Source organism: Aegilops tauschii, chromosome 1 (assembly GCF_002575655.3).
Source record: "Aegilops tauschii subsp. strangulata cultivar AL8/78 chromosome 1, Aet v6.0, whole genome shotgun sequence".
Lineage (NCBI taxonomy): Eukaryota > Viridiplantae > Streptophyta > Magnoliopsida > Poales > Poaceae > Aegilops > Aegilops tauschii.
In genome coordinates, this window is record NC_053035.3 from 497,364,140 (window position 1) to 497,425,087 (window position 60,948).

Genomic DNA, 60,948 nt, shown 5'->3' on the forward strand with positions numbered 1-60,948 from the left:
AATTGTTGTGTCTCTGGGGTGCCCCCCTGCCCCCGTATATAAATGAGCAAGGGGGAGGCAGCCGGCCAAGGGGAGAGGCGCGCCATTGGGGGGAGTCCTACTCCCACCGGGAGTAGGACTCCTCCTTTCCTTGTGGGAGTAGGAGAAGGGAAGGGGGAAGGAGAAAGAAGGAAGGGTGCGCCCCCCTTCCCTAGTCCAATTCGGACCAGACAATGGGGAGTGGTGCGGCCACCTTTTGAGGCCTTTCTCTCCTTTCCCGTATGGCCCATTAAGGCCCAATACGAATTCCCGTAACTCTCCGGTACTCCGAAAAATACCCGAATCACTCGGAACCTTTCCGAAGTCCGAATATAGTCGTCCAATATATCGATCTTTACGTCTCGACCATTTCGAGACTCCTCGTCATATCCCCGATATCATCCGGGACTCCGAACTCCTTCGGTACATCAAAACTCAATAAAACTATCATCGTAACGTTAAGCGTGCGGACCCTACGGGTTCGAGAACTATGTAGACATGACCAAGACACGTCTCCGGTCAATAACCAATAGCGGGACCTGGATGCCCATATTGGCTCCCACATATTCTACGAAGATCTTTATTGGTCAGACCGCATAACAACATACGTTGTTCCCTTTGTCGCCGGTATGTTACTTGCCCGAGATTTGATCGTCGGTATCTCGATACCTAGTTCAATCTCGTTACTGGCAAGTCTCTTTACTCGTTCCGTAACACATCATCCCGCAACTAACTCATTAGTCACAATGCTTGCAAGGCTTATAGTGATGTGCATTACCGAGTGGGCCCAGAGATACCTCTCCGACAATTGGAGTGACAAATCCTAATCTCGAAATACGCCAACCCAACAAGTACCTTTGGAGACACCTGTAGAGCACCTTTATAATCACCCATTTACGTTGTGACGTTTGGTAGCACACAAAGTGTTCCTCCGGTAAACGGGAGTTGCATAATCTCATAGTCATAGGAACATGTATAAGTCATGAAGAAAGCAATAGCAACATACTAAACGATCGAGTGCTAAGCTAACGGAATGGGTCAAGTCAATCACGTCATTCTCCTAATGAGGTGATCCCGTTAATCAAATGACAACTCATGTCTATGGCTAGGAAACATAACCATCTTTGATTAACGAGCTAGTCAAATAGAGGCATACTAGTGACACTCTGTTTGTCTATGTATTCACACATGTATTATGTTTCCGGTTAATACAATTCTAGCATGAATAATAAACATTTATCATGATATAAGGAAATATATAATACTTTATTATTGCTTCTAGGGCATATTTCCTTCAGTCTCCCACTTGCACTAGAGTCAATAATATAGTTCACATCGCCATGTGATTTAACATCAATAATTCACATCACCATGTGATTAACACCCATAGTTCACATCTCTATGTGACCAACACTCAAAGGGTTTACTAGAGTCAATAATCTAGTTCACATCGCTATGTGATTAACACCCAAAGAGTACTAAGGTGTGGTCATGTTTTGATTGTGAGATAATTTTAGTCAACGGGTATGTCACATTCAGATCCGTAAGTATTTTGCAAATTTCTATGTTTATAATGCTCTGCACGGAGCTACTCTTAGCTAATTGCTCCCACTTTCAATATGTATCTAGACCGAGACTTAGAGTCATCTAGATTAGTGTCAAAACTTGCATCGACGTAACCCTTTACGACGAACCTTTTGTCACTTCCATAATCGAGAAACATATCCTTATTCCACTAAGGATAATTTTGACCGCTGTCCAGTGATCTACTCCTAGATCACTATTGTACTCCTTTGCAAAAATCAGTGTAGGGTATACAATAGATCTGGTATACAGCATGGCATACTTTATAGAACCTATGGCCAAGGCATAGGGAATGACTTTCATTCTCTTTCTATCTTCTGCCGTGGTCGGGCTTTGAGTCTTACTCAATTTCACACCTTGTAACACAAGCAAGAACTCTTTCTTTGACTGTTCTATTTTGAACTACTTCAAAATCTTGTTAAGGTATGTACTCATTGAAAAACTTATCAAGCGTCTTCATCTATCTCTATAGATCTTGATGCTCAATATGTAAGCAGCTTCACCGAGGTCTTTCTTTGAAAAACTCCTTTCAAACACTCCTTTATGCTTTGTAGAATAATTCTACATTATTTCCAATCAACAATATGTCATTCACATATACTTATCAGAAATGTTGTAGTGCTCCCACTCACTTTCTTGTAAATACAGGCTTCACCGCAAGTCTGTATAAAACTATATCCTTTGATCAACTTATCAAAGTGTATATTCCAACTCCGAGATACTTGCACCAGTCCATAGATGGATTGCTGGAGCTTGCATATTTTGTTAGCACCTTTAGGATTGACAAAACCTCCTGGTTGCATCATATACAACTCTTCTTTAATAAATCCATTAAGGAATGCAGTTTTGTTTATCCATTTGCCATATTTCATAAAATGCGGCAATTGCTAACATGATTCAGACAGCCTTAAGCATAGATACGAGTGAGAAACTCTCATCGTAGTCAACATCTTGAACTTGTCGAAAACCTTTTTGCGACAATTCTAGCTTTGTAGATAGTGATACTACTATCAGCGTCCGTCTTCCTCTTGACGATCCATTTATTCTCAATTGCTTGCCGATCATCGGGCAAGTCAACCAAAGTCCACACTTTGTTCTCATACATGGATCTCATCTCAGATTTCATGGCCTCAAGCCATTTTGCGGAATCTGGGCTCACCATCGCTTCTACATAGTTCGTAGGTTTGTCATGGTCTAGTAACATAACCTCCAGAACAGGATTACCGTACCACTCTGGTGCGGATCTTACTCTGGTTGACCTACAAGGTTTAGTAACAACTTGATCTGAAGTTTCATGATCATCATCATTAACTTCCTCACTCATTGGTATAGACGTCACAGGAACCGTTTCTTGTGATGAACTACTTTCCAATAAGGGAGCAGGTACAGTTACTTCATCAAGTTCTACTTTCCTCCCACTCAGATCTTTTGAGAGAAACTCCTTCTCTAGAAAGGATCCATTCTTAGCAACGAATATCTTGCCTTCGGATCTGTGATAGAAGGTGTACCCAACAGTCTCCTTTGGGTATCCTATGAAGACACATTTCTCCGATTTAGGTTCGAGCTTATCAGGTTGAAGTTTCTTCACATAAGCATCGCAACCCCAAACTTTAAGAAACGACAACTTTGGTTTCTTGCCAAACCACAGTTCATAAGGCGTCGTCTCAACGGATTTTGATGGTGCCCTATTTAACGTGAATGTAGCTGTCTCTAATGCATAACCCCAAAACGATAGTGGTAGATCGGTAAGAGACATCATATATTGCACCATATCTAATAAAGTACGGTTACGATGTTCGGACACACCATTACACTATGGTGTTCCGGGTGGCGTGAGTTGCGAAACTATTCCGCATTATTTCAAATGTAGACCAAACTCGTAACTCAAATATTCTCCTCCACGATCAGATCGTAGGAATTTAATTTTCTTGTTACGATGATTTTCAACTTCACTCTGAAATTCTTTGAACTTTTCAAATGTTTCAGACTTATGTTTCATTAAGTAGATATACCCATATCTTCTCAAATCATCTGTGAAGGTCAGAAAATAATGATACCTGCTACGAGCCTCAATATTCATCGGACCACATACATCTGTATGTATGATTTCCAACAAATCTGTTGCTCTCTCCATAGTTCCGGAGAACGGCGTTTTTAGTCATCTTGCCCATGAGGCACGGTTCGCAAGCATCAAGTGATTCATAATCAAGTGATTGCAAAATCCCATCAGTATGGAGTTTCTTCATGCGCTTTACACCAATATGACCTAAACGGCAGTGCCACAAATAAGTTGCACTATCATTATTAACTTTGCATCTTTTGGCTTCATTATTATGAATATGTGTATCACTACGATCGAGATCCAACAAACCATTTTCGTTGGTGTGTATGACCATAGAAGGTTTTTATTCATGTAAAACAGAACAACAATTGTTCTCTAACTTAAATGAATAACCGTATTGCAATAAACATGATCAAATCATATTCATGCTCAACGCAAACACCAAATAACACTTATTTAGTTTCAACACTAATCCCGAAAGTATAGGGAGTGTGCGATGATGATCATATCAATCTTGGAACTACTTCCAACACACATCGTCACCTCGCCTTTTACTAGTCTCTGTTTATTCTGCAACTCCCGTTTTCAAGTTACTACTCTTTAGCAACTGAACCAGTATCAAATACTGTGGGGTTGCTATAAACACTAGTAAGTACACATCAATAACATGTATATCCAATATACCTTTGTTCACTTTGCCATCCTTCTTATCCACCAAATACTTGGGGTAGTTCCGCTTCCAGTGACCAGTCCCTTTGCAGTAGAAGCACTTAGTCTCAGGCTTAGGTACAGACTTGGGCTTCTTCACTTGAGTAGCAACTTGCTTGCCGTTCTTTTTGAAGTTCCCCTTCTTCCCTTTGCCCTTTTCTTGAAACTAGTGGTCTCGTCAACCATCAACACTTGATGTTTTTCTTGATTTCTACCTTCGTCGATTTCAGCATCACGAAGAGCTCGGGAATTACTTTCGTCATCCCTTGCATATTATAGTTCATCATGAAGTTCTACTAACTTGGTGATGGTGACTAGAGAATTCTGTCAATCACTATTTTATCTAGAAGATAAACTCCCACTTGATTCAAGCGATTGTAGTACCCAGACAATCTGAGCACATGCTCACTGGTTGAGCGATTCTCCTCCATCTTTTAGCTATAGAACTTGTTGGAGACTTCATATCTCTCAACTCGGGTATTTGCTTGAAATATTAACTTCAACTCCTGGAACATCTCATATGGTCCATGACGTTCAAAACGTCTTTGAAGTCCCGATTCTAAGCCATTAAGCATGGTGCACTAAACTATCAAGTAGTCATCATACTGAGCTAGCCAAACGTTCATAACGTCTGCATCTGCTCCTGCAATAGGTCTGTCACCTAGCGGTGCATCAAGGACATAATTCTTCTGTGCAGCAATGAGGATAATCCTCATATCACGGATCCAATCCGCATCTTTGCTACTAACATCTTTCAACATAATTTTTCTCTAGGAACATATCAAAATTAAACACAGGGAAGCAACAACGCGAGCTATTGATCTACAACATAATTTGCAAAAATACTATCAGGACTAAGTTCATAATAAATTTAAGTTCAATTAATCATATTACTTAAGAACTCCCACTTAGATAGACATCCCTCTAATCCTCTAAGTGATCAGGTGATCCATATCAACTAAACCATGTCCGATCATCACGTGAGATGGAGTAGTTTCAATGGTGAACATCACTATGTTGATCATATCTACTATATGATTCACGCTCGACCTTTCGGTCTCCGTGTTCCGAGGCCATATCTGTTATATGCTAGGCTCGTCAAGTTTAACCTGAGTATTCCGCGTGTGCAACTGTTTTGCACCCGTTGTATTTGAACGTAGAGCCTATCACACCCGATCATCACATGGTGTCTCAGCACGAAGAACTTTCGCAACGGTGCATACTCAGGGAGAACACTTATACTTTGATAATTTAGTGAAGGATCATCTTATAATGCTACCGTCAAACAAAGCAAGATAAGATGCATAAAGGATTAACATCACATGCAATCAATATAAGTGATATGACATGGCCATCATCATCTTGTGCTTGTGATCTCCATCTCCGAAGCACCGTGCTTGTGATCTCCATCTCCGAAGCACCGTCATGATCACCATCGTCACCGGCGCGACACCTTGATCTCCATCGTAGCATCGTTGTCGTCTCGCCAACTTATTGCTTTTACGACTATCGCTACCGCTTAGTGATAAAGTAAAACTATTACATGGCGATTGCATCTCATACAATAAAGCGACAACCATATGGCTCCTGCCAGTTGCCGATAACTCGGTTACAAAACATGATCATCTCATACAACAAATTGTATCACATCATGTCTTGACCATATCACATCACAACATGCCCTGCAAAAACAAGTTAGACGTCCTCTACTTTGTTGTTGCATATTTTACGTGGCTGCTACGGGCTTAGCAAGAACCGTTCTTACCTACGCATCAAAACCACAACGATAGTTTGTCAAGTTGGTGCTGTTTTAACCTTCGCAAGGACCGGGCGTAGCCACACTCGGCTCAACTAAAGTGAGAGAGACAGACACCCGCCGGTCACCTTTAAGCAACGAGTGCTCGCAACGGTGAAACCAGTCTCGCGTAAGCGTACGCGTAATGTCGGTCCGGGCCCCTTCATCTCACAATACCGCTGAACCAAAGTATGACATGCTGGTAAGCAGTATGACTTATATCGCCCACAACTCACTTGTGTTCTACTCGTGCATAGCATCAACGCATAAAACCAGGCTCGGATGCCACTGTTGGGGAACGTAGAAATTTCAAAAAAATTCCTACGCACACGCAAGATCATGGTGATGCATAGCAACGAGAGGGGAGAGTGTTGTCCACGTACCCTCGTAGACCGAAAGCTGAAGCGTTAACACAACGCGGTTGATGTAGTCCTACGTCTTCACGATCCGACCGATCAAGTACCGAACGCACGGCACCTCCGAGTTCAGCACACGTTCAGCTCGATGACGTCCCTCGAACTCCGATCCAGCTGAGTGTTGAGGGAGAGTTTCGTCAGCACGACGGCGTGGTGACGATGATGATGTTCCACCGACGCAGGGCTTCGCCTAAGCTCCGCAACGGTATTATCGAGGTGTAATATGGTGGAGGGGGGCACCGCACACGGCTAAGAGATCTCAAGGATCAATTGTTGTGTCTCTGGGGTGCCCCCCTGCCCCCGTATATAAATGAGCAAGGGGGAGGCAGCCGGCCAAGGGGAGAGGCGCGCCATTGGGGGAGTAGGACTCCTCCTTTCCTTGTGGGAGTAGGAGAAGGGAAGGGGGAAGGAGAAAGAAGGAAGGGTGCGCCCCCCTTCCCTAGTCCAATTCGGACCAGACCATGGGGAGGGGTGCGGCCACCTTTTGAGGTCTTTCTCTCCTTTCCCGTATGGCCCATTAAGGCCCAATACGAATTCCCGTAACTCTCCGGTACTCCGAAAAATACCCGAATCACTCGGAACCTTTTCGAAGTCCGAATATAGTCGTCCAATATATCGATCTTTACGTCTCAACCATTTCGAGACTCCTCGTCATATCCCCGATCTCATCCGGGACTCCAAACTCCTTCGGTACATCAAAACTCAATAAAACTGTCATCGTAACGTTAAGCGTGCGGACCCTACGGGTTCGAGAACTATGTAGACATGACCGAGACACGTCTCCGGTCAATAACCAATAGCGGGACCTGGATGCCCATATTGGCTCCCACATATTCTACGAAGATCTTTATCGGTCAGACTGCATAACAACATACGTTGTTCCCTTTGTCACCGGTATGTTACTTGCCCGAGATTTGATCGTCGGTATCTCGATACCTAGTTCAATCTCATTACCGGCAAGTCTCTTTACTCGTTCCGTAACACATCATCCTGCAACTAACTCATTAGTCACAATGCTTGCAAGGCTTATAGTGATGTGCATTACCGAGTGGGCCCAGAGATACCTCTCCGACAATTGGAGTGACAAATCCTAATCTCGAAATACGCCAACCCAACAAGTACCTTTGGAGACACCTGTAGAGCACCTTTATAATCACCCATTTACGTTGTGACGTTTGGTAGCACACAAAGTGTTCCTCCGGTAAACGGGAGTTGCATAATCTCATAGTCATAGGAACATGTATAGTCATGAAGAAAGCAATAGCAACATACTAAACGATCGAGTGCTAAGCTAACGGAATGGGTCAAGTCAATCACGTCATTCTCCTAATGAGGTGATCCCGTTAATCAAATGACAACTCATGTCTATGTCTAGGAAACATAACCATCTTTGATTAACGAGCTAGTCAAATAGAGGCATACTAGTGACACTCTGTTTGTCTATGTATTCACACATGTATTATGTTTCCGGTTAATACAATTCTAGCATGAATAATAAACATTATCATGATATAAGGAAATATATAATACTTTATTATTGCCTCTAGGGCATATTTCCTTCATGGTACATGTACTCGACGCATGACTTGCCGGCGTATGCGCTATTCGTTGGCTGGTGTGTGCATGGAAGGTTCCCGTGCCCCACATGCAAGGGAGCTCTTGAGTTTCGTTGGCTTCTGGCCGGTCGCAAGTTTTCTTGCTTCGACATGCATAGACAGTTCCTGTATCCTCGCCATAAGTTCAGGAAAGACAAGAAGAACTTCACCAGAGGTAGAGTTGTCAAAAACTCTGCACCACCTACGTAGACAGGCCAAGAGACCCTAGATCAGTTGAACGCCCTCGAGCCAGATCCAGAGCGTCCAGGGTATTTCAAGGGGTATATTAAGGCTAGAGTCGATCTGGAGGCGCTATGTGATAGGCTGTTAGAAAACATGAAAGAGCCAAAAGGAAAGCAGAACTGGACGAAGCCAAAGGCATGGTTCAATCTTGGAAGGCCGGCTATGAGGGAAATTATCTTATGGGTGCAATAGCAGTTGATGTTCCCTGGTGGGTATGCAACGAATCTAAAGTGGGGAGCGATTCTTGATAAATTGAAGATATTTAGTCTCAAGATTCATTATTGGCACATATGGATTGAGCGGGTAATGCCGGTGATGTTGCGTGGATTCATCCCTGAGGATGAATGGCTAGTAGGCAGAGCTGTGCTATTTCTTCTGTGTTGTTTGTGCGAAAGAACTATCGCCTGACCTGGTAGAAGAAATGGAAGAGTTGGCACCGGAGTTGATCTGCAAGTTAGAGAAGATCTTTCCGTCGGGCTTCTTTAATCCAATGGAGCACTTGATTTTGCATCTCCCAACCGAGGCAAGATTGGGGGGCCTGTGCAGAATCGTTGGTGCTATGCAACTGAGAGGATGCAGAAGACGCTTCGAGCAAAATGTAAAAATAAACATAGAATTGAAGCATCGATGGCCGAGGCATTCATTACTCAGGAGGCGGCAAACTTCGTGACAGCATACTACGAAGCCAAAAATCGTCATTTGCATAATCCGAAGCCTCGGTAGAATGTCGGTGACCCTAAAAAGGGTCAACCCAACCTCACCCTATTCAAAGGGGATCTCGCACCAGCCGGTGCTTCTAATTCCTTAACTTTGGATTTCGAAGAATGGCTGACCATTTCGTTGTATACCTTCAACAACCTAACAGAAGTGTGGCCGTACATCGAGTAAGTTTTGGGTACATTGTTTCGCAACTTCTAATTCCTTTGAACTGCTCTTATTCTCAGATAAATTTGACACAGTCGATACGTCGCCAAATTCTCGTATGGAGCGGTGATCCAAAAGGATTCCATCGAAGAGTATGAGCTTCTGGCAAAGCATGGAGGTGGCTATCCCGGTTTCACCTCTTGGTTCAAACAAACAGTAATTTCCATTACACCATTTCATTTCTTCGTCTAATTTGTGGCTAATGCACCAATCCCTTTCGTATTAAACTTGTAGGCTAATTCCGAGCTTATGGACGCCGAATTGAGACAAGTCGCTAATGGTTTTGACTATAAGGTCCGTTCATTTGACAAATACGACATCAACGGGTATCGCTTTCGTACCTATGGCAAAGAGCTATCTATGGCCGACCGAAAGTCTAAAAATTGTTGTGTCTCTGCTATCGGCGAAGGAGATACCGAGTATTATGGAAGAGTTGAAGCAATTTATGAACTTCAATTCTATGGTGCAAACCCACCAAACGGCGTAGTCTTCAAATGTTATTGGTTCCGGCCAAAGGAGACTAGAAGGACTCATGAACATATAGGGCTAGTGGAAATCAATCAAAGCACTCATTTGGATGTTCCCGATGTCTGTATTATGGCTCAACAGGCAACCCAAGTTTTCTATCTATCGTGGGCCTGTCAAAGTGATCCTAATCTCAAAGGTTGGGATGTCGTTTATGAAGTGCCGCCACGTGTTAGACCACCACCCCCAATGAAGATGATTATGAACCTCACATTAACCCAGACACATATGAAGGAGAATTCTTCCAAGAAACACATCCTTCCAAAGAAAGCTTCAAGAACCGCTCTACTTCACCCCAGAACATTGAAGTAGACAACGACAGTGAACCCGACTTCACCCCTGAGCCAGAACTAGAAGAGGTTACTGCTGCGGATGACCTGTCAATGCTTGACCGATTACGTAAAGGTGGCCTTCCGCATGATGATGCATTTATTAATGATGATGATGAGCGCGTCATTACCGATAGTGATGATGATGATGATGCATTTATTGATCTCGGAGCATTTATTGAACCAGGCAATCCAGATTATTATTAGGTACTAAATTTTTTATGTTGTACTTGATTTATATAGTTACATGTATGATTGTATGATTTATATAGTTACTTGTATAATTTTCTTACTTTGTATGATTGTTTCTTATACATAGTGTCATGGTCTTGATATCTGTCCCCGTCGGTCCTCACCCGCTTTATGATTCAGATGTGGTAAATCCTCTTTTATAACTATTTGTTGCATTTCGCATTTATGACAATTATGGCCATCAAGTTGACACAGAGATATTTTAATCTAGGAGGTATGTGAACTGGAATTTGCAACCGACCCTCTTGTCGAGCAGTTAAATTTAGTTGAAAAAGGAAATGAGTATTTGAAAGAAAAATTAAAAGAATTGAAGAAGATAAGATGAAATTGGAGTTATATGTTGCCGATGTGGTCGATGATCACAAGATGAAGATGAATGCAATGCGCTTGAAGATGGATGCAATGCGCTTGAAGATTAAGAATATTAGAAAATATGCCATTGATAATGAGGCTTGGTATCATTATACCGTTGGATCAATTGTTACCTTAGTTGCGATCTTCATCGCATTTGTTGTGATGAGGGTAAGTTTTCTCTAGTGTACTTAGCTTACTTTCCTCCTAAATGGCATAACTACCTAAGTTAGACAAAAAAATGAGCTATACTTAGCTTTCTTTCCTCTAAAATGTCATGATAATCTTTGTTACCTCCAAAATGATATAGACTTACCTTGCTTTCCTAAAAAATGACATAATAACCTTAGTAAGCTCCAAATGACCTATTTACCTAGCTTACCTCTAAAATGACCTACACTTAGCATTTTTACCTAGTTAGCAATAAAATGACATTTTTACCTACCTTAGTTAGAAGAAGAAGAAGAAGAAGAAGATAAAAAAGAGGAGAGGAGAAAAAGAAAGAGAAGAAAAAATATTCTTCTTCTTCATTTTCTTCCTTTTCTTCTTCTTCTTCTTCTTCTTCTTCTTCTTTCTCTAGCTAGTCTTCTTCTTCTTCTTCTAACTTGCTTCTTTAGATGAGGAAGATTGCATTGATGGAGTCTACTCTTCTCTTTATGCTTCCTTCTTGTTTTGATTTTGTGAAATTCTTTCAAATTGAATGAATTCAAGAAAAAACAAAAAATAGGGGCTATATAGACTCTTTGCCGTCTGCTGGCGGACGGCAAAGAGCTTTGCCATCAGCTAGCGGACGGCAAACATGCCAGGTGTCAGCTACCTATGCAACCCGGGGCAGTGGGCTAGCTATTTGGATGCTTTGCTATCAGCCAGCGGACGGCAAAGAACGTTGAATATTTGCCGTCAGCCAGCTAACGGCAAAGCTGCCGAATAGGCCAGCCCCCAAAGGTCTTTTCCGTCCACTGGCGGACATCAAAGCACGCCGTTAACCCTTTAACGGACCTAAGCTCACACGTGTGCCGTCCAGACTCTTTGTGTAGGCTAGCGGACAGCAAAGACCTTTGCATCTTTGCCATCTGCCAGCAGACGACATAGAAGCCTTTGCCTTAGCCTGTTCAACCGGACGTGTTGCCGTCCACTGGCTGACAACAAAGGTCTTTGCCGTCCGCCATGCGTGCCTTTGCCGTCAGCCATGGTTGACGGCAAAGTTCTTGATTCCTATAGTGCTTGCGGGCCCCCCTCATGTCGAAGTTATCGTGCATATGTTGAATTCCCGAGAGAGTTAGGGGTGTTCTAACGCGGCACCACGCGATATAGGTGAAGGGGGATAACATCCGGGAATGTTTTCCCGAAGTCTACATTTTCGGACAAATGAAACGGAGGGGGGCGGCTCCAGGTTCGCTATGCTAGCTTTAACAGAGAACATTCATCGAACAAATTTAATATGAGTTTTAGCAAGATCATCATGAACAAAATATATTTTAACCAAGTCTATAGAAAAACAATAATATCATCTCCATATATGATTTTTAGCAAGATCATCATGAACATTTATCGAACAAACTTAATATGAGTTTTAACATAGAACACTCATCGGACAAACTTAATATGAGTTTGAACAGAGGACATTCATCGAACAAACTTAATATGAGTTTTAGCAAGATCATCATGAACAAAAAATTCACACTAATTTTTATGAACAAAAAAAATTCCACACAACATCTCATACATCTCATCTCCTTTCATCTCATCCGAAAAAATAGAGAACATCTAAACAAACAAAGCACATTTCATACACATCTCATCTCATCTCCACATGAACATCTATCTATCTATTCGTCTAAAAACACATTTAGCAACGCCGGCGGCGACCATGGAGCAGTGGCATCAAGGGGCTCGGGGGCACGCGGTAACGGGGAGCATGGGACCATGGAAAAGGGGGAGCTCATCAGGGGGAGTAGAGATGGAGCTGTAGAGCTGGCGACGAGGACCGGTGGGCTCGGGGGCACGCGGCGACGGGGAGTAGGGCTCGCAAGGAGGGACGGCGCGTCAGCGAGGGCATCGGGCAGGGGTCGGCGAGGGTGTCGGAGTAGGGCTCGGGAAGGCGTCGGTGCGGTCCGGCAGCCTGGCGGCGTCGAGGTGGTCGTCGGTGCTATCGGGGGAGAGGAGGGAGATGGAAGAAACTGAATGGAAAACTTCTAATTGTTGCTTATATACCTAGAGCATTGGTCCCGGTTGGTGGCTCCAACCGGGACTAAAGACCCCCCTTTCGTCCCGGTTGGAGCCACCAACCGGGACTAAAGGTCAATTTCGGCAGTCCAAAGGGCGGGAAGCACATACCTTTAGTCCCGATTGATGGCTCGAACGGGGACGAAAGGGGGCCTTTAGTCCCGGTGCGAGCCACCAACCGCGACTAAAGGTCTGTGCTGCCACATCCAAAAGTTTAGTCCCACCTCGCTAGTTGAGAGGGGCTCGGAGTGGTTTATAAGCGATGGATTAGTGGCAAACATAGACCTAGCTAATCACAACAAGGAATCATATGCATATGAGCAATGGATTAGTGGCAAACATCATGCAAAGTTCACAAGTTTTATAACAGTCAGTTTCAAATGATCGTCGAGGACTCCTCCTCCCTCATGTCTGATGAGTCGTCCTATCTTTAGAGAGAGGATACTTTAATTACGGACCGCCTCACACATGCATGTCCAACGGTCCCCCCCCCCATCATGTCGAAGTTATCGGGGATATGTTTCGTGAGAAAATACAACACTTGACATGGCAAAAAAGACTTGCTTCACATTTTCATTTAACAAAAATACTACCTTCACATTTTCATTACAAAAAAAGACTTGCTTCACATTTTCATTTAACAAAAATACTACCTTCACATTTTCATTTCAAAAAAATGTGAGCTTCACATATTCATTTCAAAATTTAACTCATCATGCATATGCAAAATTTAACATTTGTTTCAGACAATCGTCGAGGACTCCTCCCCTCTCATGTCTGATGAGTTGTCTTATCCTTCGAGAGAGGATACTTTGCGGACCGCCTCTCTCATGGTCGTCAAGGATACTTGCGGACCCCCCCTCATGTCAAAGTTAATGGGGATATGTTGAATTCCCGAGAGAGTTAGGGGTGTTCAAACGCGGCACTACATGATATAGGTGAAGGGGGATAACATCCGGGCATGTGTTCCCGAAGTCTGCATTTTCGGACAGCTGAATCGGAGGAAGAAGGTTCCAGGTTTGCTATGCTAGCTACTTGTGACATACGAACGGAGGGCATATTCGGATTCGTCATATTTTTCTGATTGATTTTCATATATAAATTATTTTTATCAGAGTTACTGTTAATTTTCTACGAGTTTATGAAGTTTTACCAATATCCGGAAAATTCTTGGAATTCTGCTAAGTCTGAGAATTCCTCAGCTTTAAAAATCACTTACCTGTTTTCCGAAGGCTACAACTCGTGTGCTGTACATCTTATGGATTACTGCCTTATATCAATATTGATCACTCTCCTGTGATCTACAAAATAGTATCAATTGCATATCTGCTAGAGTCCACTAGGTTGCTTAAAACTTTGTTTGAAAAGTGCCACTTATGAACATAAAAAATTCTATGAACAAAAAAAATCATCATATACATCTACATTATATATACACTTTCTATATACATTCGTCATATACATCTACATTATATATACACTTTCTATATACATTCTTCATATACATCTACATTATATATACACTTTCTATATACATCCATCATATACAAAAATTCTATGAACAAAAAAATTCATCATATACAAAAAAAAAATCTACGAACATAAAATATTTTCTATATCCATCCATCCATACATATATATACACTAAGCATCTACATATACATACATAAACATAATTAATAAACAAAAAATGGACAGTGGGCCCGGGGCGGCGGCGGCTCACAGCAGGGGCGGAGAGGGCTCGGGGAGGAGGGAGAGCGCGCGGGCTCGGGGGGGCGACAACGACAGCGGGGCAGGGGCGCGGCGACGGCGTCGAGGCAAGGCGTGGCGAGGGGAGCGGGGACAGCGTCGGGGCAGCCTGGCGGCGTCGAGGTGCTCTTCGCGTCGTCGGGAGCAACTGCAGATGAACTCTGAAATTTTCCTAAGTCTCTGCTTATATACCCAACCCTTTTGTCCCGGTTGGTGGCTCCAACCGGGACCAAAGGCCCCCTTTCGTCCCGGTTGGTGCCACCAACCGAGACTAAAGGCCAATTTCAGCAGCTCAAAGGGTGGGAAGCATAGACCTTTAGTCCCGGTTGGTGGCTAGAAACGGGACGAAAGGGGGGCCTTTAGTCCCGGTTTGAGCCACCAACCGAGACTAAAGGGCCGGTGCTGCCGCAGCCAAATGTTTAGTCCCACCTCTCTAGTTGAGAGGCGCCTGCACTTATAAGCCCCGCTGCGACTGAGCTGTCGAGCTCCTCTCTATTACAGGAAGTGCATGCCTAACCTTTGTCACTGCCCTGTCGGTCCTGTTGCGCCCGCGGGCCTGCATCCTAGCCCATGTACAGATGGGTTTCTAGTCGTATGCAGGCCGTGGTGGTCTAGTAGGCGGCATTTGTTTTATTTTTTATGTTAATTTAGTTTGCTATTAAAGCTTTTAACAAAAAATACTTTATGAAAATTCTTTTTGCTATTATAGTTTTTAACAAAAAATACATTGATAATTTTAGTTGCATAAATTTTATATAATTTGAAGTTAATATTATTTTGATAATAACTAGAGGTTTGCAAAAGCTTTTTACTTGATTCTTTTTGCTATTGAAGAATATTGTAGTTTCATTTGAGTTGATCATAACAAAATATTTTAATTTATTCTTTTTAGTTTATTCTTTTTTCTATTAGATTTTGATAAAAGCTTTTTAGTTCATTCTTTTTGCTATTAGTTCATTCTTTGAGCTAAATGACCCTGATTGAAATGCACTACAAATGAACTCTGAAAAGGTTGAAAGTTCCATGGTATCATCATTTCACCCACATAGCATGTGCTAAATATTTGAGGGGGTTACGGCAAAAACTGGATGCACTTCATGTTCAAAATGGACAATCTCTTCCGAAGTATCACGGTTTCGGACGAAAACTCATCTGTTACAAAGCATTTCATTTTTCAACTTTTTTCAACTCCAGACTTTTTGTACGTTCAACATGCACCATTCAAAGCCACATCATCAATTTTCAACCCTTTCTGTCTTCATTTGCTATTTTTCATGATTTTACTGATTTTTTAGCTAAATGTCCCTGAAATTGAAAAGCACTACAAATGAACTCTAAAAAGGTTGAAAGTTGGCATGGTATTATAATTTCACCCACATAGCATGTGCTAAGAAGTTGAGAGGGTTACGACAAAAACTAGATACACTTCGTGTACAAAATGGACAATCTCTTTCGAAGTATCAGGGTTTCGGATGGAAACTCATCTGTTACAAAAGGCATTTCATTTCTTGACATGTAACTACAGTGATATTCTAGATCAAATCCATCATCATAATAGTTGTGGAGAGAAAGTCTTCACTTTCTATTCGCGTGTGTCCCTTGCTTATTGCGTCGTAACCATGGATAATCTTCATCGTTTAACAGGATGCTTGGGTTAGCCTTCACTTTGAAGGGAAGAATTTCATGGAACTTTTCATAATCTTCAGACATGTCTGTCTTGCCCTCCACTCCCATGATGTATCTTTTCCCTGAAAGAACTATGTGGCGCTTTGGCTCATTGTATGATGTATTCGCTTCCTTATGTTTGTTTTTCTCGGTTTTGTAGACATGTCCTTCACATAGAAAACATGCGCCACATCATTGGCTAGGACGAAGGGTTCGTCTGTGTACCCAAGATTGTTGAGATCCACTGGTGTCATTCCGTACTGCGGGTCTACCTGTACCCTGCCTCCTGACAGAACGACCCATTTGCACCAAAACAAAGGGACCTTAAAATCATGTCCATAGTCAAGTTCCCAGATGTCCATCATGTAACCATAATATCTGTCCTTTCCCCTGTTGGTTGCAGCATCAACGCGGACACCGCTATTTTGGTTGGTGCTCTTTTGATCTTGGGCGATCATGTGTATTCCCATTTATCTCGTACCCCTGGTAAGTCAATACAGTCGAAGATGGTGTCCTGGCCAACGAGTATAGCTCATCTCCAACAATGTTATTACCCATGAGATGTGTTTGCAACTAACTGCCGAAAGTCTTGATGTGTTCACATGTAATCCATTCGTCAGACTGCTCCGGGTGTTTGGAGCGCAGAAAATTCTTGTGTTCATTGACATACGGGGTCACCAACGTAGTATTATGTAGAACTGTGTAGTGTGCTTGAGCCCAAGAATGCTCGTCCCTACATATTATTGAATCCGCTCCTAGCGTGCCTTTTCCAGTCAGTCTCCCCTCGTACCGCTATTAAGGGAGACCAATTGGGTTAAGTTCAGGAATAAAGTCAACACAAAACCCAATGACCTCCTCTGTTTGATGGCCCATGGAGATGCTTCCTTCTGGCCTAGCACAGTTACAAACATATTTCTTTAAGATTCCCATGAACCTCTCAAAGGGGAAATTATTGTGTAGAAATACAGGGCCCAGAATGGCAATCTCGTCGACTAGATGAACTAGGACATGCGTCATGATATTGAAGAAGGATGGTGGGAACACCAACTCGAAACTGACAAGACATTGCACCAAATCATTCGTTAATATTGGTAGGATTTTTGGATCGATTACCTTCTGAGAGATTGCACTGAGGAATGCACATAGCTTCATAGTGGCTAATCAAACGTTTTCCGGTAGAAGCCCCCTCAATGCAACCGGAAGCAGTTGCGTCATAATTACGTGGCAGTCATGAGACTTTAGGTTCTGGAACTTTTTCTCTAGGATATTTATTATTCCCTTTATATTGGACAAGAAGCCAGACGGAACCGTCATACTGAGCGGGCATTCAAAGAAGATTTCATTCTCTTCTTTGGTAAGAGCGTAGCTCGCAGGACCTTGATACTACTTTGGATGCATGATGTCTTTTTCATGCACACGTTGCTGGTCCTCCAGTGCCTCCAATGTATGTTTTGTCCTCCCATACACACCCAAGAAGCCTAGCAGGTTCACGCAAAGATTCTTCATCACATGCATCACGTCGATTGCAGAGCGGACCTCTAGGTCTTTCCAATAGGGTAGGTCCCAAAATATAGATTTCTTCTTCCACAAGGGTGCGCGTCCCTCAGCGTCATTCGGAACAGATTGTCCCCCAGGACCCTTTCCAAAGATTACTTGTAAATCCTTGACCATATCAAGTATGTCATCACCAGTATGGAAGTCAGGATTCTTCCGGTGATCTACCTCACTGATACATCTCCAACGTATCTACTTTTTCTCACGCTTTTCCTCTTGTTTTGGACTCTAATTTTCATGATTTGGATGAAACTAACCCTGGACTGACGCTATTTTCAGCAGGACTACCATGGTGTTGTTTTTGTGCAGAAATAAAAGTTCTCGAAATGGAACGAAACTTTGCGGATTTTTTATAGCAATAATAAGAATTTTTGGAGCCAAGACCCAGCAGAGAGGGGCCCCTGGGTGGGCACAACCCACCAGGGCGCGCCCCCCTCTCCTGGCGCGCCCAGGTGGGTTGTACCCACCTAGTGGCCCCGCTGATGACCCCCCTGATACTATAAATTCACATTATTCTAGAAAAAATCAGGGAGAAAGAGTTATCGCGATCCACGAGATGGAGCCGCCGCTAAGCCCTATTCTTCCTCGGGAGGGCAGATATGGAGTTCGTTTGGGGCTCCGGAGAGGGGGATCTTCGTTCTTCGTCATCACCAACCCATCTCCGTCGCCAATTCCATGATGCTCCCCACCGGGAGTGAGTAATTCCTTCGCGGGGTCGCTGGTCGGTGAGGAGTTGGATGAGATTCATCATGTAATCGAGTTAGTTTTGTTAGGGACCGGTCCCTAGTATCCACTATGTTCTTAGATTGATGTTGCTATGACTTTGCTATGCTTAATGCTTGTCACTTTGGGCCCGGGTGCTATGAACTCAGATCTGAACCGTTTATGAATTCATCATTATATCCATGTTTTAGATCCGATCTTGCAAGTTATAGTCACCTACTACGGTTATGATCCGGCAACCCCGGAGTGACAACAACCGGGCCCACTCCCGGTGATGACCGTAGTTTGAGGAGTTCATGTATTCACTATGTGTTAATGCTTTGTTCTGGTTCTCTATTAAAAGGAGGCCTTAATATCCCTTAGTTTCCAATATGGACCCTGCTGCCACGGGAGGGTAGGACAAAAGATGTCATGCAAGTTCTTTTAATAAAGCATGTATGACTATTTACGGAATACATGCCTACATTATATCGATGAACTGGAGCTAGTGCCGTATCGCCCTAGGTTATAACTGTCACATGATGAATATCATCCAACAAGTCACCGATCCAATGCCTAAGAATTTGTCCCTATTGATCTTGCTGCGTTACTATTGCTATCATCACTATTACACTTGCTACAAAAGTATTGCTATCACTGTTACTGTTACCGTTACTGCTGTCACTACTACCAAAACTATCAAACTATTTTGCTACTGATCATTTTGCTGCAGATAATTAATCTCCAGGTGTGGTTGAATTGACAACTCAGTTGCTAATACCTTCAAATATTCTTTGGCTCCCCTTGTGTCGAATCTATAAATTTGGGCTAAATACTTACCCTCGAAAACGGTTGTGATCCCCTATACTTGTGGGTTATCAAGACCTTTTTCTGGCGCCGTTGCCAGGGAGCATAGCTATATTTGTTGAGTCACTTGGGATTATTATCATATTATCACTATGAAGAATCTGAAGGATCCTAAACCGAAGATATTTCCCTCAAGTACGAGGGGAGGTAAGAAACTGCCATCCAGTTCTGCTTTAGATTCACCTTCTGTTATGAGTAAACTTGCAACACCACCACATGCTATTAATCCTGATATTTCGCAAGTTATTGATGATGCTACTTCTACAATGAATGATGCTTATGATGATGCTAGTACCTTCCTTGATAATGATGATGTGCCACTTGGTGATTTTCTTGATAATCAAATTGCTAGAGTTATACAACATGATGTTGTTGAATCTGATGATGAGCTTGAAACTGAATCTCCTGAAACACCTGCTAGAACTAGCCTTCCTAGATATGAATTGCCTAAGGTACCGGAAGGTTATGTTATGAGTGAAGAAGCAACTAGAGATAATCTTGCTTGCAATGATAGAGATAATCTAGAGAAATTACTATGCAAGTATAAAGAAAAATCTCTGAATGCTAGAATGAAATGTGATCCTAAGTTTGGTACTTCACGTATGTGTATTGCTGATAAGGATTATGAATTCTCTGTTGACCCAGAGTTAAGTACTTTGGTTGAATTTGATCCTTTCCATGGTTATGAAACTGAAACTGTTGTGGCACATCTTACTAAGTTGAATGATATAGCCACCCTTTTTACTCATGATGAGAAGACTCGCCGTTACTTTATTCTCAAATTATTTCCTTTCTCCTTAAAGGGTGTTGCTAAAGCTTGGTACAATACTCTTGCTCCTGGTTGTGTGCGTAGTCCCCAGGATATGATTTATTACTTCTCTGAAAAATATTTTCCTGCTCATATCAAACAAGCTGCCTTACAAGAAATATTTAACTTTGTGCAAACTAAAGAAGAGAGTCTCCCACAAGCTTGGGGGAGGCTTCTCCGGTTACTTAATGCTTTGCCTGATTATCCTCTTAAGAAAAATGAAATACTTGATCTTCTATAATGAACTAACCGATGCTTCTAGGGACTTCCTAGATAGTTGTGTTGGTTGTGTTTTCAGGGAACGAACTGTTGGGCAAGCTGAAGAATTACTGAATAATATATTGAAAAATTATGATGATTGGACTATTCCTGAACCACCGCCTAAACCCACTCCAAAGAAGAGGGGTATATTATATCTCAGTCCTGAAGATATGCAAGAGGCAAAGAAAACTATGAAGGAAAAAGGTATTAAAGCTGAGGATGTTAAAAATTTACCTCCTATGTAACAGCCTGACTTTTGGCCCTTTCTTTTTCTTTTGTTTTTCTGAGGTTTTTGCTTGAGTTTTCTTTTTCCGTGGCTTTGTGGTCTGGAAACTGAACAAGATGCCCTCTTGTTTATTTCCAGAGTGGCTTGTCATTCCCAAATCCTTCCCTAGACCCCGTCATTTTCATCCTAGCCCAAATCCCAATATTCTTTTCATTGGGAATATTCCTTTTCTACTAAAGGAATAACTCAAGTTGCCCTAGGTTGTGAAGCAACCTTTACTTCCATCACTCCTAAAATTCCCAAATAATTCTCATAAATTTTTTGGGTCATATCTTTCCCAAATATGGTAAAATATTTCATTTGTCATGTTTATCATCATGCTCAAATAATTCATTTCCTATTCTACCCTAAATGGCACATTGTGAAGCAAGTGCTATTTTCCTTTTCCCAAGTGACCTCAAACTCCTTGGACACCTTTTCCTGTCCATATCATTGCCACATGCCAAAATGCAACCTCATTTGGCTAGTAATTATTTAATTATGATTTTCCAAAGTTTCTATCCAGAAAGAAGCTTTGTGAAGGAGGTGCAATCTAGGCATATCCAAATGAGTTTCCATTTTGCATGATCCCTCATATCATCATATCATAGCCCTCAACCAAAGTAGAGCTCATGTCATGCCTCCATGTGAGCTCATCTTCAATTCTTTGATTCTGTCCAAAATTTCAGCTTGTGAAGCAAGTATATTTTATCTTGCTCCATTATGGCTGCCAATTTTTCTAGGCCTTCTATTATCCATATAACCTACCTCCACCCATTTTGGGCATGTCTCATCAAGCCATTATTTCTCTAGAATTTTTCCAAGATTCTGCACAGAAATGATGTTTGTAAAGAAAGTACCATTTTAGATGGTCCATTTGGTATGAGCTTTTTACAGCATCTTTATATTTCCATATCATGAGGATTTGCCAAGTTGCATCCCATTCCATAACTCCATGTGAGTGCATCATCCAAATCAAGTTTCTGGACCAAAAATGCAGTTGCAAAGCAACCCTATTATTTATTGGTCCATTTCTTCTCTAAATCTCCAGTATTGTAGTTCTTCCTTAGTTAAACCTCCCAGACAACTCCTTTGACCTCAATCAAGTCTCTGTGGATCAGCAGTGCTCGTCCAAGTTTACTGCAGTAAACTTCAGAGCTTGATTACCATTTAACCAGAGAGATTTTAACCAAACTACCACCGCAGTAGGAACCTCCCCTGGATGAACTTGCCACTAGACAACACGCTCCAGCTCATTTCCCCCGCTACATGCCAGTGCACGCGGTGACCGCGTTAATGGCAAGCCTGTGCGCGCGCTTTGCTGCCGTTGGCTGCGCCCAGGATGGATTCTTGCTCGGGCCCCTCCTCCTCTCGTCGTCTTAGCGTGCGTGAGCATGTCCCTTGGCTTCACCTCGTCGTCGCCGTTCACATGGACCCCGCTCCCCCTCCGGCAGCTTCCTCACCGACGAAAGCCGCCGCGTGCCCACGGGCGCACAGTGGCGTTTGGCTCGGTTCATCGCCGTCGCCTTCCTCCCTGCGCTCCGTTGGCCTCCTCTGCCCCGTGAGACGCTCCACTGCTCCTCCCCCGTCGTCTACCAGCGAGCTCATGCACGTGCACACGCGTCCGCGGCGCCGGACACGCGTCCGCGGCGGCGCCAGCGCGACACTCCCTCGCCCGGCTATATATAGCCATCCCCGCGGCCTCCCGAGCACCTCATCAACCTCGCCTCACTCCCAGCTTCCTCCTCATCCACTAGCCCGAGCTCAAGCAGCTCTCCTCGACCCCCATCGCCGCCATGGCCGCCGCTCTGCTCGGCTCAAATTCGAGCTGGGCAGTGCCCCTCCCCCTCTCTTTCCACCACCAGTAGACTCCTCCTCCACCTAGACTTCGCCCCCGTGCTCTCCCTCCCCTCCGGTGGCCTTCTGCCATGAGCTTGCTACCGACCGAACATCGCCGTCCGCCGCGGCTGGCCTCCCGCTCAGCCGAGCCCTTCCCCGCGGCTGCATCTTGCCTGGATGGACTGGCCGGGAATCCGCGTCGGGCCACCGGTCTCGTCTCTCCATCGCGGGCGAGTGGGAGGAGGAAGAAGGAGCCAGGCCAGGCGGGCCCCATCTCCATGCGGCCCCACTTATCAGCGGGCAGGCGTTGACCCCGCCTGCCTAGCTGGATGAGTGACGGGCCCCACGGCCCATGGGACCCGCACGTCAGCGACCCCACGCCCGGCCCCGCTACTGTCCACGTGGATAAGTGGAAGCGTACTTCGCAGAAGTACGTTTTCGCCTTCAGAAAGCGTATTTCTCTTCTGCTCCAGTCGTAAGTGCGCTTTCATAGTTTGAAAACGTATTTTCTTTTTAGGCGCCTTCTGTTTTCGGTCCCTGAACTTCATCGGGCTATATCTTTTTACTCCCAACTCCAAATGAGGTGATTCCAAAGCCCATTTCTTCGTCTCGTCGAGCCCGTTCTGTTGGTTTCATTTCCACTATGGTTTGACACTGTGAAAATGACCCCTTTTGCCCTTGCCCGTAAACAGCCCCTCCGAGAGAGAACTGTTTCCGGCAAATCTTTCCGCGAGATTCTCGCACTTCTTCCCGGTGTTTTCTTCATCCCCAAGCAAGCCACAATACCCACTTGCATGATAGTCATGCAGTAGCCATGGTTTTCAACTTGAATATTTATTAAATGATTGCTTGTTTAAAATATAGTTATCGTTGTTTTGGTAATGCTTCTGGGTTAGTGCTTACTTGCTTGCTATGTTGTTATGCACCTGGTTATCATGCCCTGCTAGTTGCTAGTATTACTTTCATATTTCCATGCTTGATAGTAGTACATGTTGGGCTGGTCATGTTCTTCGGTGCATGACTAACGTCGGTTATCGAGTACTGTTAATATGCGTTGTTCCTTTGCTGTTAGTTGGTTAAGTGTTACTCGGTAATATTATTGATGAGTTCTTGCATGGTATTTATAGTTGATGCGAGTGGTCATGTTTTACTATGAGTAGTGTTGCACTTGTATTATTTATGCTCATCATTATGCCATATTCAGTTGGAGATTATTCATAGTTAATATGGTGGATCGTTATGTTGTACCCTCATGCTTATGTTGATCTCACACTAGTAGAAAACAGGGCTTTTTGGTCACAGGGCAGTTTTCACATTAGTCCCGGTTCAGTCACGAACCGGGACTAATGTGAGCATTTATCCCGGTTCGTGCGGCTAAGGCATTAGTCCCGGTTCACCTGGGCCCTTTAGTCCCGGTTGGTGCCACGAACCGGGACTAAAGGGTGCGATGCCCATTAGTCCCGGTTGGTGGCACCAACCGGGACTAAAGGTTAGACCTTTAGTCCCGGTTGGTGCCACCAACCGGTACTAATGGGCTTTGAGGCATTAGTACCGGTTCATGGCACGAACCGGTACTAAAGGTCCCATTTTCAAACTCTACCCCCCCCCCCCCCCCCCCGTGGACCGCCTTTTCAGTTTTAGAAAAAACAAAAGAAAATGATGGAAGTGTCAAAAAAATAAAATAAAATAAGTTTCCCATGTGATATATGGTCTAGTTGTTGGGAAAATTAACAAATATGAATTTCGACTTTATTTGCAAAATCTCTCTGGAATTTCTTAAAATGGGCATAACTTTTGCATACAAACTCGGATGAAAAAGTTTTTTATATGAAAAATCATCTACTCGAAAATTTACATCCAAATTTAATCGGGGGAACCACGTTAAACATTTTCAAAATCCTCAAAAACCTAACAGAAAAAAAGATACGGGGCTTTTAAGATCTGGAGAGGCAAAAAAATTCAAAAAATTTCAAATTGTGATCAAACTATGGTCAAACTAATTATTCTAAGATATTAGTGTTACTAAATAATTATTTCAGTTGTTTTGAATTTTGGTCAAATCTGGTCAAACTGTGGTCAAATCTGGTCAAACTGTGGTCAAACAATGGTCAAACTAATTATTCCAGAAATATTAGTGTTACTAAATAATTATTGTTTTTTAAAACAATAGTTTCAAACTCAAACAGTGAAATGTGTCACTTCATGCTCAAGCTAAATTCCTGAGGGTTAATAGGATTGACATCTTACTATTGTCAGGAAAACAACATGTGCAGACTTGGAAACGAGGGAGAATAGAACCCGGAAGTTAAGCGTGCTCAGGCTGGAGTAGTGAGAGGATGGGTGACCGTCCGGGAAGTTAGATGATTTGGAATGATGAGGGGTGATTAGAGATTAGAGGATAAATTGAGCAGTGATGAGGGGTGGTGATTAGAGATTAGAGGTTAAAATAATTCAGAAATTTGAAAATCAAAAAAAAAATTAAAAAAAATTCGCAAAAAAATTTTTCAAAAAAAAATCATAAAATTTCCTTTAGTCACCGGGACTAAAGGTGGAGCTCCAGTCTGCGTCCACGTGGACGGCCTTTAGTCCCGGTTCGTGTAAGAACCGGGACTAAAGGGGGGAGGCATTAGTAACGACCCTTTAGTCCCGGTTCAAAAACCGGGACTAAAGGCCCTTACCAACCGGGACAAAAGCCCCCTTTTCTACTAGTGTCATGCTCATGCTTTGTATATGCATCATGTTATTTTATCATGGCTCAGCATATTGCCTTCAAGTTTAACCGGATTAAATTGAACTTGAACAACTGTTGGCTGAGTCATGGTGCCACCATATCGAAACTGACCAGTGCAACCACGCTTACCTTATGGGAAGGTCCTAACTGGGTCTATTGTCGTGCCTCTCGCCGGTGCCTCCAACGAGGGAAGGTTATGGGCACGCGCTACCCTGATCAGGTAGGCAGACATAACCTTGTGTGTCTGTTGTTGTTATTATGGATACGGTCCCCGTGAGGGACGTTTTGGCCACGACGGTGGTCGTTGTGTCTTTGGTAGACACGGGGCCACCCAGGACTAGCCTAGTTGGGAGTGGGTCGGAGTGGCCGGGAGAGTGTCATGGCAATAGATCGGTTTTGTTGGAACATCGTTGGTCCACCCGAATGGGAGTGCGAGGCCATGGGTTCCGTGGTGTGGGTACAGTGTACTAACCTCTGCAGAGTGTATATTAAATCTATCGATAGCCGCTTCCGCGGATAAGGGCCCAGTTCGTGTCGGTCACACTGTGAGTCAACAGTATTAATAATAACTTGATTAATGACAACCCCGGTTCGATGATGAGATAAGTTGGTTGTGATCGCCGGAAAGATCACCGTTTGAGACCAAGTGTTGGTCATGGTTGTGATCGCCGAAATGATCACCGTGGTATCGAGGATACCGAGTTGTTGGATATTCGTGATGTTGTGCGAGAATCATGGGTAAAGATCAAGCTCCTTGTGGTCATTTAATGATTACTACGGTATTGTTGATACCAAGCTTGATTTGGTCCTGAGATGATTGTGTGATGTCCGAGGTTGGTAAGTGATGCATGTGATGGTTACGTAGTAAGCCGAGCAGAATAAATAGTGCATATAGTGTCTTCATGTTGCATGCTAGTATCGTCAAATTCATATGTTCATGCTATGCTCATGTTGTTCTAGCTGTATCATGTTCATGTTGCGCAAGTCATGTTGTTATGAGGATCTCATGTTAATTCCTGCTTAACCTGTAAATGCCATGCTGATGTTTGTCTTGAATGCTTCTGGTTAATGTGAGCTTGCAAGTACATTCAATGTACTGACCTGGCATGTCATGCCAGCTTGCAGGTCGTGCCTGGATTTCTTGCTTGTTTGGTGTTGTTCCTGTGTTTGCGAGCTAGGATAAGCATTCCAGCCAGAGTCCCTGCGGAGTGGAGTTCACCACCGTCGTTGTTGTTCCGCCGCCAGTAGTTGTTGCGCTGCCTCAACTTGCTATGCTGCTTGCATAGAGAAACTGAGGATGGCGTAGTGTCGTCGTGCCGATGTTATTCATTGTAATATCGGAGACCTTGTATTCATATTCGTGTATTAATAGAAAGCTGGTTTGTTCTATGCTAAGCAGTGCCGTATTCCAGAAGACTTCACCTCGATCTCTGGGCTGGAATACGGGGCGTTCCGGTTTTCTCTGAGCCGGGGTGCCACAGGCTTGGTATCAGAGCAGGTCTGGCTGTCGAATGCCCTAGCCCGCCCAAACGTTAGAAAGCGGTAGTATAGACCCCAGTTGGTTTGTTGCATTTGTTTGTCGCATAGCATGTATGTAGATTATTATTTTGTCACTAACGGTTGATCTTGTGAGTGTAGGCGGCATCGTTTTCGGTCCACCGCATGCACCCTCCTTCTTAGCATGCCTGCTCTTCGGTGTGATTCGACCACATCATCATCCATTGCCCTCCATCTTGTTCTTTTGGCAACCCTTGCTGATCTTTGTTATCAGAAAAGGGTAATGCCATTAAACCCCGTCTTCCACTGTTATCTTGCCTTGTCATTTCATTCTTTGGACGGGTACGATTCCCTTCGTACGCTTGATGATGAGGTGGTCGTGACTTTTGTGTCTCGCTACTTGATCGTCAAGTCCGTCCTCACCTGTGTATCCATCCAGATCCAGCCACTGTTCAACCAGTGCTTGGTGTAGGTTCGGTTACGCCAAATCCTTCCACACATGGATATAATTTTCGTGCACACCGCCACAGCATATTAGACCGTAGTACCGGAGTTTCCATGCGATTAGTGTGCTTAGGTGTGCATGCATATTATGGTGTGAGTAGCAGTAATATGTGAAGATTGCTTGATTAATTATATTAGTTGTATGCTTGTGTGCTTTTGTTTTAGTTATATCTTTTGTTTCTTTCTTTGGGCCTTTGGTGTTACAAATTTTCCCCTATTAAAGTTGCTCGTCAGCCGACACCGGACCCGAAGAGTCAGCAAGAAATGCATATATTTGGAAACTCGGTTAAACAAGAATGGAATTGTCAGCAGACTGCAGTGAAATTGGAAATAGCTCGTCTGAATACAAAAGAAATCCTGGATGGAATGTCAGTATAAAGTTTGCATTAACATGCACTCCTCACAACAATATGGAATTCTCAGCCGACTGCATTCAGATTGGGGGATATCTGGTCATGTTACTGAGTGTCAAGTCTCCCTCAGCGTGTACTCCTCATAGCACAAATGATCAAATCAGCAAGAAGATAAATTGTGTGCATGGTTGATAAAATATTATCAAAGGTATGGCTCAGATACAAGTTTAATTTTTCGTTGAGGATGATTTTGGAACCCGATGTACCTGGAAGCAAGCAAAAATATGGCATGTACTCAGAAAGGAGGATAGTCCTGCAAAACCCCGTTTCATACAAGAAATCAAGAACAAAAAATTTAAGATGGTTATATATGTGGAAATCGGTTCGCATATCACAATAAGAAGCTTCTGGTGTAAGAAACCCAATCTTCCCTCGCAAGATACCCGAGAAGCTTCCAAGGCAAGATTCATCTATCTTCCTCAGTACGATACATGGATGATTTCCCGTACAAGGTACTCTGCCTTCTTCAGTAAGCTACCGCAAAAGCTTCCGGCATAAGGTACCGAGTCTTTCCCCAGCAAAGTCTTTAAGGGGGTAAGCTTCTGAAGCACGATACCCAGTCTTCTTCAGCAAGCTGTCGGATGAAAGTTTCGAGCACAAACCAGCCAATCTTCCTCAGTAAGACATTGGTACAAGGTAGTATGATGTGAATTGATAGCATATGGCAGTGAATCCCAAGAATCAGATCCGCAACATTTAGGTCAGAAGCAAGAATCAGTCAGAATACATGTCTGTCTCGGGAATCAGATTCTCATATATATGCGGTGAGCATACCAGCAAGATCTTACAAGTCACTCAGATGAGGATATGACAACCACGTGAGGATGGTTAAGAGAAGAAAGCCAGTATACACCGCAGTGTGACAAAGGATTATGAGGATTGACGACATCAATGGCTCAATGCAAGTACCCCGTGAACCTGGAAAATGATCCTGATGAGCCCTTGTCCCCTTTTTTTCTCCAATGATGGCACCATGCCTGTGATCTAAGCTGTTTTTAGCTATCCGGGGTGGATGCCAATTTTTTATTTCTCTCTTCAACGACTGTCACGAGTTCTGAGCTGCTTTTCGGCCGTCTCGTACAGTTGTTGAGTTTCTTTTTGTGACAGTAGCCCTATAGCTGCTTTTTGGCTATTTTAGGGAGCTGCCACCTTCTTCTTATCAACCCGATCTCATGTTCTGAGCTGCTTTTCGGCCGTCCTGCGCCATGGTTGAGTTATTTCAGTAATGTCCCAGATCTGAGTTGTAAAGACCGTTCTGGTGGCTACTGATTTATTTGCCGATTTCTTGCAAAGGTTTGGATGATCATTTTCCTGCGGTCAGAACATGAGGGGTGTTGAACCTGCCATTTAATGGGGTACCCTGTCAGAAAAATGAGCATAAGCTGCGATTGCCGAAAAATTGCACTGACAGTACCTATGGTGATACGAAGAAGCAATATGACCCAGCTCTTTCAGCCAAGGATCCTGGCCAAGAAAACAATAATGAAGGAGCAAGACCAGTGATGCAGGTATGAAAATTGTTGCAAGACCCGCGTGGTGCAGAACCACCGTCAGTCAAGTCTACAGATATTATCATACAAGTCAAACTCCTATGCTAGCCACGACAGGCGACAATCAAATATTTGGTACGGATCCGATACTCAAGACAGTGGAACCAGTTAAGATGATTCAGAAACTTCCACGATAAGCCAGAATTTGTCAGGAAAGCGGTTATGACCCAACTCGCTGTTTGGAACCCGAAGGACCTGCATTTAGTGGAGAAAACCAATGCAAGGATTTAGAGCTTGGGTGTCCACTAGAAAAAATCTGATCACCACTTCATGAAAGATTGTCAATGCCGGATGACACACCCAGCAGAAATCACTCTTGGATTTGTGAAACCGACATATATTTCAGTCGTGAGAATCCATCACAGTCAGCTAAGTCAGCAGATCTAAAAAGAAATTGGAGCCTGTATAAGCATGAACAAGCAAGGTAAGATCTGTCAGAATATGGATATATTAAAGCAAACCACCCCAGGACCAGTCAGATAAAAATTTAGGGGGGACAAAAATAAGAAAAAGGATACCCGAGTTGGAAACGGTTTCCTTAAGTCAGTATCTTCATACTTGTTCCCTGAGCAACCAAATCTCGAGGACGACATTTCTTTAAGGGGGTAAGGTTTGTAACAGCCTGATTTTTGGCCCTTTCATTTTCTTTTGTTTTTCTGAGGTTTTTGCTTGAGTTTTCTTTTTCCGTGGCTTTGTGGTCTGGAAACTGAACAAGATGCCCTCTTGTTTATTTCCAGAGTGGCTTGTCATTCCCAAATCCTTCCCTAGACCCCGTCATTTTCATCCTAGCCCAAATCCCAATATTCTTTTCATTGGGAATATTCCTTTTCTACTAAAGGAATAACTCAAGTTGCCCTAGGTTGTGAAGCAACCTTTACTTCCATCACTCCTAAAATTCCCAAATAATTCTCATAAATTTTTTGGGTCATATCTTTCCCAAATATGGTAAAATATTTCATTTGTCATGTTTATCATCATGCTCAAATAATTCATTTCCTATTCTACCCTAAATGGCACATTGTGAAGCAAGTGCTATTTTCCTTTTCCCAAGTGACCTCAAACTCCTTGGACACCTTTTCCTGTCCATATCATTGCCACATGCCAAAATGCAACCTCATTTGGCTAGTAATTATTTAATTATGATTTTCCAAAGTTTCTATCCAGAAAGAAGCTTTGTGAAGGAGGTGCAATCTAGGCATATCCAAATGAGTTTCCATTTTGCATGATCCCTCATATCATCATATCATAGCCCTCAACCAAAGTAGAGCTCATGTCATGCCTCCATGTGAGCTCATCTTCAATTCTTTGATTCTGTCCAAAATTTCAGCTTGTGAAGCAAGTATATTTTATCTTGCTCCATTATGGCTGCCAATTTTTCTAGGCCTTCTATTATCCATATAACCTACCTCCACCCATTTTGGGCATGTCTCATCAAGCCATTATTTCTCTAGAATTTTTCCAAGATTCTGCACAGAAATGATTTTTGTAAAGAAAGTACCATTTTAGATGGTCCATTTGGTATGAGATTTTTACAGCATCTTTATATTTCCATATCATGAGGATTTGCCAAGTTGCATCCCATTCCATAACTCCATGTGAGTGCATCATCCAAATCAAGTTTCTGGACCAAAAATGCAGTTGCAAAGCAACCCTATTATTTATTGGTCCATTTCTTCTCTAAATCTCCAGTATTGTAGTTCTTCCTTAGTTAAACCTCCCAGACAACTCCTTTGACCTCAATCAAGTCTCTGTGGATCAGCAGTGCTCGTCCAAGTTTACTGCAGTAAACTTCAGAGCTTGATTACCATTTAACCAGAGAGATTTTAACCAAACTACCACCGCAGTAGGAACCTCCCCTGGATGAACTTGCCACTAGACAACACGCTCCAGCTCATTTCCCCCGCTACATGCCAGTGCACGCGGTGACCGCGTTAATGGCAAGCCTGTGCGCGCGCTCTGCTACAATTGGCCACACCCAGGATGGATTCTTGCTCGGGCCCCTCCTCCTCTCATCGTCTTAGCACGCGTGAGCATGTCCCTTGGCTTCACCTCGTCGTCGCCGATCACATGGACCCCGCTCCCCCTCCGGCAGCTTCCTCACCGACGAAAGCCGCAGCGTGCCCACGGGCGCACAGTGGCGTTTGGCTCGGTTCATCGCCGTCGCCTTCCTCCCTGCGCTCCGTTGGCCTCCTCTGCCCCGTGAGACACTCCACTGCTCCTCCCCCGTCGTCTACCAGCGAGCTCATGCGCGTGCACACGCGTCCGCGGCGCCGGACACGCGTCCGCGGCGGCGCCAGCGCGACACTCCCTCGCCCGGCTATATATAGCCATCCCTGCGGCCTCCCGAGCACCTCATCAGCCTCGCCTCACTCCCAGCTTCCTCCTCGTCCACTAGCCCGAGCTCGAGCAGCTCTCCTCGACCCCCATCGCCGCCATGCCCGCCGCTCTGCTCAGCTCAAATTCGAGCCGGGCAGTGCCCCTCCCCCTCTCTTTCCACCACCAGTAGACTCCTCCTCCACCTAGACTTCGCCCCCGTGCTCTCCCTCCCCTCCGGTGGCCTTCTGCCATGAGCTCGCCGCCGACCGAAGATCGCCGTCCGCCGCGGCTGGCCTCCCGCTCAGCCGAGCCCTACCCCGCGGCTGCATCTTGCCTGGATGGATCCGCCTCGTCGCGCTGATCACGCCGGTAGGTCGCACGCCGCGAGAGGTGGCCGGAGTGGCCGGGAATCCGCGTCGGGCCGCCGGTCTCGTCTCTACATCGCGGGCGAGCGGGAGGAGGAAGAAGGAGCCAGGCCAGGCGGGCCCCATCTCCACGCGGCCCCACCTGTCGGCGGGCAGGCGTTGACCCCGCCTGCCTAGCTGGATAAGTGATGGGCCCCACAGCCCGTGGGACCCGCACGTCAGCGACCCCATGCCCGGCCCCGCCACTGTCCACGTGGATAAGTGGAAGCGTACTTCGCAGAAGTACGTTTTCACCTTCAGAAAGCGTATTTCTCTTCTGCTCCAGTCGTAAGTGCGCTTTCATAGTTTGAAAACTATTTTCTTCTTAGGCGCCTTCTGTTTTCTCACTCAGGGGCCTGTTTGTAGAGATTCTTTTACAAATCGGTCCCTGAACTTCGTCGGGCTATATCTTTTTACTCCCAACTCCAAATGAGGTGATTCCAAAGCCCATTTCTTTGTCTCGTCGAGCCCGTTCTGTTGGTTTCATTTTCACTATGGTTTGACACTGTGAAAATGACCCTTTTTTCCCTTGCCCGTAAACAGCCCCTCCGAGAGAGAACTGTTTCCGGCAAATCTTTCCGCGAACTTCTCGCACGTCTTCCCTGTGTTTTCTTCATCCCCAGGCAAGCCACAATACCCACTTTCATGATAGTCATGCAGTAGCCATGGTTTTCAACTTGAATATTTATTAAATGATTGCTTGTTTAAAATATGGTTATCGTTGTTTTGGTAATGCTTCTGGGTTAGTGCTTACTTGCTTGATATGTTGTTATGCACCTGGTTATCATGCCCTGCTAGTTGCTAGTATTACTTTCATATTTCCATGCTTGATAGTAGTACATGTTGGGTTGGTCATGTTCTTCGGTGCATGATTAACGTCGGTTATCGAGTACTGTTAATATGTGTTCTTCCTTTGCTGTTAGTTGGTTAAGTGTTACTCGGTAATGTTATTGATGAGTTCTTGCATGGTATTTATGGTTGATGCTAGTGGTCATGTTTTACTATGAGTAGTGTTGCACTTCTAATATTTATGCTCGTCATGATGCCATGTTCAGTTGGAGATTATTCATAGTTGATATGGTGGATCGTTATGTTGTACCCTCATGCTTATGTTGATCTCATGCTCATGCTTTGTATATGCATCATGTTATTTTATCATGGCTCAGCATATTGCATTCAAGTTTAACCAGATTAAATTCAACTTGAACAACTGTCGGCTGAGTCATGGTGCCACCATATCGAAACTGACCAGTGCAACCACGCTTACCTTATGGGAAGGTCCTAACTGGGTCTATTGTCGTGCCTCTCGCCGGTGCCTCCAACGAGGGAAGGTTATGGGCGCGCGCTACCCTGATCAGGTAGGCGGACATAACCTTGTGTGCCCATTGTTGTTATTATGGATCCCGTCCCCGTGAGGGACGTTTTGGCCACGACAGTGGTCGTTGTGTCTTTGGTAGATACAGGGCCACCCAGGACTAGCCCAGTTGGGAGTGGGTCGGAGTGGCCAGGAGAGTGTCATGGCAATAGATCGGTTTGTCGGAACGCCGTTGGTCCACCCGAATGGGAGTGCGAGGCCAGGGGTTCCGTGGTGTGGGTACAGTGTACTAACCTCTGCAGAGTGTATATTAAATCTATCGATAGCCGCGCCCGCGGATAAGGGCCCAGTTCGTGTCGGTCACACCGTGAGTCAACAGTATTAATAATAACTTGATTAAGGACAACCCCGGTTCAATGATGAGATAAGTTGGTTGTGATCGCCGGAAAGATCACCGTTTGAGACCAAGTGTTGGTCATGGTTGTGATCGCCGAAATGATCACCGTGGTATCGAGGATACCGAGTTGTTGGATATTCGTGATGTTGTGCGAGAATCATGGGTAAAGATCAAGCTCCTTGTGGTCATTTAATGATTACTACGGTATTGTTTATACCAAGCTTGATTTGATCCTGAGATGATCGTGTGATGTCCGAGGTTGGTAAGTGATGCATGTGATGGTTACGTAGTAACCCGAGCAGAATAAATAGTGCATATAGTGTCTTCATGTTGCATGCTAGTATTGTCGAATTCATATGTTCATGCTATGCTCATGTTGTTCTAGCTGTATCATGTTCATGTTGCCCAAGTCATGTTGCTATGAGGATCTCATGTTAATTCCTGCTTAACATGTAAATGCCATGCTGATGTTTGTCTTGAATGCTTCTGGTTGATGTGAGCTTGCAAGTACATTCAATGTACTGACTTGGCGTGTCATGCCAGCTTGCAGGTCGTGCCTAGATTGCTTGCTTGTTTGGTGTTGTTCCTGTGCTCACGAGCTAGGATAAGCTTTCCAGTCAGAGTCCCTATGGAGTGGAGTTCACCACCGTCGTCGTTGTTCCGCTGCCAGTAGTTCCGCTGCCTCAACTTGCTATGCTGCTTGCATAGAGCAACTGAGGATGGCGTAGTGTCGCCGTGCCGATGTTATTCATTGTAATATCGGAGACCTTGTATTCATATTCGTGTATTAATAGAAATCTGGTTTGTTCTATGCTAAGCAGTGCCGTATTCCAGAGGACTTCACCTCGATCTCTAGGCTGGAATACGGGGCGTTGCGGTTTTCTCTGAGCCGGGGTGCCACATCCTATATATTGAAGAAATACATGGGCTTAATACACCACCAATGCCTAAGGTGGTAGAGGTAAATTATCTTATAAAGTTTAATGATAATGATAATCCTCACAATATGCATCGATCCTAGTCAATGCCATTATGAGTTTGAAAACTACATTAGAAAACATGATCACTTCAATGCAAATGTTATGAAACAATTGAAATACAATTCTGATATGATTGCTCGCTTGAGTGACTTGTTATTTAGAATCTCAAATGATGTTAGAGGTGTTGGAAAACATGCTTCTATGGTTCAAACTCAACTAGAACAAGTTGCTAAATCACAAACAGAATTGGTTGATGAAATGAATCACAATATGCATGACTTTGCTGTTAGAGTTGCAACTAGAGGAGGTAAAATGACTCAGGAACCACTTTATGCTGAGGGATACCCAAAAAGAATTGAACAAGATTCACAAAGAGCTAACACTAGTGCACCTAGTCCTTCTAAAAAGAAAAAGAAAAAGAAGAAGAAAAATGATAGGACTTTGCACCCTTCTAGTGAACCTGAAATAGAGAAACCTCCTGAAAATGAAAATGAAACTTCTATCTCAGATGTTGAAACTCAATCTGGTAATGAACACTCACCTACTGATAATGAAAAAGATAATGATGAGGTTCATGAAGACACTCAACCAAATAATGAAAAAGAACCAGATAATGATGTTGAGATAGAACAACCTGTCGCTCCACAACCTAAGAATAAAAGGTATGATAAAAGAGACTTTGTGGCTAGAAAACACGGTAAAGAAAGAGAACCGTGGGTTCAAAAACCTATGCCTTTTCCACCCAAGTCAACTAAAAAGATAGATGATGAAGAATTTGAACGCTTTGCTGAAATGCTGAGGCCAGTCTTTTTGTGTACACGCTTGACTGATATATTGAAAATGCCTCCTTATGCAAAATACATGAAAGACATCATTATAAATAAGAGAAAAATACCGGAAGCTGAAATCTCCACTATGCTTGCTAATTATACCTTCAAAGATGGAGTACCTAAAAAACTTGGAGATCCGGGAATACCAACTATACCTTGCTCTATCAAAAAGAATTATGTGAAAACTGCTTTGTGTGATTTAGGAGCTGGTGTTAGTGTTATGCCTTTCTCTCTATATAAAAGACTTGATTTGAATAAACTCACACCTACTGAAATATCTTTGCAAATGGCTGATAAATCAACTGCCATACCTATCGGTATTTGTGAGGATGTGCCCGTTGCTGTTGCTAATGTTACTATTTTGACTGACTTTGTTATACTTGAGATGCCTGAGGACGACAACATGTCGATTATCCTTAGTAGCCCCTTCTTGAACACTGCAGGGGCTGTTATTGATTGCAACAAAAGCAAGTTCACTTTTCATATTAATGGTAATGAGCATACTATGCACTTTCCGAAGAAACAATTCCAAGTGAATGGTATTAATGTTATTGAAAAATCTTCGACAATCACTATTGGAAGTTTTCAAATACCTCTACCTACTGTCAAAAAGAAATATGAAATGCTTATTGTTGGGGAAATGCAAATCCCCATTGAGGTAACTTAGTGATTTACGAAAGTTCTTTGGTTTCATGCTAATCGAAAGTGGTTGTTAATAAGACCTGATCAACCTTATTAATGAATCATTTTTGAACAGTATGAAGTTGATGAATTTAGTAAGCACTAGCTTCTGTCTCTACTTTTTGTTCTCTATTTTTATTAGTTAAATAAAATAAAATGCCATGTTTTATCTGTTTTTTGAATTTTCCGTGCAATAAAAAATTGACCCAAAAATAAAAGTTCTCAGAATGCCCTGAAAATTTTATATGAATTTTTCCTGAATATTTAAGAATTTTTGGTGCACAAATTACCAGAGGGAGGTGCACCAGGTGGGCACAACCCACCTGGGCACGCCAGAGCCACCAGGCGCGCCCTGGTGGGTTGTGGGCCCCGCGTGGGCCCCCTCACTTATCTCTTCATCCCACATTGTCACCTACCTCCAGAAAAAATCACTCTTGCTCTCTCTCCCGTGTTCTTGACCTCAACCCGCGGATTTCGATCTCTTTGCTCGAAGCTCCGTTTCCGAAACTGTTTCGGGGGATTGTTGCTTGGTATGTGACTCCATCATTTGTCCAATTAGTTTTTGTTTTAGTGGTTTATACTTTGAATAAATAGCTACTCTTGGTGCTACTGTAGATGTGCTTGCATGTTCAATTCTTAGTGTTCTAAGTAGTTTGAATGCTTGCTATGGCCTCTATGTATCCCTATGAGTAGTTGCTATTGGTTTTGTGAAGTTTTGTTGCAAAAAATTTGTGAACTAAAAATTCAGATTTTTGTTCATAGGAAAAATTGTACGCGGACATGAATATCTTCAGGAAATTTGGCTCTAAGAAGAACTCCAAGGGTGTTATTGGGGAGTCTTCTGACAATGATCTCCACCTTCGGAGGCTGGCGGAGGTACGGCCGTGCGAATGGCCGCACATCCCGTTCCTGCAAGAAGCTGGAATTCACGAGGAGATCATGCAATTCATTGCCAATGCCGGTCTCACCGACTTCATCACAGATGAGTGTGACTGCCGGTGTCAAAACCGGCGGATCTCGGGTAGGGGGTCCCGAACTGTGCGTCTAAGGTCGATGGTAACAGGAGACAGGGGACACGACATTTACCCAGGTTCGGGCCCTCTCTATGGAGGTAATACCCTACTTCCTGCTTGATTGATCTTGATGAATATGAGTATTACAAGAGTTGATCTACCACGAGATCGTAATGGCTAAACCCTAGAAGTCTAGCCTGTATGACTATGGTAATGAGTATATCTTTTCCGGACTAAACCCTCCGGTTTATATAGACACCGAGGGGGATCTAGGGTTACATGGAGTCGGTTACATAGAAAGGAATCCTCATAGTTGATTGCCCAGCTTGCCTTCCACGCCAAGGAGAGTCCTATCTGGACACGGGTACAGTCTTCGGCCTTCGTGTCTTCACAGCCCATCAGTCCGGCCCATGGATAACAGGCCGGACGCCCGAGGACCCCTTAGTCCAGGACTCCCTCAGTAGCCCCTGAAACTGGCTTCAATGACGAGGAGTCAGGCGCGCAGATTGTCTTCGGCATTGCAAGGCGGGTTCCCTTCTTTCCGAACTCCAAGATAGTCTTTGGACGCGATGATAGTATCCGGACCTGTCACACACACCATACACAACCGCAAAGCGAATATAACTTTACACGAGTCCAATCCGCTGACAACTTTTTATAGCATGACATCACGTCTGACCGGTCATAATTCCGAACCGTTTTGTGTCTGCCGCTCCACGTTTCGAGACGCGGTTGACATTGGCACGTCTTGTCAAAGGAGAGATCGTGTCCCCTTATTGCGGGATTCTCATCAATACGGGTATGGGTAACCCAACCATGCCGTTTACACAGCCCTTGGGAATAGGCGAGTTCTAAGGCGAGTGGGGAGGCGTTCAATATTCACTGCCTTTATAAGGGGATAAAGATTCCCCCTTTCTCTCCCACGCCTTCTCTCTTTCTCCGCCCTTCCAATCTCGAGCTCCAGCACCCAAGTTCTCATCTCCTTTCCACTCGAGCTAGCACTCAACCATGTCCGGATCCGGAGGTCGGGGCAAGTGGATGGTCTCCTGTGTAGTGGAGGAGGACATTACTGAGCTTCGGGCGGCCGGATACTTGGCGAAGGAAATCGCCCACCGTCTGCCGGCCGAGGGACAAGTTGTCCCCACGCCGAAGCCCAACGAGAGTGTGGTATTCATCCCTCATTTCTTCCGCGGACTAGGGTTTCCACTCCACCCTTTCGTCTGCGGGCTAATGTATTATTACGGGATAGATTTCCATGATCTGTCCATGAACTCTTTCCTCAACATCTCGGCGTTTATCGTCATGTGTGAGGCCTTCCTCTGCATCCAACCCCACTTCGGGCTGTGGCTCAAAGTCTTCAACGTGAAGCCGAAGGTGGTGGATGGCCAGCACGCGGAGTGCGGAGGAGCCATGGTGAGTAAGCTGTCCAACGTCCCCTGGCCGAAAGGCACTTTTGTGGATACAGTAAACGAGTGGCAGAAACAGTGGTTCTACATCACAGAACCCCGTGGCACCACCTGGGCCGCAGCTACCGAATTCCGCTCCGGCCCTCCCATGCGACTCACCTCCTGGGTCGAGAAGAGTCTGAACTGGTGTTCGCCCGATGAGCTGATAGCGCTGCAGACGCGCGTTCAAAGGATGATAGCCAAGAATGTCAAGCTTGTCGATGTAATCCAGGTGATGCTAGTTCGCCAGATTCTCCCGTGCCAACGCCGAAGCCGCCCTCTGTGGGAGTTCAATCCGAAGAAGCACCAAACCCTGGTGAGGCTCTTCAAAAGCACTCACAAAGGTGCCTGGAAGTTGCTCTTTAAGGGCAACGAGAAACCGCCGGCCACATATTCAGACCGCGGGCATGACATTAAACACCTCGCCAGCGAGGTATGTTATTTTTAACATATCCCCTACTTGTTTGTTTCGAGGATGATGTCTGAGCTTTTACAATTGCTTCTTCAGGACTGGATGGAGAGGGCGAAGCTGATCAAGTGTCCGGCTCCGCTGCCTGAAGAACCAGTCATGCTTAGTAGTAGTATTAAAAAGGAAATCCAAAAAGATTCCCTTGTTCTTCTTTTACTCGTTGGGAGCTTTCCCGTGTAAATAGTTTTTCTCGTTTTTGCTTTCTATTTGCTTGTTGAAGAAAACCAAAAACTCCAAAAATATTTCAGTGTGTTTCTCTGAATTTCTTTTCTTTTTATTCGAGTCTTACCAAGGAGAAGACCACGATGAAAATGTTGAGTGGCTCTCATATGAATAACTGTTGAACTAATAAAGAGCCTATTTTACCTTGTCTTCTCCTGTTGAACAAAATGTTTTGCAGATTCCAGCTTAGTCCACGACACTCTTGCACTACTATTATTATTTTCATATCATTCGGCCGTGCAAGTGAAAGGCAATAATGACAACATTCGATGAACTGGCCGTGGCAAAGAGAAACTGGTATGAACTCGACTTGTTCTGTTTGTGTAAATATGTTTAACCTAGTATCCAGGCTTCGGCCCATTATGATTAAACATGTTTGCAATGACAATTAGAGATTATAGTTTCTCATGCCATGCATAAGTAGCTAGGAGTGGATAATGATTTATCTTGGATGTCAACATAGCGTTAAAATGATTGTGATGTAGTATGATGATATGGTATCCTCCTCTGAATGTTCGAGTGGCTTGACTTGGTACATGTTCATGCATGTAGTTGAATCAAAACCAACATAGACTCTATAATATTTATGTTCATGGTGTTCATATCCTACTCATGCTAGTGTCCAATGTTACTCATGCATAATGCATGGTTATGATCGTTGTTGCTCTCTAGCTGGCCGCTTCTCAATCTTAATTGCTAATCTTCGCCTGTACTAGTGGGAATTCTGCTTGTACATCAAAAACCTTGAACCCAAAGTTATTCCAGATGAGTCCACCATACCTACCTATATACGGTATTACCCTGCCGTCCTAAGTAAATTTGCATGTGCCACCTCTAAAAACTTCCAAAAAGTTATCCGTTTTGTGTGCCTGGATCGTTCATGGAACGACGGGACGTGGTCGATATCTTCCGTGCTAAGCGGGTTATCCTTAGGTCGAGTGTTTATTCACTCGCCATCGCACGAGGAAATGGGCGGTATTAGGGATGCCCAGTCCCAAATTGCAAATATGAAAAAGTGTTCATCTCTTGAATAATCAAACAAAACTCCCAATGGAGTCAAAACCTTTACTTCCGCTTGGGGACCGCCACTAGCATGCTTAGCATGGAAGATGTTGATAACTGATGGTCGTGAAGTGAATGGGAAGGGGGCATGTCTCAAAATTATCATTTATCTCCGTTTCAAAAACTGAGCTCTGGCACCTCTGCAAATCACTGCTTCCCTCTGCGAAGGGACTTTCTATTTACTTTTATGTTGTGTCACCACCTTCTAAAACCAAGCGCCAGAAACTGAGTAGAGTACAGCTGTCATGATTTATGCATTGTGTATAGCTAATGTTGGGTGCATCATGACTGGATCTTTTCTACCATGAATTACAATGTTTAGTCGCTGCTTGAACTTTGGAGGTGCTTTGCATTTATGTTTTGCGGTCTCAGAAAGGGCTAGCGAGATACCACTATTGTTATATTATATTGCTACCTCTTGAGCATGTGTTGGTTTTCCCTTGAAGAGGAAAGGGTGATGCAGCAAAGTAGCGTAAGTATTTCCCTCAGTTTTTTAGAACCAAGGCATCAATCCAGTAGGAGACTACACGCAAATCCCTCGTACCTGCACAAACAATTAAGAACCTTGCAACCAACGCGATAAAGGGGTTGTCAATCCCTTCACGACCACTTGCAAAAGTGAGATCTGATCGAGATAATAAGATAACTATTTTAGGTATTTTTATGGCATAGATTGGAAAGTAAATATTGCAAAATAAACGGTGACAAAAATAGCTAGTTGGCAGGAGATTAATATGATGGAAGATAGACCCGGGGGCCATAGGTTTCACTAGTGGCTTCTCTCAAGATAGCAAATTCTACAGTAGGTGAACAAATTACTATCGAGCAATTGATAGAAAAATGCATAGTTATGAGAATATCTAGGCATGATCATGTATATAGGCATCACGTCCGTGACAAGTAGACCGAAACGATTCTGCATCTACTACTATTACTCCACACATCGACCGCTATCCAGCATGCATCTAGAGTATTAAGTTCATAAGAACAGAGTAACGCATTAGGCAAGATGACATGATGTAGAGGGATAAACTCAAGAAATATGATATAAACCCCATCTTTTATCCTCGATGGAAACAATACAATACGTGCCTTGCTGCCCCTGCTGTCACTGGGAAAAGACACCGCAAGATTGAACCCAAAGCTAAGTACTTCTCCCATTGCAAGAAAGATCAATCTAGTAGGCCAAACCAAACTGATAATTCGAAGAGACTTGCAAAGATATCAAATCATACATATAAGAATTTAGAGAAGAATCAAATATTGTTCATAGATAATCTTGATCATAAACCCACAATTCAACGGATCTCGACAAACACACCGCAAAAAGTATTACATCGAATAGATCTCCAAGAGAATCAAGGAGAACTTTGTATCGTGATCCAAAGAGAGAGAAGAAGCCATCTAGCTAATAACTATGGACCCAAAGGTCTGTGGTAAACTACTCACACATCATCGGAGAGTTTATGGTGTTGATGTAGAAGCCCTCTGTGATCGATTCCCCCTCCGGCAGAGCGCCGGAAAAGGCCCCAAGATGGGATCTCACGAGTACAGAAGGTTGCGGCGGTGGAAAAAGTGTTTCGTGGTGCTCCTGGATGTTTTCAGGGTATATGAGTATATATAGGCGAAGGAAGTAGGTCGGTGGAGCCACGAGGGGCCCACGAGGGTGGGGGCGCGCCTACCCCCTGGGCGCGCCTCCCTATCTCGTGGACGCCTCATTGCTTCCTTGACGTCCACTCCAAGTCTCCAGGATTGCGTTTGTTCCAAAAACGATCCTCCCGAAGGTTTCATTCCGTTTGGACTCCGTTTGATATTCCTTTTCTGCGAAACAGTGAAATAGGCAAAAAAACGGCAATTTGCACTAGGCCTCCGGTTAGTAGGTTAGTCCCAAAAATAATATAAAAGTGCATAATAAAACCCATTAAACATCCAAAACAGATAATATAATAGCATGGAACAATCAAAAATTATAGATACGTTGGAGACGTATCATATATTATGGTTTTTTTGACAACATGTTGCTGTTTGAGATATCTTATTATTGCTCGCTAGCTGATTATGTCATTGATATGAATCATTATAATCTTTAAGAGTTATTGTTGACATGGTTAGTGATAATTTTGGCTGAAAACCTGGGTGCTATTTATGCTTATTTATGCAAACAAGAGCAAAAGAGTTCGTAAAAAATTTTCTTTCTCACTTTCAGTTTACCAACTGAATTGCTTGAGGACAAGCAAAGGTTTAAGTTTGGGGGAGTTGATACGTGTCCAATGTATCTACTTTTTCTCACGCTTTTCCTCTTGTTTTGGACTCTAATTTGCATGATTTGGATGAAACTAACCCCGGACTGACGCTGTTTTCGGCAGAACTACCATGGTGTTGTTTTTGTGCAGAAATAAAAGTTCTCGGAATGGAACAAAACTTTGTGAGAATTTTTTATAGCAATAATAAGAATTTTTGGAGCCAAGACCCACCAGGGAGGGGCCCCTGGGTGGGCACAACCCACCAGGGCGCGGCCCCCTCTCCTGGCGCGCCCAGGTGGGTTGTACCCACTTCGTGGCCCCGCTGATGACCCCCCTGATACTATAAATTCACATTATTCCAGAAAAAATCAGGGAGAAAGAATTATTGCGATCCGCGAGACGGAGCCGCCGCCAAGCCATGTTCTTCCTCGGGAGGGCAGATCTGGAGTCCATTTGGGGCTCCGGAGAGGGGGATCTTCGTTCTTTGTCATCACCAACCCATCTCCATCGCCAATTCCATGATGTTCCCCATCGTGAGTGAGTAATTCTTTCGTAGGCTCGCTGGTCGGTGAGGAGTTGGATGAGATTCATCATGTAATCGAGTTAGTTTTGTTAGGGCTCGATCCCTAGTATCCACTATGTTCTTAGATTGATGTTGCTATGACTTTGCTATCTTAATGCTTGTCACTTTGGGCCCGGGTACCATGAACTCATATCTGAACCGTTTATGAATTCATCATTATATCCGTGTTTTAGATCCGATCTTGCAAGTTATAGTCACCTACTACGGTTATGATCCGGCATCCCCGGAGTGACAACAACCGGGCCCACTCCCGGTGATGACCGTAGTTTGAGGAGTTCATGTATTCACTATGTGTTAATGCTTTGTTCCGGTTCTCTATTAAAAGGAGGCCTTAATATCCCTTAGTTTCCAATATGGACTCCACTGCCACGGGAGGGTAGGACAAAAGATGTCATGCAAGTTCTTTTAATAAAGCACGTATGACTATTTATGGAATACATGCCTACATTATATCGATGAACTGGAGCTAGTGCCGTATCGCCCTAGGTTATAACTGTCACATGATGAATATCATCCAACAAGTCACCGATCCAATGCCTACGAATTTATCCCTATTGATCTTGCTCCGTTACTATTACTATCATCACTGTTACACTTGCTACAAAATTACTGCTATCACTGTTACTGTTACCGTTGCTGCTGTCACTACTATCAAAACTATCAAACTACTTTGCTGCTGATCACTTTGTTGTAGATAATTAATCTCCAGGTGTGGTTGAATTGACAACTCAGCTGCTAATGCTTTCAAATATTCTTTGGCTCCCTTTGTGTTGAATCTATAAATTTGGGTTAAATACTTACCCTCGAAAACTGTTGCGATCCCCTATATTTGTGGGTTATCACTCACCTTTGAAATGCTTGCCTTTCTTTCGACATTAATGGTTGCTCGGAAGAAACGACAATGTCCCAGGTACACATTCTTCCTACATTTGTCCAAATATATACTTTCAGTGTCATCTAAACAGTGCGTGCATGAGTGGTATCCCTTGTTTGTCTGTCCTGAAAGGTTACTAAGAGCAGGCCAATCATTTATGGTTACAAACAACAACGCATGTAGGTCAAATTCCTGTTGTTTGTGCTGATCCCACACACATACACCTTTTCCATTCCACAGCTGTAAAAGTTCTTCTACTGATGGCCTTAGGTACACCTCAATGTCGTTGCCGGGTTGCTTAGGGCCTTGGATGAGCACTGATATCATAATGAACTTCCGCTTCATGCACAACCAAGGAGGAAGGTTATAGATACATAGAGTCACGGGCCAGGTGCTATGTTTGCTGCTCTGCTCCCCAAAAGGATTAATGCCATCTGCACTTAAACTAAACCATACGTTCCTTGCGTCACCTGCAAAGTCCCCCCACCTTCTCTTGATTTTTCTCCACTGCAACCCGTCAGCGGGTGCTCTCAACTTCCCTGCTTTCTTACGGTCTTCCTTGTGCCATCGCAACAACTTGGAATTCTCTTTGTTTCTAAACAGACGTTTCAACCGTGGTATTATAGGAGCATGCCACACCACCTTGGTAGGAACCCTCTTCCTGGGGCGTTCGCCCTCAACATCACCAGCGTCATCTCATCTGATCTTATACCGCAATGCACCACATACCGGGCATGTGTTCAATTCCTCTTACTCACCGCGGTAGAGGATGCAGTCATTAGGACATGCATGTATCTTCTGCACCTCCAATCCTAGAGGGCAGACAACCTTCTTTGCTTCGTACGTACTGTCGGGCAATTTGTTATCCTTTGGAAGCTTTTTCACTATATTGAGTAGCTTTCCAAATCCCTTGTTAGTTACACCATTCCCTGCCTTCCATTGCAGCAATTCCAGTGCGGTAACGAGCTTTGTGTTGCCATCTTTGCAATTTGGGTACAACCCTTTTTTGTGATCCACTAACATGTGATTGAACTTCAACTTCTCCCTTTCACTATCGCATTCTCTCTGTGCATCAACAATGACGCGGCGAAGATCATCATCGGGCACATCGTCTGGTGCCTCTTGATCTTCAGCTTCCCCCGTTGTAGTATCACCGAATTCAAGGAACATAGGATAGTTGTCATCATCCTCCTCTTCTTTGTTGTCTTCCATCATAACCCCTCTTTCTCCGTGCTTGGTCCAAACATTATAGTGTGGCATGAAACCCTTCTCCAGCAGGTGCAAGTGAAGAGTTTTCGAGTTAGAGTAATCCTTCATATTCTTACAGACAGGGCATGGACAATACATAAAACCATTCTGCTTGTTTGCCTCAGCAACTTCGAGAAATTTATGCAGGCCCTCAATGTACTCGGAGGTGCGTCGGTCACCATACATCCATTGTCGGTTCATCTGTGTGCATTATATAATTAAGTGTATAAAAAACCATTACAGAACATCATGAATACAGAAGTGACTGAATTAATACAAGTTCATCATCACATTAAAACCAAAGTACATTAGTGATCAAATGTTATTACTGCAAAAATAGATACATAAAGTTCATACATAGTTCTCATAGAACATCATATAGCTCTCTAGAGCATCTAATTAAAACATACATTCAAACTAACATACAACTATGTAAAACATTTAAATGCAACAACAAATGTAATTATAATCCCAACTAAGGTAATAATTGATCCAACAACATAATGATACCAAGCCTCATTATCGATGGCATATTTTCTAATATTTCTAATCTTCAAGCGCATTGCATCCATCTGGATCTTGTGATCATCGATGACATCGGCAACATGCAACTCCAATTCAATCTTCCCCTCCTCGATTCTTTTCAATGTTTTCATCAAGTAATTGTTTTCTTTCTCAACTAAATTTAACCTCTCGACAAAAGGACCGGTTGGGATTTCCGGTTCACATACCTCCTAGATAAAAACATCCATGTCACGTTGGTCAGCATAATTGTCATAATCACTAAATGGAACAAATAGTAATAAAAGATAATATACCACATCTGAATCATAGACATGACGAGGGCCGACGGGGGCGGATACCAAAACCATGGCAATATGTAAAAACAAACAATAATAAAAGTAATAAAATTATACAAGTATCTATCTAAATCATACAGGTAATAATTTTTTTTGTTTTAAAAAGAAGATAAAAACAAGAGGCTCACCACAGTGCCGACGACGAGATCGGCGCGGGCGATCGACGATGGTGAGGACGGCGACGGGGACGACACCCTACACATGCATGTGTAGACTCTAAGAAGTTAATTTCAGTTCAAATTGTGCATCTAAATCAAAGGAACTCCCACATACACTCCTCCACTAAAACTCACAAATGACTCTACTTCTAGAGCATTTGAAATGAGTTAAACTAGCAGTGAGAGATGAAAGGATGAAGTTGCTGACATTTTAGAACACTTGTGTAGTTGGTGCACTGCCGAACCTAGACAAATCTAGGGGAAAATATAGCTTGGAGGTCGAGCCTGGAGAGGAGAAAGCTTAAGTGTGGCTCGGGCATTTCATCAAACACCTCATGTGCATAGGAGGTGAGAGCAGAGTAGCACAAACCTCCCACCCTTCCACGGTCAAAAAACAGAGGAGATGGGGGCGTGGATATATATAGGCAAAACTTTAGTCCCGGTTTGTGTCTAAAACCGGGACTAAAGGCCAGCCTTTAGTCCCGGTTCCAACCACCAACCGGGACTAAAGGGGCTGTGCCAGGAGCGAGGCCCTTTAGTCCTGGTTCATGTTTGGAACTGGGACCAAAGGGCTCAGACGAACCGGGACTGGTTCATGCCGAGGCCCGGCCGGCGCCCTGGCCGCTCGAACTGGGACTGATGCACCCATTGGTCCCGGTTCGTAAAAGAACCGGGACTAATGCTCTGATCTGGCCTGGACCAAAGCCCTATTTTGTACTAGTGTAAAGAGAATTGCCAGTAACGAGATTGAACTAGGTATGGAGATACCGACGATTGAATCTCGGGGAAGTAACATACCGATAGACAAAGGGAAGTGCGTATGTTGTAATAAAGGTTCAACCGATAAAGATCTTCGTGGAATATGCAGGAACCAATATGGGCATCGAGGTCCCGCTATTGGTTATTGACCGGAGAAGCATCTCGGTCATGTCAACATCATTCTCGAACCCGTAGGGTCCACATGCTTAATGTTTTTGATCATATAGTAATATATGAGTTATGTATGTTGGTCACCAAATGTTGTTTCGAGTCCCGAATAAGATCACAAATATGACGAGGAGCTCCAGAATAGTCCGGAGGTGAAGATTAATATATGGGATAATAGTGTTTGGTCTTCAGAAGGGTTCCGAAATTCACCCAAAGGGGTTTTGGATGTTCCCCAAAATGTTCGGGTACGAGAACACTTTGTATGCGCCAAGGGGTAAAGCCCACGAGGCTTTAGGAACGTGCAAAAGGAGTTTTGCGAAGGCCAGGGGCCAGACGCCAGGGACCCTGGCATCTAGGGCCAGACGCCAAGGACCCTAGCGTCTGGTCCTGGAGTCCGAGAAGGACTCTTGCCTTGCATGCCAAACCGTCTTTGAGGAGGCTCTTTCTCCAAGAAACGACCCCAAGGCTCAACATATAAATAGAGGGGCAGGGCTAGCACCCAGAAGACATCAAGATTCACCAAGCCATGTGCCGGCAACCCCGTCCCATCTAGTTTATCCTCCGTCTAGTTTTCGTTGTGCTTGACGAAGCCCTCCGGAGATTGTTCTTCATCACCACTGTCACCACGCTGTCGTGCTGACGGAACCCATCTACTACTGTCGTGGTATTCTCACGGGGGGCTTGCGAGTCGACAGATGCCACAAGGGCTTAGAGTGAGGGTAAGACTGCTGCTGATAGGACCGGGAGCGCGTATGCGAGTAGCACGCGCTAGTTTACCCAGGTTCGAGGCTCTCCGGAGAGATAATACCCCTACTCCTGCATGTCTGAGTATATCTGGTATGTATATCTGGTACAGGGTTGCTCCTGGAGCTGTATCTGAGGTCAGTGCCATAGGCATCTGGCCTCGTATATGCATATGAGCACAAGTGTGTGCTTGGCCGTGGGTGGATGTATGCGTGGAGTGTGTTCATCCTGGATGGATGGATGGATAGCTAGTTAGCTGGCTAGCCTGTGTGAGGCCTTGTGGCCATCGCCCGATGGCTTGCTCCCCTGGGTCACTTTATATACTAGTGCCCAGGGGACAGGTTACACTATTGATGGTACTGCACACTGTTGATGGTGATGGATGAATAGTGTACGCCTATGCAACAATAGTGGCCAGGCATGGCCGCGGTGTGGCTGTCTTGTCGATGTCTTGTCGGTGTCTTATCGGTGTCGGGTCGGGCTGCAGTCGGCAGCCGGCTGGTCGGCGCAGTCGGCAGCCGGCTGGTCGGCGCAGTCGGCAGCCGGCCGGGCAGAGCAGTCGGATGGGGAGCCGGCAAGAGCGGCCGGGCAGTTGGACTGAAGGGCTTTGCTAGCCCCGATGTCTTGAAATATTGTCTTGCCATCTTCGGGATACCCGTGGCCAATTACTCCGACAACTACTTCACCCCTCTTGCTGGATCAAGAAGGTGAGGATGTCATCGAGCCGAATGCGGAGGTGCCGTACGTTCAGTACTTGATCAGGACGGATCGTGAAGGTGTACGACTACATCAACCGCGTTGATAAACGCTTCCGCTTAGCGAACTTCAAGGGTATGAAGATGCTCTCCCCCTCTCGTAGCTATGCATCTCCATGGATAGATCTTGCGTGTGCCTAGAATTTTTCTGTTTTCCATGCAATGTTCCCCTGCACGATATAGGAATGATCAAGGGGGTTTTGCTTGCCTGGAAGCTCTGCTGAAAAGGACTGGTTGTCAGGAGTGTAGTCGATCTCGGGAGCAACGTCAGTCTCGGGGTCTACTGGAGAGAAGAGGGGGAAGAAACAATAAATATAAAGCAAACAGATGCATCACAGTGTATGACATGGCAATATGCACTGTTAGGGGTGGCCTAACGCGGTGCTACACGTTACAGATGAAGCGCGAAAACATCTAGGAATATTTTCCCGGCGTTTGGCATTTTTCGGACAGATGAACTCCAGTAGAGGGGGAAGAAACAATAAATATAAAGCAAACAGATGCATCACAGTGTATGACATGGCAATATGCAGTGCTAGGGGTGACCTAACGCTGTGCTACACATTACAGATGAAGCAGGAAAACATCTAGGAATATTTTCCCGGCATTTGGCATTTTTCGGACAGATGAATTGGAGGGGAAGGATCCATGTTCATCATGCTAGAGGCATGTGACAGATGAACGGATAGTATATTCGGATTCGTTACATTTTTCTAAGTAACTTTCATATATAAATTATTTTCATCTGAGTTATAGATTATTTTATATGTTTTTTTCAAAGTTTTAAACAATATTTTTAAATAAAACAAACCTTTTTGCCAACTTAATTGGGCCGAAAATAGATTGATTAGAAAGCACAACATCTTTGAAGACAAAAGAGTGGCCCATAGTGCTCTCACGGTTCTTGAAAAAGAAGTTAAACGAGCATATCTCTAGCATATCTACCTCTATCCTCTTCTCCCCGTAAAAGAAAAAGTTAGCAAACCTGAAGACTCTCTCTCTCTCTCTCTCTCAAGCTTTCATGTTTCTCTTCCTCTACTTCCACCGTATCATCTTCTCCCTGTAAAAAAACTTTAGCAAACCTGAAGAGTCTCCCCCCTCTCCCTCTCTCTCTCTCAAGGTTTCATGCTTCTCCTCCTATCTCATGTCTTTTCACAGCTGGGCCCCGATCTTTCTGAAATTAACACTAGTAGAAAAAATGCCATTTGTCCCGGTTCATAAGGCCCATCTGCCCGGTTGGGGAACCGGGACTAAAGGGTCGTTACTAATGCCCTAGGCCTTTAGTCCCGGTTCTTATACTAACCGGGACAGATGGGCCTCCACGTGGCCGCTCCGGCGAGCCCAGGCAGGAGGGCCTTTGGTCCCGGTTGGTAGCACCAACCGGGACCAATAAGCTTCCACGCGTCAGCATTTCAGGGGCTGGTTTTTTTTTGAAAGGAGGTGGTTTAGGGGTTTTGGGGGTTAATTTAGGTTCGTATAGGTAGCTAATAGAGACATGTGTCCTCTCTTATCTCCGTGCTACTGCTACTGCTATGCCTAAACATGACTTAGATTGAAGTGAGGCAACATGTGGTGCATGTCGAAAGTAATACTAATCCTAACTTGATCAAGTTTGGATTGTACTACTTTTGACATGCACCACATGCATGTTGCCTTCACTTCAATCCAATCCATGTTCATTTCACCCATAGATATATAATAACTCTTCATGCTCTCATCATGCATCATCATAATAACAAGTCCTACTAATCATCATCATACAACTTCTACTCATTATTAATAACAAGTCATACCATCATCATCCTGATAGTCATCGAACCAACCCTACTTAATTGTTCTTAGCACATGATCATCAGTATTAGGCAAGACCTAAATACCCTATTTAAGGTAAAATAGCAGAAAACAATATAGACCCTGACTCTCCATTATGGAGAATGGAGATCATTGCTACCTCTTGAGCACTATGTTGGTTTTTCCTTGAAGAGGAAAGGATGATGCAGCAAAGTAGCGTAAGTATTTCCCTCAGTTTTTGAGAACCAAGGTATCAATCCAGTAGGAGGATGCGTGCGAGTCCCTCGTACCTACACAAAACAAATAACTCCTCGCAACCAACGTGATAAGGGGTTGTCAATCCCTTCACGGTCACTTACGAGAGTGAGATCTGATAGATATGATAGGATAATATTTTTGGTATTCTTGTGATAAAGATGCAAAGTAAAAAGCAAAGGAAATAACTAAGTATTGGAAGATTAATATGATGAAGATAGACCCGGGGGCCATAGGTTTCACTAGTAGCTTCTCTCAAGAGCATAAGTATAACGGTGGGTGAACGAATTACTGTTGAGCAATTGACAGAATTGAGCATAGTTATGAGAATATCTAGGTATGATCATGTATATAGGCATCACGTCCGAGACAAGTAGACCGACTCCTGCCTGCATCTACTACTATTACTCCACTCATCGACCGCTATCCAGCATGCATCTAGAGTATTAAGTTAATGAAAACAGAGTAACGCCTTAAGCAAGATGACATGATGTAGAGGGATAAATTCATGCAATATGATAAAAAACCATCTTGTTATCCTCAATGGCAACAATACAATACGTGCCCTGCTGCCCCTACTGTCACTGGGAAAGGACACCGCAAGATTGAACCCAAAGCTAAGCACTTCTCCCATTGCAAGAAAGATCCATCTAGTAGGCCAAACCAAACTGATAATTCGAAGAGACTTGCAAAGATAACCAATCATACATAAAAGAATTCAGAGAAGATTCAAATATTGTTCATAGATAATCTTGATCATAAACCCACAATTCATTGGTCTCAACAAACACACGCAAAAAGAAGATTACATCGAATAGATCTCCATGAGAGAGGGGGAGAACATTGTATTGAGATCCAAAAAGAGAGAAGAAGCCGTCTAGCTACTAACTATGGACCCGAAGGTCTAAGGTAAACTACTCACACTTCATCGGAGAGGCTATGGTGTTGATGTAGAAGCCCTCCATGATGGATGCCCCCTCCGGCGGAGCTCCGGAACAGGCCCCAAGATGGGATCTCGTGGGTACAGAAGGTTGCGGCGGTGGAATTAGGTTTTTGGCTCCGTATCTAATCGTTTGGGGGTACGTAGGTATATATAGGAGGAAGGAGTACGTCGGTGGAGCAACAGGGGGCCCATGAGGGTGGAGGGCGCGCCCCCTACCTCGTGGCCTCCTCCTTTGTTTCTTGACGTAGGGTCCAAGTCTCCTGGATCATAATCTTCCTAAAAATCACGTTCCCGAAGGTTTCATTCTGTTTGGACTCCGTTTGATATTCCTATTCTGCGAAACTCTAAAATAGGCAAAAAAAACAGCAATTCTGGGCTGGGCTTCCGGTTAATAGGTTAGTCCCAAAAATAATATAAAAGTGAATAATAAAGCCCAATAATGTCCAAAACAGTAGATAATATAGCATGGAGCAATCAAAAATTATAGATACGTTGGAGACGTATCAGGCATCCCCAAGCTTAATTCCTGCTCGTCCTCGAGTAGGTAAATGATAAAAACAGAATTTTTGATGCGGAGTGCTACTTGGCATAATTTCAATGTAATTCTTCTTAGTTGTGTTATGAATATTCAAATCCGAAAGATTCAAGACAAAAGTTTAATATTGACATAAAAATAATAATACTTCGAGCATACTAACAAAGCAATCATTTCTTCTCAAAATAACATGGCCAAAGAAAGTTATCCCTACAAAATCATATAGTCTGGCTATGCTCTATCTTCATCACACAAAGTATTTAAATCATGCACAACCCCGATGACAAGCCAAGCAATTGTTTCATACTTTTGACATTCTCAAACTTTTTCAATCTTCACACAATACATGAGCGTGAGCCATGGATATAGCACTATATGTGGAATAGAATGGTGGTTGTGGAAAAGACAAAAAGGGAGAAGATAGTCTCACATTGACTAGGCGTATCAACGGGCTATGGAGATGCCCATCAATACATATCAATGTGAGTGAGTAGGGACTAAGTGGGTTTGCATCCAACTCGCTTTGATAACTAGAGCTATAAGCATATGAAAGCTCAACAAAAGAAACTAAGTGGGTGTGCATCCAACTCTCTTGCTCACGAAGACCTAGGGCATTTTGAGGAAGCCCATCATTGGAATATACAAGCCAAGTTCTATAATGAAAAATTCCCAATAGTATATGAAAGCGACAAAATGAGAGACTCTCTATCATGAAGATCATGGTGCTACTTTGAAGCACAAGTGTGGTAAAAGGATAGTAACATTGTCCCTTCTCTCTTTTTCTCTCATATTTTTTTATTTGGGCCTTTTCTCCTTTTTTTATGGCCTCTTTTCTTTTTTTTCGTCCAGAGTCTCATCCCGACTTGTGGGGGAATCATAGTCTCCATCATCCTTTTCCTCACTTGGGACAATGCTCTAAAAATGAAGATCATCACACTTTTATTTTCTAACAACTCAACAATTACAACTCGATACTTAGAACAAAATATGACTCTATACGAATGCCTCCAGCGGTGTACCGGGATATGTAATGAATCAAGAGTGACATGTATGAAAGAATTATGAACAGTGGCTTTGCCACAAATACAATGTCAACTACATGATCATGCTAAGCAATATGACAATGATGGAGCGTGTCATAATAAACGGAACGGTGGAAAGTTGCATGGCAATATATCTCGGAATGGCTATGGAAATGCCATGATAGGTAGGTATGGTGGCTGTTTTGAGGAAGGTATATGGTGGGTGTATGATACCGGTGAAAAGTGCGCGGTATTAGAGAGGCTAGCAATGGTGGAAGGAAGAAAGTGCGTATAATCCATGGACTCAACATTTGTCATAAAGAACTCATATACTTATTGCAAAAATCTACAAGTTATCAAAGCAAAGTATTATGCGCATGCTCCTAGGGGGATAGATTGGTAGGAAAAGACCATCGCTCGTCCCCGACCACCACTCATAAGGAAGACAATCAATAAATAAATCATGCTCCGACTTCATCACATAACGGTTCACCATACGTGCATGCAACGGGAATCACAAACTTTAACACAAATATTTCTCAAATTCACAACTACTCAACTAGCATGACTCTAATATCACCATCTTCATATCTCAAAACAATTATCAAGTATCAAACTTCTCATAGTATTCAACACACTCATAAGAAAGTTTTTACAAATCTTGAATACCAAGCATATTAGGATTATTTAAGCAAATTACCATGCTATTTAAGACTCTCAAAATAATCTAAGTGAATCATGAGAGATCAATAGTTTCTATAAAACAAAGCCACCACCGTGCTCTAAAAGATATAAGTGAAGTACTAGAGCAAAACTATATAACTCAAAAGATATAAGCGAAGCACATAGAGTATTCTAACAAATTCCAAATCATGTATGGCTCTCTCAAAAGGTGTGTACAGCAAGGATGGTTGTGGTAAAAAAGAAAAGACTCAAATCATACAAGACGCTCCAAGCAAAACACATATCATGTGGTGAATAAAAATATAGCTCCAAGTAAAGTTACCGATGGAAGTAGACGAAAGAGGGGATGCCTTCCGGGGCATCCCCAAGCTTTGGCTTTATGGTGTCCTTAGATTATCTTGGGGGTGCCATGGGCATCCTCAAGCTTAGGCTCTTGCCACTCCTTGTTCCATAATCCATCAAAATCTTTCACCCAAAACTTGAAAACTTCACAACACAAAACTCAACAGAAATCTCGTGAGCTCCGTTAGCGAAAGAAAACAAAATACCACTTCAAGGTACAGTAATGAACTCATTCTTTATTTATATTGGTGTTAAACCTACTGTATTCCAACTTCTCTATGGTTTATAAACTATTTTACTATCCATAGATTCATCAAAATAAGCAAACAACACACGAAAAACAGAATCTGTCAAAAACAGAACAGTCTGTAGTAATCTGTAACTAACGCAAACTTCTGGAACTCCAAAAAATCATCCAAAATAGGACGACCTAGGCAATTTGTTTATTGATCAGCATCAATTGGAATCAGTATTTTATCACGTTCTGGTGATTTTTAACAATTGTTTTCGTGAACAGAAAGTTTCTGCAAATTACAGCAAGATCAAATAACTATCATCCAAGAAGATCCTATAGGTTTAACTTGGCACAAACACTAATTAAAACATTAAAACACATCTAACCAGAGTCTAGAACAGATATTTATTCCTAAACATAAGCAAAAAGAAAAAAACTAAAAATAAAATTGGGTTGCCTCCCAACAAGCGTTATCGTTTAATGCCCCTAGCTAGGCATTGATAATTTTAATGATGCTCACATGAAAGACAAGAATTGAAGCGCAAAAAGAGCATCATAAAACACATGACAAACACATCTAATTCTAACATACTTCCTATGCATAGGCATTTTATAAGCAAACAAATTATCATAGCAAGCAAAAATTGGCATATGCAAGGAAGAAGAAAGAGATGATAGCAATCTCAACATGACGAGAGGTAATTTAGTAACATGAAAATTCCAACAACCATATTTTACTCTCTCATAATAATTAGATGAAGGATCAAAACCAAATTCAACAATATAGCTATCACATAAAATTTTCTCTACATGATCCACATGCATGCAAAGTTGACACTCTTCCGAAATAGTGGGATTAACATTAACTAATGTCAAGACCTCTCCAAACCCACTTTTATCAAAAACTTCATAAGATTGAACATTATCCAAATATGTGGGATCTAAAGTTGACACTCTTCCAAACCCACTTTCAATATTATTGCAAACATTATTATCAATCTCATATTCATCATGAGGATTAAATAAATTTTCAAGATCATAAGAAGAATCACCCCAATCATGATCATTGCAACAAGTAGTAGACATAGCAAAACTAGCATCCCCAAGCTTAGGGTTTTGCATATTATTAGCACAATTGACATCAAGAGAATTTATAGTAAAATCATTGAAATCATGCTTTTCATTGAGGGAACTATCAAGCATGGGTGCAATAGCAACAATCTCATTTTTAACATAAGGAACTATAGCAAATTCGTCTTCATAAATATTGGCATCATGGCCACAAGAATAGCAAGCATCATGTTCATCAAGGGATATTTCAACCAAATCATCATTATATATAGATTCATGCATATCATTATTTTCTTCCAAAGCAACGGTCATTCTTTCAATAAATTCTTGGACATAGACATTGTGAGCAAGGTTTTCATTGCAATATTTAAGTATGACGGAATTTTCAGATTTGTTGAGAGTAAAATCATACTTCTCAATCAAAGAAGCAACCTCATGAGCACCCTTAAAAACGACAAATTCTTCAATTTGTTCGATATCATAGTAACTATAAACACCCTTTGCATAAGAAGATAAGATTTCATTATCATTGAACTCACATAGGTAGGGAAGGTGTTTTTTAGGGTTCATAGGGCAACAAGTAAAATCACACATTTCACAAAGATTCCAAGCATAGCATAGCAAACTATTTATATGATACCATAAGAGCTTCCCTTTTTCAGACAAACGATGACGCACAAAATAAGCATGCTCATCTAAAGATTTCCCATCAACTAGGCTAGTTGGGGTTTCAGCACGAGCGCATAAGAATCAAAGATGATCCAAGTAGAACACTTTAAGTGGATCCATATCAATAGATTTTCAGCAAGCGAAGATGCAAGCATATAGAAGGCACATGGCAACACGAGCAAACAAAAGGATGAACGGAAAAGAGAGGGCGAATAAAACGGCAAGGGTGAAGTGGGGGAGAGGAAAACGAGAGGCAAATGGCAAATAATGTAATGCGGGATATAAGGGATTTTTGATGGGTACTTGGTATGTTGGCTTTTGCGTAGACTCCCCAGCAATGGCGCCAGAAATCTTCTTGCTACCTCTTGAGCAGTGCGTTGGTTTTTCCTTGAAGAGGAAAGGATGATGCAGCAAAGTAGCGTAAGTATTTCCCTCAGTTTTTGAGAACCAAGGTATCAATCCAGTAGGAGGCTGCGCGCGAGTCCCTCGTACCTACAAAAAAAATAACTCCTTGCAACCAACGCGATAAGGGGTTGTCAATCCCTTCACGGTCACTTACGAGAGTGAGATCTGATAGATATGATAGGATAATATTTTTGGTATTTTTGTGATAAAGATGCAAAGTAAAATAAAAGCAAAGTAAAAAGCAAAGGAAATAACTAAGTATTGGAAGATTAATATGATGAAGATAGACCCGGGGGCCATAGGTTTCACTAGTGGCTTCTCTCAAGAGCATAAGTATTTTACGGTGGGTGAACGAATTACTGTTGAGCAATTGACAGAATTGAGCATAGTTGTGAGAATATCTAGGTATGATCATGTATATAGGCATCAGTCCGAGACAAGTAGACCGACTCCTGCCTGCATCTACTACTATTACTCCACTCATCGACCGCTATCCAGCATGCATCTAGAGTATTAAGTTAATGAAAACAGAGTAACGCCTTAAGCAAGATGACATGATGTAGAGGGATAAATTCATGCAATATGATTAAAAAAACCATCTTGTTATCCTCGATGGCAACAATACAATACGTGCCTTGCTGCCCCTACTGTCACTGGGAAAGGACACCGCAAGATTGAACCCAAAGCTAAGCACTTCTCCCATTGCAAGAAAGATCAATCTAGTAGGCCAAACCAAACTGATAATTTGAAGAGACTTGCAAAGATAACCAATCATACATAAAAGAATTCAGAGAAGATTCAAATATTGTTCATAGATAATCTTGATCATAAACCCACAATTCATCGGTCTCAACAAACACACCGCAAAAAGAAGATTACATCGAATAGATCTCCACGAGAGAGCGGGAGAACATTGTATTGAGATCCAAAAAGAGAGAAGAAGCCATCTAGCTACTAACTATGGACCCGAAGGTCTGAGGTAAACTACTCACACTTCATCGAAGAGGCTATGGTGTTGATGTAGAAGCCCTCCGTGATGGATGCCCCCTCCGGCGGAGCTCCGAAACAGGCCCCAAGATGGGATCTCGTTGGTACAGAAGGTTGCGGCGGTGGAATTAGGTTTTTGGCTCCGTATCTGATCGTTTGGGGGTACGTAGGTATATATAGGAGGAAGGAGTACGTCGGTGGAGCAACAGGGGGCCCACGAGGTTGGAGGGCGCGCCCTGGGGGGGTGGCACGCCCCCCTATCTCGTGGCCTCCTCCTTTGTTTCTTGACGTAGGGTCCAAGTCTCCTGGATCATAATCTTCCTAAAAATCACGTTCCTGAAGGTTTCATTCCGTTTGGACTCCGTTTCATATTCCTTATCTGCGAAACCTTGAGATAGGCAAAAAACAGTAATTCTGGGCTGGGCCCCTGGTTAATAGGTTAGTACCAAAAATAATATAAAAGTGAATAATAAAGCCCAATAATGTCCAAAACAGTAGATAATATAGCATGCAGCAATCAAAAATTATAGATACATTGGAGACGTATCAATCATCATGTCTCCAATTCTTGCGCGGCGCTTCCTTTTCCTTCCAAGAACCTCCTTACGACTGTCCATACATTTTTTCCATTCTCTGATTAGCATGTCTCCACTTCTTTTAGAAATCCGGTATGGACAGTTGAGATTCGTAGGATGACCTGGTTGTATGTTCAGAACATGAAGGCTACCATACTCATACATCAAATGAGGCACACAATCCGTCGGGATTCTCTGTTGAAAAACATAGTAATAACTTCATAGTTAGCAATGATGTACTAGTTTTAGAAGTATGCAAAAGATGCACGGATGTCGTAATAGTAAAAAATCTTACCAGGGTATCTCCATGGTAGTTATCGTAGTTCAACACGTACACTAGTGGCACGTATTGACCATAATGTTGAGGAGTTTGATTGTAGATATTGTAATTCTCAAGATCAGTACAAAATCCGACCAGATGATTTTTCTCCTTATAAGTTAACTCAGAGCCATCGGTGTAGTAGGTTCTGTCTACCATCTTCCGCACATTCTTTGAACAATCAAAATAAGCTGTCAATGGAAATAAGCTGTCAACTATTTTGAAATGAACAATATAAATTAGTTAATAATTAACTATGTTTGAGAAACTCACATAGCGGTAGAACTGGAGGCGTATCAACAAGGACCCAAATGTCCATATTGTCTTGGTCGATGTCAGGATCACCAAGATCCATGGTGATAAGCATACCCTCATGAAAACCATACATCTTGCAAAGTGATTCCCAATTTTTGCAACCAAAATGGGTTACGCTCTCAGAATTATACAGATTTACTTCAAAATCCACATCATGATGAGTTCTTAGGTGAATTTTCTTTGTTTCATAATTTTCATGGTCTTCAAAATCCATCCTCTCCAAGACATAGCATCTTGCATGGCATGGGATAAGCTACTCGAATTGTAAAAGATGAAAATTACACGTTGAAATAGTTGAAGTCATGCTTAATTATGAAAAAAACACTTGTCGTCATTGCGTACCGTTTCAACTTCGAAGGACTCCTCGAGCTTAATGCTGAAGCGCCGATCATCGTCCAGGTGAGGCCTGTCGCACAGACCTCGATCGTCATGGCACCAGCTGCACTCCCCCGGGAGACTTTCGTCGTCCAACGACGACATTTCCTACGTTCATAATTCAAAGATTAAACTTGTACAATTAAATATATGTACTAAAAAACTAAATTAGATCATTATTATTCATCACGGGTTGACTATCGGTCTGTCGAGTCTTTTCTTGAAAACTCTCAGCTCGCGTGGTGTATACATTCGACCGTTGGTGATGGTCGCTCCTCCATTCGTCCCCGGGTGCATTACACCAAAATGTCTAGCACACGGGAACGAAGGAGAAGCGACCCCCACGACAACAGTTGGGATTCCTCGTCCTCTCATATATATATGGTGGAACTCTCCCTCACTGATTCCTCTCTGACATTTGTGACCGTCGGTGATGGTAGCTCCTCCTTTCGTTCCCGAGTGCATTACACCAAATTGTCTAGCACACGGGAACGAAGGAGAAGCTACCCCACGACAACAGTCGGGATTCTTCGTCCTCTCATATATGGTGGACACTCGACAGACTTAAAGTCAACCCAAAATATCGTTTAATTATCTTTCTAAAAAAGGATTTGGCTGGTCTCACCTCGAGGTCGGAGGGGGTCGGTGACGGGGACGACGGCGGGGATGATGGAGGGGGGCTCCTAGATTTCTGCGACAAAAAAACCCTATAAGCTATCAACTAATCATATGCATACGCCTTGCATAGTGCTCTCCAATTTTCGCATTCAAAGTAGGAGTAGTTTTCCAATTTGAGCATTCAATAAGCAAAACCAAATCGTAAAATAAAGTAGTATTCAAATTAGCATGCATTCAATTATAACAAAACTACATCATCTCTTGCTCCCGTACATCGTCAAATATTATCACTAATACACCTCGAATACTATCATACATATAGCATCGCTAGTACAGCTAGAACCGTAGCGCCCGACGGGTATCGGCACGGGCGGTGGACACCCAAAGGGAAGGAACCATCACATGATCATAGCTCCAGTGAGATCCCTGAAGAACCTGCCAGGTATTGTCGAACCTGCCCTCCAACGCAACCATGTAGCGACGGACGTGCTCGTCCTCCTCGCTGACACGGTGACGTACCACCTCCGCGGTGTCCGGAAGCCTAGGCACCGTCACTGGCCCACGCGACTGCCACCAAACAAGGATCGGGTCAATGACGGGCTGGCTCCTCACCAACCTACGCCCCCCGGAAGGTAGCACCTCCCAATACCAGCCCGGCGGAGCCCAGTCCCGGACATGGCCCCTCTGATCAAGCTGGCCTCCTCCGCCGAGTCAACGACGAGGATGTGGGATAGGCATCGTCGACGTCGATGCGGGAATAATTGCTTGAACTAAAAAAATAAACTAGTTCTATTAATTTTCTTGCTAAAAATAAACTACTTCTATATATAGTAAAATAAAGTAGTTTT

At 43.4% G+C, this 60,948-nt stretch overlaps 1 protein-coding gene across 7 annotated transcripts; it reads left to right on the plus strand.

The window, feature by feature from the left end:
* Positions 1 to 31,808: 31,808 nt before the first annotated feature.
* Positions 31,809 to 39,651, plus strand: LOC120966425 (uncharacterized). 7 transcript variants are annotated; one of them, XR_005760092.3, is made up of 5 exons: positions 31,809 to 32,441; positions 32,520 to 32,587; positions 32,697 to 32,776; positions 34,409 to 39,247; positions 39,323 to 39,651. XR_005760092.3 is itself a non-coding variant. In XM_073502740.1 (2 exons), the coding sequence occupies exons 1-2, from the start codon at positions 38,378 to 38,380 to the stop codon at positions 39,461 to 39,463; spliced, it is 1,011 nt and encodes a 336-aa protein (XP_073358841.1). In that variant the 5' UTR covers positions 36,018 to 38,377; the 3' UTR covers positions 39,464 to 39,651. The 7 variants fall into 7 exon arrangements, 1 of the variants encoding a protein (XP_073358841.1); XR_012188312.1 differs by having other exon boundaries at positions 34,416 to 39,247; XR_012188310.1 differs by lacking the exon at positions 32,520 to 32,587.
* The last annotated feature ends 21,297 nt before the right edge of the window (positions 39,652 to 60,948 follow it).

Excerpts from the sequence above, each read along its gene's own strand:
- LOC120966425 (XM_073502740.1), top strand. The coding sequence starts at position 38,378 with ATGTCCGGATCCGGAGGTCGGGGCAAGTGGATGGTCTCCTGTGTAGTG. Across the intron at positions 39,248-39,322 it reads TTAAACACCTCGCCAGCGAG|GACTGGATGGAGAGGGCGAA; the intron begins GTATGTTATTTT and ends TTGCTTCTTCAG.